This window comes from Poromitra crassiceps, assembly GCF_964638095.1.
Source record: "Poromitra crassiceps genome assembly, chromosome: 19".
Taxonomy (NCBI): Eukaryota; Metazoa; Chordata; class Actinopteri; order Beryciformes; family Melamphaidae; genus Poromitra; species Poromitra crassiceps.
The window spans coordinates 25,264,070-25,322,499 of NC_139646.1; the positions used below are offsets into that span (position 1 = coordinate 25,264,070).

Here is a 58,430-nt window from a genome sequence, read left to right on the forward strand (position 1 = left end):
AGCTCGCGTAGCGCGCAAGATGCCTAGTGCTAGAGCAATTGCCTTTGTGCCCTAACATGCATGGCCTTGTGCCCTAAAAAATAATTTGATGCCGAAGGCCCTAAAATGATGAAATTCCCACCCTGGTGTGAACTTTATGCTTGAATGAAGGAATTCTGTCAATTCATTATGATCAACATCAGCGTTATCAAGCAACCGAATACATAATCGGTTTTAATGTTTGATTTGCAAACAGAGGCCATCTTGAACAAGTTGCATCGTCAGGCCCATTTTAATGATCACAAGTGAAGCAAATGGACAGGACATCAAAAGAGAGGCAGACAGACAGGAGATGTTTTCATTAAAGACTTTATATATTGAAAACTACTGAAACAGGAATTAGAATAAACGTGATAGTGAATCAAAATTAGGGTTTGCTCTTAACTGTCATTATACAGTGTATACATTGTCATTTAGATTACTGACACACTCAGCTTGTATTTACATCACAGCACTTAACACATTGAGTGCCAGCCATGTTTTCAATCCTGTAGGTAACTTGTGCCAGGGGTGTTTTTGACGATTCTGGCTCATTTTACAACAGCCGAGGATTATTTTCTGTTAAGAATTCATGAACACCAATCATCTAAAAATAACTAATAGAATGTGTGCTTTCTCTGTCTAAAAGAGTTAGTTTGCAGAGTTAGTAGTTATGTAGATATTAGCCGTTGAGTACAGCATGGTTTCAGCGTCTGGAAATTTATTCAGAGATAAATGGCTTTTTGTGAAACAGTCACTTTAACCATTCATTTTTGGCATCAGTAAGACCGTCAGACATTCTAAACAATAGTTTTGAACAGTAATTTCCTCCATAACAACAGGAAACACCCGTCTCATTCAAACTCCTCCCTCCGTGTGTCTTCTCCTCCTTCCTCCTGGCTCTAACAGCGGGCGTGTCAGAAGCGCGTTGCTGCTGCCTGCCTGCCTGTCTGCGTGCCTGCCTGCCTGCTTGCCTGCGTGCGGACGCTCCTTGTGCGAGTCAAGATGGGCCGGGGAATGCGTGGGCGATGGGCAGATGTTGATTCTGGCCTTTCTGAGGTGTTTCAAAGTGTGTTTCACCTATAATCTATTTTGCAAATCGCTCTCCGCTCTCTGTGTGCTGCTGCCTGCGCGCGGCCGCTCTCGGGCAAGACGAGTCTGAAATGGATTACTGTAAAATCGCCTCGCCATTTCCTTGAATGGCTTGCTCCCGCGGTGTGTGTGTGTGTGTGTGTGTGTGTGTGTGTGTGTGTGTGTTCGCGCGTTGCTCCGCGGCTCTGGGGGGAGGGGATCTCTGTCCGTTCTGTGTGTGTGTCTCCGGGCTTCTGACTGTAAAATCGCCAAGCCATTTCCGCGGGAGGCGGCTGCTTTTGGTCCACGGGTCCCGTGGCTGTGGCTTCTCTCTGTCTCTGTCGCCACTTAGTGGTCGGTAAAATAGATTACACACATGCTCTTGCTCCAATAGTGATCTCGAAGATGTAAAAGGGGTTGATTGATGTCCCACCGTCAAAAAAAAAAAATGTTTATGTAAGACGAGTTATTTCGGCTCTGGCACTCAAGCGTTGGATTATGTAAGACGAATTATCTCGGCTATGGCACTTAACGTGTTAATAAACCGCCCCAGTCTGATAATAAAATATTTTTCTTTTCATTCAGAGTACACTATGATTCTCTTTTCAATAAGAATAAGCTACATCTACTACACAAACAGAAATAGATTCTAAATGCTTCTTTTTACATGAGGTAGTCCCAAAATAGACTAAACATTTAAGAAAAGAACAAAATCAAGATACAAAAATATTAATTTAAAAGAAAACAAGATTGCAACCATTGTATGCACCTCTTTAAACAAGTCCGTGTTTTCAAGCACACTATTGAAGCTCTTCACTGTCTTCAAACATGTTAAGAGTTGTGATGCAGTTTATACTCGTACATCAGAAAAACAATGTCTGTTTTGAAACAATAGTTTGACACCATACCTCCACCTCTGGAGTCAACATTTCCCCCCCCCCAAGATTCAACGAAGAGCTTTCTAAATGCAAGCCTCTCATCCCGTCATAAACTCCTACAGCATTTCTATGCAAGTTGTTAACAATGTTCTCCCAGAGTCAAAGAATCTAAGCAAACCGTTGCAAACTCATGTATAACATATAAAAAAGCACGTTTTCCTTTTTCTTTTTAAACTGCCAATCAGCAAAAACAAAGTCCCACACTCCAATGTGCTGGTGTCATAACAGCCCTGGTCGGGGGATGCAGAGGTGGGTAAACTATCCAAGGCCAGTAGTTTACCCACCTTGTTTGCCCTCATTGATTGATACAGTTGATCTGAAAATAGGTGAGTAAACTATCTGTCTCATTTCAAAGAGGTGGGTAAACAGTGTTTACTTGCGTTTACCCTCCACTACACCTGGTATGTCCAATTCTCTTTTCCCAACAGCTTTATTTTACTACAGATCACTTTAAAAGATTTGAAAGAAAGTAACTCAGACAAGTGCTCAACGCTTTTGCCACGGATATGTGGTTAGCCTCTGACATGTTCCATCATGTAGGGAGGATGTGGAAAGATTGGGGATTACAATGTATTTTGCCAAAATGACAGAAAAACAAAAACACATTAAAATGGTACGTGCTGCACACCCCCGGCAAGTGTAAAATGGTACGTGCTGTACGCTGGAGCTCCATCGCAGCCACAGGCATGAGTGAGAGGGTACTATTGGCATGGCAAAACAGCTCAGGGGTACATAAGACAAAAAAGGTTGGGAACCACTGACGTAGAACACCAAATATCATTTTCCTCTTTAACGTCCACTTCTTTTGGGTGCACATCTCCAAGATCATTCTCCTTGTTGGTGTCCACATCTCCATGATGCAAATCGGACCCTCCTGTATGAAGGTTGATGTCAGCTGGACCGTTTTGTGGCAGAAGGCTGGTCTTATCACTCTCAGAGTCCTGCCATAAGGTCCATATGGTCCACAGAGCACATCCAGGAGAACCTGCTGCTGCACCTGGGACCAGCTTTTCCATGTCCTCAGTGTTCGGTTCCGTTTTCACGTCACCATGATGATCTGGATCAAATTCTTCCTCTTTAATGTCCACGTTAAGTGATTCATTTTCCTGGAGAATGTCACATTCAACACTCCCATTGTTCTCCATTGTGGTGCCAGCATCTAGAGGCGCTGCCTGAGTTAGACCAGGGCCTTCAGAATTGAAATTGATGTCCCCTTTAGACTCAGTCTCACCATCATGGAAACCAGGCTCCTCTTCAGTTTTGACCAAAAATGCGGCCCCACCGAGAAAACAGACACGATTGCCATCGGTATGGTATCTCATTACCTGCACAAATCTACCATTTTTGACACCTTTGTCATGGGGCTCTTCGAGGGAAAGTTTTGCTTTTTTCGTTTCTTTTCTCTCCTCCCTGACACAAATAAGCCTTTTTGACCCCTCAGGATAGAAGCCTAAAGGTAATTCAAAGACTTCCTCTGCTTTCTCCGGATGTCTCCAGTAGAAGTTGGCCATGGTTTGGACTTTCTGTACAAGAGCTAGGGAAAGCTCTGTGCGCCTCTGACATGGCCAGCGGAGATCAAAGTTATAATCAACGATGTCAAACAAAGTAGATGCATAACCTTTTAACGTGAGTGTATATGTATGCAGCTCATTCACTACAGCCCGAGTCAATAACTTCAAGTCAAGTTTGACTTTGACTCCTAATTTGTATTTGAAATCAAGGTCCAGACCTATTTTGTGGCAAAGGGGATAACAGCGCTCCATACTGCCTTGATATCTCCATTGTGCTGCAGGACCTCCTGCACGAGGGGCACTCGCCTTCCGTCTTTGCAGAGCCAACTGATTTCCTGTTGTTTGCTTCCATCCTTCCCCTCTCTGCATCTTCCGATTTCCATTCCATTCCACTCCATTCCGCTTTTTCCTGGTGTCTGCACATTTGTGGCCGCACGACCGATTGTGGAAAATGTCATCAAACCACGCCAGCCTTCCACGCCTTTGATTTAGGGTCACCAGAATCTGCAAACATTTGGGCAAGAATCGCTGGGCAAGATCAAATTTGACCTTGGCATACAAAGCGGATTGTATGCCACCAAGGTCGAAGTTGTGTTCAAGAACGTCATTCATGATTTTCAGTTTTGGCCCACACAGTGCCGTTGCAAAACGAGCCACTTCCTTCATAACCCCAAGTGTCAGCAAATGCAAACCAAGTTTCTCCCTTGGCTGGTCTTGATCCACGCATAAGCTCAAGCCCATTTTCTTGCAGTGAGGATAATGGTGCGCTCCTGTTCCTTCTGTTGTTGGGCCACTAGAGGGCAGATTCCTAGTAGGTTCTTGAGCATCAGTAAAGACTGTGTCCGTCTTGGCATGTGGACGGTGCATGAGGTCAGGGCTACTTTCATCCTTTCCACTACGTTTACGATTTCTTTCTTGATAGCATTTTGGGCAATATGCAGATTTTCTATAGCTTGATATAGCTTGTGCATATTCTGATTCATCATACTTGGGGTCAGGGAGCTCAAATGCCATATTTATCTTGGAGTCATAGCATTTTCTCTCTTTCTTAGTTTTTAAGTTATTTATTTCTCCGATTTGAATTTCTCTAATTCTTTTCAGAGTTTTGTCTGCAAAGGCATACCGAGAAACCTCATTTTCCAAACGGAGATCAAAATTATGTTCCAGTATGTCCACGATGAAATACTTTTGGGATGCATACATTTCTCTCGCAAAAGTATTGATTTCAACCATCATACCGTTGGTCAGTAATTTTGGATCGAGATTTTGTTTGACCCCAGATCCCACGTTGAAATCTATGCCAATTTTCTTGCATCTGGAGTACGAGTAAAATGGGCAGGTTTCCACGTGAGGCATCGAGAGGATTTGTTGAGAGCGATTAGCACGCAATTTCCACCACGTTTTATCGTGTTCTTTTAGTTTTTGCTGGATCTCAATGGAACTGCCTGAACTTTGGCCTGTGATCGGTGTCTGGGAAGCATGTGAAGAACGGGAAGCACGTAAAGAACGGGTTTGTTGCATTTTTCTGCTCTTCTTTAAGTGCTTGTTGAAGCAGCTTTTTAGACTCTTTCGCTCCATTATAGTGGGGATTTGTGCTAGAATGTATCTCGCAACACCGGTTTTTCCATCTTGCAAATCAAGGTCAAAATTGTGTCCAAGGACATCAAGAAAAATCTGTTCAAAAGTTCCACACAACACGTTTGCAAAGTTTGTCACTTCAATCATTGCTCCTTTAGTCAATTTGTTGAAATCTAGTTTATCTGCTTGGCCTTTGCTGACATGTAGATTGAGACCTATTTCCTTGCAGTGGGGATAAAGGTCCACACTTTCCTCAGTGAAAAGTGTGTGAGTCTCAGCTTGGGAATCTCGAGGAGACATGATAACACCGCCATTCACTTCCATTTGCAAAATACTGCCAATTTCAGGATTAACACCGACGCTACAGTTGTGCTGATTTGCATGGTTGGTTGCTAACTTATTCAGCACTGGATCAGGCAGTTCAAAAATCTCTTTTGAGAATTTGAGGATATCTTCACAATTTCTTCGCAGTCCAAAATCAAAATTGTCCTCAAGAATTTCCACAATGAAATCCTGCTGAGACGAATTCATTGCTATAGCAAATTTAGCAACCTCAAGCAGAAGAGGATTCGTTAATAACTGATCATCGAGGTTCTGCTTCAACCCAGACCCGACATTGAAATCTAAGCCGACTTGCTTGCACCTGGAGAACGTACAATATTCCCTGGCTGTTATGGAGAGGATTTGATTTGCACGATTAGCGCGCAACTTCCACATCTTTTTATCTACTACTGTACTGGTATAGGGGGCGGGACATGGGTGGACGGTGGCCTCCAGCTGACGACACTGCAGCTGACCTAAGGTTGACCTAAATGCCGAAGCAGGAAGTAACACCTCACAACTACAATGATCCATTCCCACTTTGTTTTGTTCCACAGCGACATAGGCATGATCTTGAAGTACATGACTATCTGTCGGGCTCTGCGATTGGTCTCGATTTACAGCTAGCTCCCTTTCATTTAGACAATTGGCAAATGGCTGTCTCGGTTTGCTTTCTTGACTACCGGTATCTTCTGGGTCTGTGACATCGTCAGAGTCCAAGTCAGACGCCCCTAGTGGACATGTGTAGGAATTCACATTACTCCGACCCTCGCGCCACTTTGCCATTCCACCGGTGTGCAAATCTAAATCGGTTCCATTAAAGATTCCATCTTCTTCATCTTCAGGCTCTGTTCTTTCTTTTGGTTTGAAAAGAGCCATCTTTTCTCGCTTAGTCTTCAAATCAGTTTGCCTTCTTTTGGTTACTTCCTTGAAATGATATTTAGGGGCTGGGCCTGGAGTTTTTTTGTTATTGTAGCGTACTGCTGATCTTCTTTGAATAGCCGCTATATCAAATGAAAAGATCTTCCTTTTAAGCAGACTGTATGGTCTTCCAGGGCCCGCCATTAGTTTTTTCTTTGCCCGCATGCTATTGATCTTGTGTAGAGCTAAATGCCGGGCTTCTGGATTTTTCAGATCCAGTTCAAAATTATGATCCAACACATCCAGAACCATGGGACTGGCAGATCCACACAACATTCTGGCAAAGTGTTCCACTTCTAACATCACACCTTTCGTCAGCAAAGCTACATTTAGACTTTGCTTTGACCTTAAGCCAAGGTTCAGCCCAATGTCTTCACAGAGAGGGTATAAGTGGGAGAAAGGGCCTCCTTTCCATTCTTCTGCTGATGCCCGTCTAGGAGATTTGGCTTCATCTGCATGTTCAATCTCACCAGCATGTAGTCCATCTACCTCTACTGAGAGGCACTCTGTCTTAACATGTTCACCAGCATGTAGTCCATCTACCTCTACTGAGAGGCACTCTGTCTTAACATGTTCAGTAGCATGTAGTCCATCTACCTCTACTGAGAGGCACTCGGTCTTAACATGTTCAGTAGATGTGATGTTCCTATCATTTTTGTAGATGTCTGAAGATTCCAGATCTGACACTTGCTCACATGGTATGCTCAGTTCCTCAAATGAGCTGAGAGGAAGAATGAAACGTTCTTGTTTTCCTTTGTTGGGTTTTTTTGCAGCCCGAATTCTCTGTAGAATTCGGGCTGCAAATTGAAAGCGCTGTTGTTCATTTTCAAATCCAAGATCAAAATTTCTCTCCAGGATGTCAGTGATGAAATGCCTTTTACCCTGGCTTACCACTTTAGCAAAGGTAAAGACATCAAATAGAAGCTCATATGTCAATAACTCTGAATCTAGTTTTTGCTTTGTTGTGGATGCTACGTTAAAATGTATTCCTATTTGTTTGCTGTAATGGAATGAGTCTTTATATGCTGCTGTAGACCTCATTACACGATTGATGCGCAACTGCCATATATCGTTATCCATCATATTTTTTGCCACCTTTGAAGTCGACAGTTGAGAAGTATCCAGTATCAAATCCATGGCTGTCCTTCACACTGCAGTCATCCTTGTTGTCTCCTGTCCTTCCTGTATAAAGGAAAGAGGGGGGGGGGGCATTTTAGTACTTAAACAGTTCAAATAGATATTGGGATTATTAAAAAATCTCCAAAAGTGGTCGCAAAATGTGACTAAATGGTCGCACTCTTGAGCCCTGATAGGCTTGGATAAGTTTGTTTCAGTCACTTGGTGGCGTGTTGAGCCCAGTAAAGCCTACTGTAGCCTACGTACCTAGCCTCGGCTCTCTCCTAGGTGGTGTTGACACAAACAAACTTCAGCACGGTCCACAACGACTTGGCCAAGACCGAATAAACGTTATCCACTCGATATTTCAGAATCCATCCAAAGCTTTTATCACTCTGCAGAATCAGGGTGTTGTGGCGGTCCTGTTGGAAACAAAACAGTCGAGTTTTAATGACACTTGTTGCATGGTAGTTCCAAATAAAATGTAGAACCCTAAATTCCATCTGTTCTGTGCTGAATTGCAATATCTCTATGGCTGTTTCCAATGTAACAACAAAGAAAAAAAGCTATATAGGACCTCTCCTAAATAGTACAATTACTTAAGAAAAATAAATAAGTAGTCTAGGGTTATATCTCTGTCCCTTGTATAGTTATTGTATGCTATATTGTGTCTTATTTTATAATTGTCATTGTTTTTTTATGTTTCATGTAGCTATGTTTCTTGTTTGATACAAGATGCTAAAAAGACAAGCTCACGTTCTATTATGATCAATGTATTGTAGCAACCTCCGTAATGTCAAGGAGCAGGAGATGTTGGTACAGGCTTATTTATTGCAGCTTCACAGCAACTCCCAATTCACACAGCCTTTTTAGATCTGCCGCTTCCCAGGAACACACATGGACTAGCACAGGAAAGCTACCACAACAACGTTCCGGCAGGAAAGACGCATGCACATTCGTTCCTAGTCAGACATCAACATTTCCCTAAAACCCAGAATCGCCAGAGTATCTATCTGATGTATTAAGTACTGCAATGCTGTGCTGTGTGTGTGTGTGTGTGTGTGTGTGTGTGTGTGTGTGTGTGTGTGTGTGTGTGTGTGTGCGTGCGTGCGTGCGTGTGTGTGTGTCTCAGCAAATTACAGCAAAAAAGAAGACATTAAACAAACGTGAACTTTTTCATGTTTGCCATGAAAAACAAACCATTTAATTTTCCAAAAACGAAACTTCGTTAGCAGACATAAAACAGAACGGGGATGAACGGGATGAACCACAAACAAGTCTCACCTGCATTCGCACTCCGGACGCTCCGTGCAAAACCGGTCGGGTGTACAGTACACACACCTACACGTGCACGATAACCGGGGAGTTCTCCCCACTTATCGATAGTATGACCGATAACGCGACTGTTTCTTATAAACAAAGGCTTCAAACATCTGCACTTTTCCTGGACGTCTTCTTCTTTCCTTTTCATGGCGAGTTGCACCCCCAGAAGGAGCACTATCGCCACCAACTGGTAAACGGAAGGTTGCATCCATAATGTTGCACTGTACTGCCATCAAAGAACTTTTCTGCCATCTTCTTCTTCTTTGCGTTTAATGGCAGATTGCAACCAAGTTAGGTGCATACCGCCACCTACTGTATAACTAAAGCTACTCAGCTCAGTGGTGGAGCACACTCCAGTATGTTCTGCACTCCTGATCCTGTTAAAACAGGTCCTATAATCTTTCTGAGACATCACCACCTATCGTCATCATTCATACCACGAAATAAGTTGAAGAAAGACAATCTTAAGTCCCCCTTTCATTCTCATCATGAAAATTACATTAATAGCCTATTGTTTCCTATGGCACCTAAATGACGATGTAAATCCAACCACCATGTTACAGTACATTAAATTATACCCGTCCCCCATATGTATAGTTGGTACCTAAGTGGGTATGTAAAGATACATTATGGTGGCCTACACCTACCTACCACCTCTAACGTGTGAGACTGGGCTGATTTCTCATCTGAAAAACTATGCAGCAAGAAACCACATTTCATCTTCTTGTAACTGACCCAAGTTATCAGTTCACATCATTAAGATTTTTCACAAACCTGCTGCCAACACATTAAATCATTATCGAAACAGAAGCACATTCCTGAATCACAGAATAGCATCAATGTATAGCCAAATGACGAGCAAGTTTGATTCACTTTTTACTGGAGATTGAGATCAAATGGACAATGAACACGCATGAACAAGCAAACAAGTTGTGCTAATATCTAGTTCTCTTTAAAACCACAATTGTCTAATTTCAATGACAAACATTGTATTTATATATATATATATTGCCTTCTGTATATGTACATAAGTACACGCATAGAGTAGTACATACACACCGTTGTAGTTGAAACACAAACAGGTCACATTTATTGTAATGACTGGACTTTGTTCATTTCCTGACTGGAGAAGGGGAGAGGCTTTTGAAAGAAATGCATAGATTGAAAAATTCAACACGATAATATGCCACAAGCCAGCTCTACACACACACAGTTCAAAGTACACACATTGATTTGGGAGTTTTGTCTTACTGAGTTTGGTCCATAAAAAGAACAGCAACAAGAGAAAAATAAACCTGTATAGACTTTTTTTTTTAATGATGGAAAAATGCGATGGAGGGTTGGCGGGACGAGGAAGGGTAAAACCCTTTAACATGGATCAACCTTCATGGGAATGATAATGCTGGGCAGGTTGTAGTGTAGCTGTGGACCCGGAGGGAGGGAATCGCTTTGCAACCAAACCACCATCAACCCTTCCCAACCCTCCACCCTTAACCCTCATAGGAAGAAGTGTGCACAGGTAAAAACACAAAAAACAATGCTGATTTATTTTGCACATGATCTCACATAATCTGAAAACTGTCAACGGTTTTGCAGCGATTCATTTAGTTTGACAGTTATTGAGTTGATTTGAGTTCAAGTTGACGCCAATGATGTCATTTGTGCATGAATGACATCACTGGCATCAACTTGAACTCAAATCAACACTCAATAACTGTCAAACTAAATAAATGCCTGCAAAAGGGTTTTGGGATATGTGTGAGATCATGTGCAAAATAAATCGGCATTGTTTTTCTGTGAAGTTCTCCTTTAAGGGGAGCAGAAGATGGGGAGTTGGGCCTTTAAGGCGTATCTCTACAGCAGACAGACAAGAGGGGTTAGGAGCTCTATCCTTCAACTAGGAAACACAACAGGTGTGTGGTAAGAGGACGTGAAGAGATGCCTTCAGAATACAGATGGTGGAACGTGGGTAGGGGCGTGCTGGTCGTCTGCGTGTGTGGGTGATGTAGATACGATATGGAATGAGGGCCTGGGAGCAGCCTTTGGCCGGCCTAGCGGACCAGCGGGGCCTGCTTGAGAGAGATGAGGACGGAGCGCATGCGGGACACGTCTTTGGCCTGCTTGCTGGACTTGGGGTTGAAGTCGCAGAGCCGGGCCACCCGCTCCCACTCCGTGCCGGGGTTGTTCTCGTCCAGATCGGAGACCATGGCGTCCTCGGCCGCCCTGCAGATGAGCGGGGAGAGGAGGAGAGAGAGCGCGTTAGTGGGGGGGGTAGAGGTGAAGACACAGCTAGCTATACACACACGGCCCTGAGAGAGTCCTCTGCTGATCACCAACCTCGTTTGTTTCGACGGAACTTATTGGGAGATTCCCCTATTTGCCAGGAAGACAAGAAGATAGATGGCCTTCTCCTCTCTGTGCGTGCAGTAGAAGGTAGCGACGCATCCCTCCTGCTAGTTAGCTTAGCACAATGACTGGTAGTCTGCGGGACTGGCTAGTGGCTAGCCTAGCCCCGTTAAATCACCAAATACACATTCGAACAGCGCCAAAACGCTCTCACATGTACTCTTATGTACATTGTTCAATTATGTACAATTGTGTGCTGTGCATGCCAATAGGGCAAGCGAGGTCACACAGCAGCTGCAGGGTGGCGAGCCCGCGAAGTGGCCAAGCTAGCGAGCCCGTGCAAATGATAACACCTGTAACAACATGTACATAAGAGAGAGTACATGAGAGCATTTTGGCGCTGTTGGAATGTGTCGGGGTAGGCTAGCCACTCTCGCAGGCTACCAGTCATTGTGCTAAGCTAACTAACAGGAGGGATGCTAGCCACTCTCGCAGGCTACCAGTCATTGTGCTAAGCTAACTAGCAGGAGGGGTGCGTCGCTACCTTCTACTGCACGCACAGAGAGGAGAAGGGCATCGATCTTCTCGTCTTACTATTGGGAATATGGAAAAAAAGGCGCATCTCCAAAAATGTTGGCGTTTTCTTTTAAAACATCAGCACGACAGATTCAGGGAGAAAATACTTGAACCAGCATGAACTTTCAACAGATGACTTATGACTACTATGGATGGTTATCATGGACTGGTGTTGCTATGGGAACCGTTTGAAAGCTATCTTATTTCCCGTCAGCTATTGTATTAGCAAACACTGCAACAGGAAGTAAGCCAGGGGCAATTTAGAACGTTTATGTTGTCAAGTTAAAACCATCTATGACCAAAACAGACACTAAAGTGGTTCAAGTTCCTGGGCTCAGTTCGATCTGCTTGCTGGTTCAGCAGAGTCTACCTCAGGGCGGGACGGTCCAAAACCACCACACACACAAATAAACATTTTGTCCACAGAGGAAAAATAAGCTTCATTCACTGCATCATGCCCCCCCCCCCCCCGCCCCCAAATCTTGTTTACACATTACAGTACAGTTACCTGCTTTTTCAACTCTCCACAACAATAAGGGCGGTAGCTATAAAACACCCACATGAGAAATCAAAAAAATAAAATAAAATAAACTGAAGCTTAAAACGTAAGAATTGGTAAGCATTTTTTGGTTGGTTAAAAAACGCAGTTCCGTGCAGAACTGGGGGAGGGCAGTTCGCCCGCACCCATACACTTCAACTTGCCCTTTGGATTTGTGACTTGGAGTTCTCAGTTCTCTTTGCTGCACTGTGCAAGGTCTAAGTATCAGGATGTCAGTCTGAAGCTGTGCAAGGTCCAAGTATCAGGATGTCAGTCTGTGCACTGTGCAAGGTCCAAGTATCAGGAGGTCAGTCTGTGCACTGTGCAAGGTCCAAGTATCAGGAGGTCAGTCTGTGCACTGTGCAAGGTCCAAGTATCAGGATGTCAGTCTCAAGCTGTGCACTGTGCAAGGTCCAAGTATCAGGATGTCAGTCTCAAGCTGTGCACTGTGCAAGCTCCAACTATCAGGAGGTCAGTCTCAAGCTGTGCACTGTGCAAGGTCCAAGTATCAGGATGTCAGTCTCAAGCTGTGCACTGTGCAAGGTCCAAGTATCAGGATGTCAGTCTCAAGCTGTGCACTGTGCAAGCTCCAAGTATCAGGAGGTCAGTCTCAAGCTGTGCACTGTGCAAGCTCCAAGTATCAGGATGTCAGTCTCAAGCTGTGCACTGTGCAAGCTCCAAGTATCAGGAGGTCAGTCTCAAGCTGTGCACTGTGCAAGCTCCAAGTATCAGGAGGTCAGTCTCAAGCTGTGCACTGTGCAAGCTCCAAGTATCAGGATGTCAGTCTCAAGCTGTGCACTGTGCAAGGTCCAAGTATCAGGATGTCAGTCTCAAGCTGTGCACTGTGCAAGCTCCAACTATCAGGAGGTCAGTCTCAAGCTGTGCACTGTGCAAGGTCCAAGTATCAGGAGGTCAGTCTCAAGCTGTGCACTGTGCAAGCTCCAAGTATCAGGATGTCAGTCTCAAGCTGTGCACTGTGCAAGCTCCAAGTATCAGGATGTCAGTCTCAAGCTGTGCACTGTGCAAGGTCCAAGTATCAGGAGGTCAGTCTCAAGCTGTGCACTGTGCAAGCTCCAAGTATCAGGATGTCAGTCTCAAGCTGTGCACTGTGCAAGGTCCAACTATCAGGATGTCAGTCTCAAGCTGTGCAAGGTCCAAGTATCAGGATGTCAGTCTCAAGCTGTGCACTGTGCAAGGTCCAACTATCAGGATGTCAGTCTCAAGCTGTGCACTGTGCAAGCTCCAAGTATCAGGATGTCAGTCTCAAGCTGTGCACTGTGCAAGCTCCAAGTATCAGGATGTCAGTCTCAAGCTGTGCACTGTGCAAGGTCCAAGTATCAGGAGGTCAGTCTCAAGCTGTGCACTGTGCAAGCTCCAAGTATCAGGAGGTCAGTCTCAAGCTGTGCACTGTGCAAGGTCCAACTATCAGGATGTCAGTCTCAAGCTGTGCACTGTGCAAGCTCCAAGTATCAGGAGGTCAGTCTCAAGCTGTGCACTGTGCAAGGTCCAACTATCAGGATGTCAGTCTCAAGCTGTGCACAGTGCAAGGTCCAAGTATCAGGATGTCAGTCTCAAGCTGTGCACTGTGCAAGGTCCAAGTATCAGGATGTCAGTCTCAAGCTGTGCACTGTGCAAGGTCCAAGTATCAGGAGGTCAGTCTCAAGCTGTGGAAGGTCCAAGTATCAGGATGTCAGTCTCAAGCTGTGGAAGGTCCAAGTATCAGGATGTCAGTCTCAAGCTGTGCACTGTGCAAGGTTCAACTATCAGGATGTCAGTCTCAAGCTGTGGAAGGTCCAAGTATCAGGATGTCAGTCTCAAGCTGTATACTTTGCAGTGCACTGTGCAAGGTCCAAGTATAAGGATCTCAACTGTATACTTGTCCTTGATTTATCCAAAGAAAAGGAAAGAAAAAAAAGAACAGCGGCAAGTTCTGTTTTTTTAACCAAACCCAAAAGAGCTGGAAGCACTACTGGACCTTTGCCATGCATTTTGCTGCGGCTGGAAAGCAGGCCATTTTGACGCGTTTTGGACCTTTATTTGGATGTGAGATGGCGTATCAATTCGTGCTTTAGGTATTCTTAACCAACTACCAAACCAAAAGAAGAAGGGGACATTTAACACTAGAGGGGGCTTACCACACAAACACCTGAAATGAAAATACGAAAGAAAACAAACAAACAAAAACTAAATAAAAAATGATTCAGTGCCACAATCATAAGACAAGACATTTTTGAGATGCAAGCCACAGATTATGGCGAAACAAACTCAAGCCCTCACCCACCCACAAAGAGAGGCACAGCTCCACTGCCCTGTGCGTCTTCTAGCCCGTCCTCCCCGGCCCAAATCCCAACTAGCGACTAACTACAACAGTGCACACAGCAAGATGGGGATGAGAACATTCACTGTCACAACCAACTACAAGTACACACGGGACTAGAAGGACCACAACATCACAGAAGGGACAGGAACACCCAGCGTCTACTTAAAAGGCAGTGGATCTAGCTAGGGTAAACTGGCCATCCGGGGCAACACATTCTCATCTAACACAGGCACTACTGCATCTATCCCCTGAACAACAAAATAAATCAATAGGTTGTTTGGATGTTCTGGGGTTTTATATTTTTACTTAACTGGTCTAGGCGGTAGCAAGGATGGTTAATGTGTGTGCTTTAAGGTGCATAGGAAAAGAAAACAGGGAGAAACAGTTTCACAAGTCAGAATATAGAAGAGAGAGAGAGAGGGGAGGGGATGAAATGAAATAGAACTCAAATGATCTTAACGCAGATGTCAAAGCCAGCATGCACCCCCCCCCCTCCCCCAACAGTGTTGTACAAAGTGCTTAGCGTGCAGCCTTTTACTATGTTGCCTAATAAGTGTGTATATATATATACAGTACACACACTTATTTTTAATTACTCTGAATACAAGTTTTACATTACAGTCAAGTCTCCTTTTGATCAGGATGATAAATAGTGATGACAGAATATGTGAGGTTCACACCACAATGCAGGCTAAAGGACACTCCCAAGTAATCCACTGGCAAACACAAAGGCTGCACTGCTAAGTGCTAACGCAGCTGGATAGCCAGCTAGGCAACATTAGCATGTCATTCTGTAGCATGGCAGGAGCTACACAGCAGCTAACATTCTACTTCAGCGTAAATACAGTTGGGTTTGAGGCATTTGTGTATCCATGGCATCAATGAAATCTCTCCACTAGGATAGGAGAGACAGCAAGGCTGGACATCTGTGTGCAGCGTGGAAAATAGGGTCCAATAAAAAAAAAAAAAAAAAAAAGACTTTAAGTGTGTGTACATGGCACCCCACACACTGTGTGTGTACATGGCACCCCACACACTGAGTGAGAGGCTATAGTATACAGTCAAGTGTGTGTACATGGCACAATACGGAAAATGAGTCCAGTAGAGATTCAGAGGAAGGAAATGGGACCGCCAAGAACAATGCCAACTCTGCACATTGTTAAAGAATGAGTTCTTTGACAGAGTAACTCCATTACTGCTTCCCCAACTTCAATGGAAAAAAAACACAGAAGAACCCACCAGAAAAAAAAATGGTGGGTGATATTAACACCAAATTCTGCTGGACACACAATTGCCTCAAACAAACCTACAAGCGGAAAATACTAATATAAGGGAAATCACATATTTACAGAGACTCAAAGGAACAGCTCACCCTAAAATCCAAAATACATATATTCCCTCTCTCCTGTAGTGTTATTTATCCATCTATATCGTTTTGTGTTAGTTGTCTGAGTTTTGGAGATATCGTCCACAGAGTTTCTGCCTTCTCTCTCCAATACAATGGAACTGGATGGCACTCGGCTTGTGCTGCTCAAAGTGACAAAGAAATACATTTGAAAAACTCAACAGCATTGTCTCTTTCCAGAAATCATGACCCCGTTAATCAAGATAATCCACAGACCTTGTTATGAGCAGTTTCATGGAGGAACTATTTTCTTTTGACCGAACTACACCCGCTAGCTGCTAGCTAGTTCCTACATGAGACTGCAAAAGAAAATAGTTCCTACATGAAACTGCTCACAACAAAGTCTGTGGATTATCTTGAGTGAGCAGGTCATGATTTCTGGAAAGAGACGATGCTGTTGAGTTTTTCAAATGTATTTTTTTGGTGCTTCGAGCAACTGCAAGCCGAGTGCCATCCAGTTCCATTATATTCAAGAGAAGGCAGACATCTCTACAGTCGATATCTCCAAAACTCAGGCAACTATCCCAAAACGATATAGATGGATACATAGCACTACGGGTGAGAGGAGAAACATGTATTTTGGATTTTAGGGTGAGCTGTTCCTTTAAGTACAAACAAAACACTGTTTTTCTGTGAGAGTTCATACCATTTAGGCAAGTGTTAATTGTTGGAAACTCAAACATTATGAAAGAAACATTTGCAAGATGCTTTAGTGAAATGACATGAGGGGAGATGTAACAGTATATAGCAAGATGATGGATGATGAGAGCAACAGAAAAGTCCACATGGGCACAGCGCTGACAGAATGAAGAGTGAGCGCCCCCTGGATGTGATGATGATGATGGAAGAGCTTAGCGATGGCAGCGTGGTGACGTGCAGTCATCATTACAGATATAAAACTACAAAATAACATGTGGACGGATGGCGTGAAAGCTATTACTGCAGTTTGGATTATTTTTTAAGGGGCTAAAAATTACCTACGAAAACAAAACAAGAACAATAATGAACTAATTGTGTGTAGAAACGTCAGTGGCATCCAAAACGTTACAAATGAAATAAAAACATGGTGGTGGGGGGGGGAGGGGCTAACTAATAAGAAGACAGATGTCAATGGATGGATGGTGGGAGGAGCCGACGACAATGTAGACAAAAAAGGAGGAGGAGAAATGAAAAGGAGGATGTTAGTTGGAGCAACATACACATAACCAATGAGCTCAGAGAAGGGCTGTTTGTAGAAGTCTTCGTCCAGCACCCTGGACAAACATCCGCCGGAACGACAGAGCAGCGAGAAGGCAGGAGACAAGACAGACAGCGGTAAAAGAGAGGAGAGGATGAAAAAACAGGCAATACAGGTTAGCAGAGAGAGAGAGAGAGAAAAGAAGAGTATTAGCACAGCGTATAATGAGAGCTTCAGGTGTTGAGAGAGTGAGCGCTTGAGCAGCAGCTTTCGAAATTTTTGATTCAGTTCTATAGAGACAGTGCATGAAATAGGCCACGCCCATCACGGGGGCAAAGCACTCCATTCACTTCCATACACCAGCGTCATTTTCCTGAAATTAAACGGAGCTAAAAGCTGTTGTGTGGTGGGGCTGCGCAGACAACAAATGTGAAAAAACGACAATTAAAGTTTTTTTGGTACTCCCGAGCAAAACAAGGAAGCCATTGAGAATTGGCGAGAAGAAAATGTGGATCTAGCCGTCAAGGAAGTAAGTTGGAGTGTTCATCTTCCATATATATGATCTTTGTGTGCTTTGGATTGGGGGGGGGGGGGGTTGTTTTCCCCCGTTTTGGGCGTGGTTTCTGAATGATGACGCGCTCCGCAGTGTCTCTATCGTTACCCCTTTTTACCGTCCATGTTCAACGAGTCAAGTGCAATACGCCTGGCTAAGCTGGGGCTGCTGCTACTTTATTATTCATGGCCAGCAGGACTACGGTTACAGCCCAGAAGCCACTAGGCCAGCTTCTGAGACATGAAACCCGCCCATCCGTTGACAATCGTGTCTTTATAGAAGATCATTCTCAATGTCATTTGACATTAGAACGGGCTTTCTGCTAAATGAGGGGGTTTACCTACCAAATCGGCTGGTGGAACACATCGCTCTATTTGGCAACGCCACCATAAAGTCTCTGCATTGCAAAACTAGGAAGTAGAATCGTTTAAGCCCCAAAGCATGTGTTAGGGATGATCAAGTATATTTCAGATTAAGGACATCATATCTTGCCAACTTTTAAGAAGCTGATTTAATGCGCTCCATAGGCTGTAAAACAGTGAGCCCAGTTGTCTTGCTTCAGTACAGTAAAACGCTTTATTATCAGTCTATTTACACCCTCTGCACATGAGCTATCTGTCTACTTACATTCATTCTTGCATCAAGTCTCCCACATTCAGGTCCAGTAACTAGTGTTTACTTATGATAATCATGGTCAATTATTAGAATAACCCTTGTATAAAGCCACTTTTTTTGTGGCCTTCATCAAAATATATAATATACTATTTTTCCGCTTATTGCTATGTAAATAATAATTTTACTTTTTTTTTTGCTGTGTGTCCATCCCTGTGTTGGTTCCGCATGTGATGCTTTTGTAGTAACAGCAGCTTTCTTTTAGAAATTATAATACTAAAATATTTTTGGGGGATTTTAGGAATTTTGTTATTTGTCACCCCCCCCCCCCCCCCCGTTCCAGGTCAGTACCTGTTGTTGACTTTGGTCTTCTCCAGCTGCTCGTTCTGCCGGGTGTGCCACTCCTCCAGCTCCACCTTGGCCTTGTCCTTCCACTCAGACTCCTGCTGGCGAGAGTTGGCGTCTGGGGGAGGAACGTTTCAGAGGGAATCCATGACTAAAGCATTGCAACAGAGTCAGGCCCTAAATACCATCCAAGAGGTCTGCTGGGTTTGAACCTCCAACCTCCGTTTACACATGGCATATTTCAAAAAGACGGACGGTGTCTCTTGGCCTGTGCTCACCTAGCACCTCCAGCCGGTCTCTCTGCTCTTCCCTCCACTTGCGCAGGCTTTCGGGTTCGGCCTGCAGGCGGTCTGCGGTGGAGATGGCTGCGTAGGCGTCTGAGGGACCGTTGCTTTCCTGGTGAACAATGGAGAGGATGAGAGGCAGAGATAACAGCAAACTGTGCCGTTACTCTAGGTCTTTTTAAACTGCACTGACAGCAAAGTTTTTCAACAATGCATTTTTCTCTTCCTGAACCATTTAATTATTTAGGCATCCTCAGGCAGGCCAGCAGCCATTGTGTGGAGGTGGTTATCCATCATAGAATTCCAAGTTGCCTGGTCAAACACAGTGAGAGTTGCCTGGTCAAACAGTGAGAGAGTTGCCTGGTCAAACACAGTGAGAGTTGCCTGGTCAAACAGTGAGAGAGTTGCCTGGTCAAACACAGTGAGAGAGTTGCCTGGTCAAACACAGTGAGAGTTGCCTGGTCAAACAGTGAGAGAGTTGCCTGGTCAAACACAGTGAGAGTTGCCTGGTCAAACAGTGAGAGAGTTGCCTGGTCAAACACAGTGAGAGTTGCCTGGTCAAACACAGTGAAAGTTGCCTGGTCAAACACAGTGAGAGAGTTGCCTGGTCAAACACAGTGAGAGTTGCCTGGTCAAACACAGTGAGAGAGTTGCCTGGTCAAACACAGTGAGAGTTGCCTGGTCAAACACAGTGAGAGTTGCCTGGTCAAACACAGTGAGAGTTGCCTGGTCAAACACAGTGAGAGTTGCCTGGTCAAACAGTGAGAGAGTTGCCTGGTCAAACACAGTGAGAGAGTTGCCTGGTCAAACACAGTGAGAGTTGCCTGGTCAAACAGTGAGAGAGTTGCCTGGTCAAACACAAGGCTCTTTCACACCGGCTATGAAAGCCGTAAAATGCCTGGAAATTAGGATTCGCGGCTCCGATGTGAAAGGCATGAACGCGCGTTGGTGGGTAATTATTGTACGCCTTTTGTCCCGGCACCAAAGGTTGTCACATCGCCGTATTGGCGGACAACCCGCCTCCACTTGAAAGGTCTCGCAGCGAGCCGGAAAAGGTGCGAATGGTCAGCTCATTCATAAAAAAATTACAGGGGAAATCACCTCATGTATCAAGAAAGTGACGAGTGAAAGTAAAAAAAGTAGACTGATAGACAGACCTATCTCCACACACCACACTTTGCACTGTGCGAGGCAGCGCTTCATACGAATCGCTCATAAGATCGTGGTGTTTTTGCAATGTCAGCGTAGGTAATTATTATGTATATTAACTTCATTACAACTTTGGCATGGCAATATCTGCTGCTTTACCTTAACACAGTGTGACTATTACAGTACAGCCAACTAGTCCGCTGCTCTCGCTTCAGGCAGCCTCGCACTGTCCCCCTGTCTAGTGCAGGCTGCGCTCGCTGAACAGAGAGCACTGAGGTGAGGTGTCAAGATTTCATCTCTGAGCACTCTGATAGGCTATTGCTTGATGTGTAACCAATCAGATAGCGCTGTGGGCGGGACATTGCTCCAGACACAGAACTACTGTAGGAGAGGATTCTTCCAGGTGCAGCAGCCGCAAATTAGCGCATTTTTTTTTTATTAAGTTATGATATCGGCAAACAGCCAATGAAAATGCCGATACAGATCTCCTCAGCGGACTAGGAGAAGGAGGAAAGTCTGTTGTTGAATTGAATTCGTTCATCATACAGTAGCCTAGGCTACACTAACCTATGAAAATATTAATTTGGGCTAGGAGGAGCTGGAAATCCCTCTGCTCGCCTTTCAATCCGGGAGCAGGGGATTTCGCCTGAAAGTACACACAGCACGGGAAAGTGGCCGTGCTGCTTGGCTCTGTGTGAAAGCAATTTCTGTGGCGAGGCTGCCAAGCTTTACCGTCTTCCCGAACTACAATTTTGCGCGATCTGTGTATGAAAGAGCCTACAGTGAGAGAGTTGCCTGGTCAAACACAGTGAGAGTTGCCTGGTCAAACAGTGAGAGAGTTGCCTGGTCAAACACAGTGAGAGAGTTGCCTGGTCAAACACAGTGAGAGTTGCCTGGTCAAACACAGAGAGAGTTGCCTGGTCAAACACAGAGAGAGTTGCCTGGTCAAACACAGTGAGAGAGTTGCCTGGTCAAACACAGTGAGAGTTGCCTGGTCAAACACAGTGAGAGTTGCCTGGTCAAACACAGTGAGAGTTGCCTGGTCAAACACAGTGAGAGTTGCCTGGTCAAACACAGTGAGAGAGTTGCCTGGTCAAACACAGTGAGAGTTGCCTGGTCAAACACAGTGAGAGAGTTGCCTGGTCAAACACAGTGAGAGTTGCCTGGTCAAACACAGTGAGAGTTGCCTGGTCAAACAGTGAGAGAGTTGCTAGTGAATTTTGGAAGCAGCTATTCTAGCCAGTCTATTGATCGCTTACAGTATATCAGTTCCTAAAAAGGAAGCTGTGAGTCAACCAGAAAGATACCAAATCCAGACCATTGGTGTTGTATTGCCTAAGCTTCCTGACAGGAAGAAGCCCTGACAGGAAGAAGGCATGACAGGGAAAAAAGCAGTTGGAAAGACAGCACAGGAAAGGAGAAGTTGGAGCTGTTCTTCCAGCCGGAGATTCAAACCTCTGAGGTTCACTGTGACTGCACAAAATGATTAAACAAGGAAATATTACAAATACTGTTTACTGGATTTTAGACAGCAAAGCAAAATATAGTAATATGTTGAAGATAACATTTTGCTTATGCAATGTAGCCATTAGACAAAACAATAAAAACAAAACAATAAGGTCATTGAGTAAGGGGAGGAAAAGACTCAGGCCCACACACACACACACAGAGTCCCCAAGAGGCTGCAAGGAAAGCCCTTTCTCCTTACTTTCAACATATTACATTAAAAAGCACAGCTGTATTAAAAAAAACTTTGATCTGAAAACATTAAATTTACCCAAAATGCGAACCAAATAGGCCCCTCCCCTACCTCATTGGCCATCAGAGATGTTTGATTGAGCAATGTGAGATGTGTGGCCATAAAAAAAAAAACATTCTGTTTAGCTCTTCATCAATACCAAAACAGAAAAAAGTCTGCAATAGAAAATCTGTTTGCTGGTACGTCTGAACATTTTAGAGCGGAATGGTTAAGCAAGGAAAGAATGTGTTACCCCATGAAGCTCTCCGTTGATAGCACCATCTAGAAAGAGACATGGGGAAACAGTTGTAGATTAGTCATTATAAATCAAGTATATGACAGTTGACAACAATAAAAAATGCAAATATACGCAAATACCAATAAATGTCAAGTCAAGTCATGTTTATTTGTATAGCCCTAATTCACAAGCATGTCTCAGAGGACTTCACAGAAAATATGTCTAGCTAAATCTAACTGACACAACAGTAGCAAATAGTAATAATAACAAGATTGAAAAATCATATGATAGAGAGAGGCAGGGAGAAGGGGAGAGAAGGGGGGTGGAATGTGGGGGAGGAGAGAACAGGGAAGGGAGGAGATAGGGAGGGAACATGGGAACATGGAACAAATGTGTTTAGGGTGATGACCCTTTAGCTATTAGTTACAATCCACTTCTCTCCCATTAACATCAGTGAAACGTTGTATTGATACACAGCACAGGACAATCCTATAATTCGTTGCATCACAAATATGACAGGCCAGCGCTTTTGGCCGACAACATTGATTGCTCAATATCCCGACTTCCTCCAAGCAGCAGCAGCGCTAGCTAAGCAGTTAAATGGCCAAAGGTCACGAGATCTAACGTTGGCAATCTCCTCTATAACGTTAACCGACAAACTGCCGACAGCTCGTAACGTTCCAGATGAGCGCTGCATCTATTCAGCAAGCTGTCAAGCTTGATAGGCATCGTTGTTGACTGACAGTCAGGGCCACACACACAGGGCCGTGCGGAAGTTGCTGCTAAATTCTCCCATTCATTCATGTGTGGCCCGGTGGCCGTTACCTTGGCCCCAGCCCGTGTCAACATGAACGTTAACCACCGTTTTCCTCATCAGACTCGTGTCAGTCATAGTGCCAAGTCCTCTAAATTCGCCAGTTTGAGCGGACAGAGCCAGAGTTGCTGCTAGCTAATGCTAACATGTAGATGTAGCTAGCTACAGTTAACATTGCTGAGCCCACTTGGCTAATGATGTGCTACCTCAGCTAACGTTAGCAAACTGGCGAGGAGAGAACATCACCTCCCGTTTGAATGTATGTAGGACCAAAATAAATGAACGGTCAATGTTACCGTAACTAAACACTGCTCGGTAAGAATGGTTAAAGTCAGATAGCGTTTAGGTGTTCTCTCCAGCCGCAGTGACCCACCGTGTGAGTCTCCTGTCAGGGACGAGGGCACCTCTCCGCCGTCCAGGATGCTGAAGCCTTCGTCGTTCTCAATGCCCGCGATCTCGCTCTCCTGCTGGGCCAGGAAAGCTGCGGCGGGGTCCTCCTCTGACACCAGGCCGTTCCCGGCTGCGGGCGCGCTCAGCATGTCGAAGTCGTCCATTGTTCTGTCTGCTAACGGGAGGACTAATAATGTGGAAAACGGCGACCGTGCTGGAAACGGAGAGCAGGTGTATCAGTTCAGTTGACAGAGCAGCAGAAGCAGATTAGCTCGACGGGGGGAGGGAGGGACGGACGGAGAAAATTGCCAGTGTTGCCAGATCTCGCGAGAGACACACAAGCAACCCTTGCCCGTGTCTCTCGCGAGATCTGCCGAGCATCAGCTGCCTCAGAATTGGACCAATGAAATCTTTGCAACTATTTCCTGTTAGTTGTTGTCAGAGCTTTGAAGAAAAGCTGCAGGGCAGTGGTTCTCAAAGTGGGGTCTGGGGACCCCCGGGGGTCCTTGAAGGGGTTCCAGGTGGTCCCCAGCAAAAAGGGTAAATAACTTGATTTCAATTATTATATCCATAAGTAACACAATGACAAGAATGTACGACTATTTTGGTCATGGTTTGTATACAGTTTATGTAATAAAACAAATCAAATAATCCAATATTTAAGCGATCAGATGCCATCTGACAGATGGGGGACTCTGGGACAAAGTCTTCAAATGAGGGTCTGTGGACTAATTTGTGTCAACCCTAGATCACATCCCTGCACAATGCATCCGACGGGCCCAAAAGCAGTGCCAGGCCATGGCAGTTCATTATTAACAGGTCTGGCTGTCTCAAACGGTTCAGGTGACAAACGCTCACCTGACTCAAGGCATGTCACTAGGAACACATATTACTTTGAAACTAAACCCAAGACAGAACACATTATGAGCTGAGCATTTGAAATATAGCCTAGATGCCATTTACACATTCAGGTATCTGACCAAATGAATCAAACACAAAATGATTTTCTCAGCTTCAGTGACTCAGCACCATTCCACCACACAATACATTTCTTATTTTTTCTCTCCTTCTGTGTATTATTGATGGGTGGAAAACACCATTTTCAAGTACTGCACCAAAATCTAAAAATAAAGGAGCTAAACATGTGGGGGAAACTGCTTTTGAAATAATCTGTACCTGTCATCTTGTCTCATTTGATTTGGCACATATACAGTACGAGGCATCTCGTGCGCTACGCACGCTCAATTCCTAGACTCGCCTACCCTGCAGCTCGCATACCGTATTCCATCTATAGTAAAAAGTAAAAATCATAAAAAATGTTAGTTAAGTGGTTTTCATCAGACAGCGACGATACACACGCACAAACACACAATCAAAAGAACTTCAATTTCTATTCTTGCAAAAATTCTATTCAAAATTCAAGAATCTTCAGTGACCCATGTCTATTTGTGTCGATTTTCAAAAACTTTCAAAGCCTTGATTTCCTCCCACTCGAATTCACAAACTTTCAAGGATTTCAAGGAGCCATAAGAACCCTGTTCATAAGTCCCACTCAGAGGAAGAAGAAAAAAGGAGCGAAGGGAGGGAAAAAACAAGGCAACGACGTGCTAGTCAAGATGCAATTTATGTGTTGAACCTCATCTGTCATGATAGTGGTAATAAAAACATAAAAGTTCAGGACAACATAAAAATAATTAAACAAGTGAGACACAGTCAAACATAGTTGCGTTTGGCAGCATAGACTGACTCATTAAAAAGAAAAGAGTGAAACTGCATGCAACAATTCAAAAATGTAAACTGAAAGACCGGTTCAGGTAACGGTTTTGAAAATACTGAAATTCCTTCCTCACTGCACATGAAGCAGAGTTTTTGTTCCCACGTAAAAAGAAGTGTATGTATAAAACAACGTATTGAATTGTTTATATGGGCCTACATAAATAAATCCATAAAATTAAATAGAAATCTCCCTAAATAGTTACAAGGGATCATAAGTAATATTTATTCCAAACAAACCAGAAGTCAACACCAGATTGCCACATGTGTGTGTGTATATATATATAGAGAGAGATTTATATCATCTACACACACACACTATATCAAAACATCATAGGTTGAAACACAATATGGCTGCTGCATTTACTTTCCTCTTCCCAAAAGACCTTGATTATTATAGCTCACTCAGCTGTCACCTACGCATATTTTTAAAGCACTGGGATTTCTTCATTATCTTAAATAGTATCATTTACAAGAACAAAGCAAACACTTACTCCAACCAGACACATTTACATGGACATCTTGCCATACTTGCATGTTTTCAGACCCAGAATGTTTTGCACAAGAAAGGAAGTACAAGGAGAGAAGAGCGATATGGCAAGAGGGGGAGTACATGTTTCACAAATAATTTGGTCACGTCTAAAAAATGCTTTCAACAAAGCCACATCATACAACTTATATATAGAACGTATATGACTGCTGTCCTGTAGAGGCCATTTTGGCTTGAAGGTGGTGAGCGTTAGTTCCTTCGAAAGCTGCTGCTTGTTCGAAAATGCTCTGCAACTTTATACAACCATGACAGTCTTGATGCATTTTAGGAACAGATTTGGGCTATCAGGGGCTGGCCTATATAAAGGCCTTTGAAGACCAGAGTTTACCATCTAAACAGCAATTCAAATGATTATTATTGACCTGTGAAAGCGTCAGTCACTGGTTTATAACAGTCTGGGTCAACTCTGCCCAAGAGATTGTAGAACGATTGGCCCAAGCGCACGGCTACTTAAGTCGCAATTTCAGGGGCCGGTTACACAAAGCACCTTAAGTTAAGATTTTCCTTAGAGTCCGAGTTAAGGTGTCCATAAAATATACACAAAACACCCTTAAATCTTGTGCTTACATTTTCCTTAAAATGTTTAACCTTAAGGAGAAGATTTGAGGGTGTTTTGTGCAACTGATTTTATTTTATGGACACCTTAACTTGCACTAAGGAAAATCTTAACTTAAGGTGCTTTGTGCAACCAGCCCCTGGTATAGTAGCGGCAGCAACCAGGGGCTTCATCTAAGTAAATGTTAGCATAAAATCATCTGGTCTCAAAGATGTCCACCGTGACCGTGTCCGTGACATTACCGTAATATATGTCGCTGTCGCTGACTTTGGTTGACTCTCACTGGTGGGAGAATATGCTTGTGTTGTGTGAGTCCATCAGGGGGCAGTTACACATAGGACTTTTGCGGTCGTGTCTTGTCCGCGGCGGCCTTTCGCAAAGCAGGTGGCGGGGACTTTGATGCCCTCTAGTGTATCCTCCTGGTAGTATAATCTAACACCATGCTGGCTGCTCCCAGTAAAGCAGGCTCCTCCAGGTCGGAGGTGATGATCTGGATGCCCTGTGTGGAGGCCAGGGCTCTCTGGGAGATGACGTGCTGCACGGGGCCCAGGTAGTGGCTGGCCAGCACGCCCGACAGGATCACCAGGGACGGGTTGACCATGTGGAGGATGTTGACGATGCCCACGCCCAGCGCCGTGGAGGCTGGAGGGAGGGAGGGAGAGAAACAACATCACTTTCTCTTGTCATGCCGATAAAGCCAACTTGAAAAGGGCCTACGCTTTCCACACCAGCCATTTTGAGTGTCAAAGCAGTGTAACACAGGTCAGTAACAATAACAAATACTTATGCCCTCGTTGTTTTGTAAAAGTTTGTAGGCTTAATTAGTTAAGTGCACCCGGTTGGTGCCGATGTAATTTGCCTAAAACATGAGTTTTTTTTTTTTGAAAACTTTATAAAGCTACTGCAGATGAAGAAAGTCAACAGCCTGCCTGCCTGCATGTGTGTGTGTGGCGTGCATCTGTGTGTGTGTGTGTGTGTGTGTGTGTGTGTGTGTGTGCGTGTGTGTGTTCTGACCTGTGGTGAGAACAGCTTCAGCTTTGGAGTTGCCCAGTTTGGCAGCATTGATGAGATGGACAGCGGTGACCTGCTCCACCAGCTTCATGTCCATCCCCTCCACCTTCAGCATGTCCTCTGGAGGAAACACACAAACACACACAACACGTTACACATTACTAATACACAACAAGTCACATGCACATGCTGTATTACACCCACAGGTTCATAAGCGATGCACAATACTGGATTTTTTTTGACAATACTTTCCAATCCTTTTGGCTGATTGCCGATACCAATATAGGTACGCATTTTTCGCCCCACCCAATTTACATCAAGTCTCTCCTGTAGTGGAATTAACACATTATTATCCCTTTTCGTGATGGCCAACTGGCAGATGCAGACATAAATGCAATGATTCAAAATGTACACACACATTCACTCCACAAAATAAGAAAACTACTTCACGTAGATTATGTAAAACATGCAATAATCTTTACTTTCTATGTAACATTTTCTCTCAAACTACTAAACTGTAACATTAGTGTCATTCAGGTTAGCGTCATTCAAGTGTCATTTTAACGGTCTGTCATATCGGCAGAAGTGTTTGCAAGGCTTCAGTCCTCGATTAATTCAACAGGAGCCATTAATGTTGTTTTCTTTTGTGATTCTCATTTGATTGCAATCTATTTTTCATGTGGGGATCCTATATGAACTCGCTGTTTCCAGAGAGCTGATTGGTCAGAACAGTGGTCCCCAACCACCGGGCCGCGGACCGGTACCGGGCCGCAACGCATTTGGTACCGCGCTGTGAGCCGGTCAAAAAAATAAATAATAATAATAATAATAAACATAGGCTATAATATTATAGGTTGTGTGTGGTAGTTGAAACATAGTTTCAAGTTGACGTTTATTTATGTTTGTAGTTAAAACAAAAACATAACACAAAAGGCTGTTATTTACCCTTTGTCGCCACCTGGTGAGTAAATATAACTTTTTTTTCCCATGTATCTACCGGTCCTTGGCACAAAAAAGGTTGGGAACCCCTGGGTCAGAAGGTGGGTCTTTCATGGGTTTTGATCTTATCCTCTGAACTTAACCTGCCCAGGAGCAGGTTAGCCGTGCAGAATAAGTTGCCACTTGCCACGGTGATCTATCTCGGTAAGTAGTGAACTAGCGTCGTAGCACGGCAAACCCAGGGTTAAACCTGAAGTTACCTCGCTAAGCCACTAATCGTGCTTTGTGGTACAGGCCGCAGGTGAGTTCCACTGACATTACTTTTTCGAGGAAGCCCTGGCCAAGGAAGCAGCAATACAATTTCAACACAGTGAGCATTTAAAAGGACAGGTACACACACACACACTCACCGTCATGTAGTCTTTTGGCCTCTCTCTGTAAGGCCATGCCAGATGCGAAGGCCTCTATACATCCTCGGCTGCCACACATACACTCCGGGCCGTCGAATGAAACCACGATGTGACCCAGCTCGGCGGCGCAGAAGGTGCTGCCGTGGACCAGCTCGTTGTGCTGGATGATCCCTCCTCCGATACCTACACACACAGTCAGGCATGTTGGTCAACTCGGGCTCCGGATGACATCACACAGGCAAGATGGCAGCTCACGGAGACGAGATATTTCGGCTTCACTTTTGCATAGCACTTCTAATAAGCCACCACCGTTTGGTCAAATAGAAGTGACATTTGTGCACCCCGCCTCCTCCTCACCTGTCCCGGTGATGATGGTGACAAAGTTCTCCACTCCCTTGCCGTGGCCGAACTTCCTCTCTGCGAGCGCGGCGCAGTTGCCGTCGTTGTCCACCCAGACGGGCAGGTGCAGGTCGTCGGAGATAGGCGTCCTCAGGTCCACCGAGGACCACTCCTGGATCAGCTTGGTGGAGTGGAGCACCACGCCTTCCTGGGGGTTGACGCGGCCGCCCGTGGACACGCCTGACGCGGGAGGCAAGAGGTTTTTCGGTGGAGCAAATCAGAAACAGGATTTTAAGATGGAGATACAGTGTGTGTGTGTGTGTGTGTGTGTGTGTGTGTGTGTGTGTGTGTGTGTGTCCACTTACCAACTCCCAATATCCTACAGTTGAGGCGGACAGCATCCAGCATGGCTTCTTTACACATATGTAGTATGAGCTGGATCCTGGCCTCATAGGTCTTTGGATTTGGCTGTGTGTACTTCTTCACTATCTTACCCTGGACAGTAGAGGGAGGGGGAGAGAGAGAGAGAGAGAGAGAGAGAGAGATGGGGGAGTGGTGGAGGAGAAAGTATGCAAGTAAATACAAAGAAAAGGAGAGCTTAAAACAAATCAAGATTGACTGCATTTCATCATTGTATCCTAAAAAAAGCAAATTAAGATTAATTCAATTGGAGTAAAAGCAATATTTTTCCCAATGTGAAACCAATTTTTCAAAGCAATCAAATGCCATGGTAGATTAACGCAGAACTGAGGAGCAAGTCGAATTACAACGAAGACATTTGTTGAGCTTATGGGTGCCATGCAAATCATTTCTCGATACAGTGTATCAACACTGCCTTCAAAATTGGCTAATTTCCCCATGACCCTGTCCCTATGGTTGTTCTCTCTGTGTGCTCGACTGATAGCGAGGTACCTGAGGACAGCTGTTCATGTCATCTGGCAAACCAGCAACCAGGGACTTAGGTGCCTAGCCAGCAGAAAACCCAGTCAGACTATGTTGGAACTAATTCTGACCAACCTGGGGTCTCGTATCTGATTAAGATTTAGATGGACTACATGTGTGTCTGTCCATGTGAGAGTCTAGAGTCTATGCTGCTTACCCTCATGCAGACGATAGCCACTCTAAGGTTGGTCCCTCCCAAGTCGACGGCCAGAGCGCTCTGTGTCTCCAGGATGTGGTCGATGTCCTGGGAGATGTGGTCCTTCACCGGGGGGAAGCAGAAGGTCTTCTGGAGGGGCTTGTCCAGGTCGATGGTCCGCAAAAACTTGAGGATGCGAGGCACCGCACCGCCATCGCCGTAGATCTTAGAGCTGGCGGGGAAACATGCACTTGTGTTGGGACTACATAAGACCGTGTTCACACTATAGACCCTTCTCACGGGGGCCATTTTGTGTCGAAAAGGCAGGGTAAACACAGGTGCATGCAAAACACTAATGAGGGTTTCAAACTTCCACGATTGGAATTTGGAAACCCTCATTAGTGTTTTGCTTGCACCTGTGTTTACCCTGCCTTTTCGACACAAAATGGCACCCGTGAAAATGGCCTATTCCAACCACTAAATGTTTTAGGGGAGACCACCGTACATAATTCTGACCCAGATAATGAGGGCTAGGATGGATGAACAGAGGAGGACAAAGACAGATATAGATACAGATTGGTCTTACCAGGGGTATCTCTTTCCAAACTGCAGCTTCAGGGCATGGTGGATCTTATTCTGAGTGTCAGCATCTCTCACGTGGAGAACGTTCTCACCTGGCAGAGAGGGGGATGTCGTTAGCACAAAACCCAGACACACAAGCAGAGGTAGGACATTCAACAAGGGGACAATGGGAAAAAAAATGTCCCTTCTTCTTTTGTATTGCTTCTATGAAATAATGAATCTTCACGCAACTCCCAGTCCACAAGTTCAAAAATAAATAAATGTCTTTACCACCAACACAGACAACCCATACGCACGGGGAAGGGATAGAGAGACTGCATGAAATAGGCCACGCCCATCACGGGGGAAAAGCTCTCCATTCACTTCCATACACCAGCGTCACACCCATCGGTCACACCCGAGCTAAACAAGGAAGCCATTGAGAATTGGCGAGAAGAAAAATGTGGATTTAGCTGTCAAGGAAGTAAGTTGGAGTGCTCCTCTTCCATATATATGATCTTTGTGTGCAACACGTGACATACATATAGGAGAATGCCAGGATTGGGGGTGAGTTTTTGTTTCCCCCCGTTTTGGGCGTGGTTTCTGAATGATGGCGCGCTCTGCAGTGTCTCTATGGAGCATTTCAGTGGTTTAAGTGGTTTTCAATCGTTTTGCGTTAGTTTCTCAAAAATAACAAAATATATGAAGACAAGGCAAAGATGTTTAGCTTATTGTGAGAATACAGAAAAACTTAGGGCAGTTTCAGTAGGAAGAGAGGCGGTTGGAAATTAAACCTTTTAACATTAGCATCTTTATAGTGTTCGTCTTTCCCTTCTTTCTTCTGTCTTGAGTGTTGTGGCATCATGTCAGCTAAAAATTGATTGTGATTGCTTAGCCGTCATCACCAGCATCTCAGGAACATACGTGTGCTTAGCCGTCATCACCAGCATCTCAAGAACATACGTGTGCTTAGCCGTCATCACCAGCATCTCAAGAACATACGTGTGCTTAGCCGTCATCACCAGCATCTCAAGAACATACGTGTGCTTAGCCGTCATCACCAGCATCTCAAGAACATACGTGTGCTTAGCCGTCATCACCAGCATCTCAAGAACATACGTGTGCTTAGCCGTCATCACCAGCATCTCAAGAACATACGTGTGCTTAGCCGTCATCACCAGCATCTCAAGAACATACGTGTGCTTAGCCGTCATCACCAGCATCTCAAGAACATACGTGTGCTTAGCCGTCATCACCAGCATCTCAAGAACATACGTGTGCTTAGCTGTCATCACCAGCATCTCAAGAACATACGTGTGCTTAGCTGTCATCACCAGCATCTCAGGAACATACGTGTGCTTAGCTGTCATCACCAGCATCTCAGGAACATACGTGTGCTTAGCTGTCATCACCAGCATCTCAGGAACATACGTGTGCTTAGCTGTCATCACCAGCATCTCAAGAACATACGTGTGCTTAGCTGTCATCACCAGCATCTCAAGAACATACGTGTGCTTAGCTGTCATCACCAGCATCTCAGGAACATACGTGTGCTTAGCCGTCATCACCAGCATCTCAGGAACATACGTGTGCTTAGCCGTCATCACCAGCATCTCAGGAACATACGTGTGCTTAGCCGTCATCACCAGCATCTCAAGAACATACGTGTGCTTAGCTGTCATCACCAGCATCTCAGGAACATACGTGTGCTTAGCTGTCATCACCAGCATCTCAGGAACATACGTGTGCTTAGCCGTCATCACCAGCATCTCAGGAACATACGTGTGCTTAGCCGTCATCACCAGCATCTCAGGAACATACGTGTGCTAAGCTGTCATCACCAGCATTCACTGGTGACAGCCCATTTACTCTAGGGGAGTAGCTACCTGTACTCCATTTGTCTGGTTGACAATGAGTCTTTGAGTCATCTGTAGAGAAAATAAAGCTCGCACACTGCAGGGCTCCAGTTTAGGCGTTTTCATTTGACACCGGTGGGTTACGTTTCGGGCAGCCTGCCCTTCCTCAGGTGTCAAATAAAAACACCTAAACTGGAGCCCTGCAGTGTGCGAGCTTTATTTTCTCTACTATTCCTGCCTCGAGCTCTGCACCTGCCCTATACAGGTTTTGGATCGTGCGTGTCTCGCCTTTTTTCATGGATTCACACAATTCTTTGAGTCCTCTGCCCTCCCACAGTCTCTCTTTGCCCTGCCCAGCATTCCCTCCCTCTTCAGGTAGATGACCATCACCTGTGATGGAGGTTATCAAGGACGGACATCTCGCCCATTCTCCCTCTCCCTCTCTCTCTCTCTCTCTCTCTCTCTCCCCCTCCCTCTCCCTCTCCCTCCTTGGTATATTTTGGCTGTTGGCTTTCTATTTTATTTTATTGGAGGAAGCAACACCCGGACACCATACATGCTGCCTCCACCACCACCAGCAGCTTTGACACACAGAGACTTCCTACACATCCCATTGGTTTTCTTTGCTTTGTATTATTACGATAACATTTTGGTTGCTCATACATTTTGCTAGCTTGTCGGGAAGGGGGCTAAATAATGCTCTGAATTTACACTGAATTTTGGCGAGCGAAAAACGGCCATTTTCAAAGGGGTCCCCTTGACCTCTCACCTCAAGATATCTGAATGAGAATGGTTTCTATGGGTACTGTTAGGGCGACTCACCTTGTGTTGCACGCACTTTGTGTCAGAAAGGTGTCTTTCCCTTTTAAATAGGCTATGTTTTTTGTTTTTTTTACAATCAACTCTAAATCTAACTACGGTAATACAATTACTGTTAAACAGATACAAGAGTAGTGTTTTTATTATAAATAAATAAAAAGATTTAGAATGTTAATTGCCTATCAAATATAATACATCTTAATGTAATGCAATTTCGGATAACATCAACATTTATTTTTGGCCCAGGGTCCTCCATCCAAAGAATTTGGTTACCTGTGTGTGTGTGTGTGTGTGTGTGTGTGTGTGTGTGTGTGTGCGTGTGCGTGTGTGTGTGCGTGTGTGTGTGTGTGTCTTCCTACCTGTCTCTCTGCCTGTCTGTCTGCTTCCCAGGTTGTCTCTGTGTGTGTGTGTGTGTGTGTGTGTGTGTGTGTGTGTCTTCCTACCTGTCTCTCTGCCTGTCTGTCTGCTTCCCAGGTTGTCTCTGTGTGTGTGTGTGTGTGTGTGTGTGTGTGTGTGTGTGTGTGTGTGTGTCTTCCTACCTGTCTCTCTGCCTGTCTGTCTGCTTCCCAGGTTGTCTCTCTCTGTGTGTGTGTGTGTGTGTGTGTGTGTGTGTGTGTGTGTGTGTGTGTGTGTGTGTGTGTCTTCCTACCTGTCTCTCTGCCTGTCTGTCTGGTTCCCAGGTTGTCTCTCTCTGTGTGTGTGTGTGTGTGTGTGTGTGTGTGTGTGTGTGTGTGTGTGTGGGGGCATGTGTGTGTCCGTGTGTGCGTCTTCCTACCTGTCTCTCTGCCTGTCTGTCTGCTTCCCAGGTTGATGACGGGCGTGCCGAAGGCCCCGGCCTCTCGTACTCCACAGCTGCTGTTACCGATCATGCAGCCGGCGTGGCACACCAGCTGGATGAACTGCTCGAAGGGGACGTGCTTCACCGCCCGGAAGTTGGGGTGCCGCTCGATGCCCTTCTTACGCATCACGCGCACCATCTCCTTACTTCCTGTTCAGGTGGGGAGGAGAGATGGAGAGGGCAAAAACATGGGTTTTCTGGAAAACAACAGTCAAAACAAGGTCTAACCACTCCACTAGTCAGAATAAAATAACACTTTATTCAAGGAAATTATTGAGACAAATTGATTTCCATTCAAAACAGATGACATCTCAGCACATTGGTACATTTTTCACTTCTCGGAAAGAAAAGAAGTCTATGCCATGTTAAGATGGCTATTTTTCACAGTCTAAGTTGAAACAGGAAGCCCCCTTTTTTAACTTATTTACTAAGTTACTTAGAAAGTAGGCATAACATACTTAAAGTATGTTATGCCTACTTTCAAGTACTCTTTGCTTCTTATTGATATAACTTTCATTATGTTTTTACTACGGTTGAAGATCAGTGGGCTCTGAGTTTAAGATTTTCAGAGAGGCGTCCACTAACCGGCGTCAATATTGGGGAAGAGGATGAGAGTTTTTTTGTTGAAGGAGAGAAGGGCATCCAGCATCAGCCCATAGATCTTAATGGAGTTCTGGATGTCGGTGGTGACCGGGTGCTGCAGAGCCACGATGTAGTCATGCTCCTGCACGTTGTCACCTGCAGGATAAGGTGGTACACACACACACACACACACACACACACACACAAGCGCGCACACCCACACAATCAGATGTCTTCATGCTACTGTATCTATTGTGTTTACACTTCCTGTGACAGTACAGTACTAGTGAGCAGGTAAAACAGACAGTGTTTTGAACAGGAAGTCATAACACAACTGGGTCAAGTGGGTGGGGCTACATAAGGTGAATAGAAGTAGACATGCACAGCATTTATACCAGGGCTGCAACATATATCGTTTCAGCTTCATTATCGCGATGTGCGGCGCACGCGCAATAGTCACATGGCAGGACGTGTCATGTCAAGTCACAAAATTAACTCAAACCTGGTGCAACTTTTTTGCTGCTTGATACAAATGGAAAGCTCGCACAGCTCTTATTTTCCACGACTAATGTACAAGATAAATCTGTCTGATACAACATCGTTTACTCCGATATACACGCTCACTTAGTCCCTGTCTCCGTTTCCCCCTCTTACCTATCCAGGAGTGGATAATGTCCATGTAGTCCTCTCTGCGGTGCGCTGACAGCAGCTTGTCGTAGGAGGGGCAGCCAGCCAGGAGGATGCGAGAGTGGTCCTCGCACATGGCGATGAGGTGCTGTTCGGCGCTGCGTGTGCAACAGGCGTGGTAGTGGGCCAGTTTACTGATCGCGTGGCGGATGGAGTCATCGATAGTTCCACTCACCTGGGGAGGGTGGGAGGGTTACATTTTTGTCATCTATGTTTGGTAGGTGAAAAGAATATTTTTTTCCGATTGTGCTCTCGGAGAAAAAGTCTTTGTTAGTCTTCGGGATCATGCATCAGACAGGCAGACATATCTTTCAGTCTGCTAATCTTCTCACTGCGCTTCCCTTTCTCAAATACTCTGTGTGAGCGCCTGCTGTAGTCTCACGGCATCTGATTCTGTGGTACGCCAGCCGGAAACAAAAGGCATAGAGACAGTCCGCATGTCTGGGAACGCCCATACAGGCTCTAGGAACGCCCACAATAGACGCTGGGTTAGCCTGGGGGCGGGGTCAGGGTGGGGTAAATTCCCCCGTTCTATCCATTCAGCAAAGTTAGAATTTAGCGGATAGCCCAGCCCAGGCAGACACGATCGGGGATTTAACCACCGCAGTAAACGCACATCTGAGCAGACGTCTTGTGTTCTGCACGGTCCTAGAGTGGTTCAGATCTTATCTGCAAGACAGGAACTACTTTGTCTCCATTGGCAACTACACATCTGACCAAACCAAAATGACATTGACCCCAAGGATCAATTTTAGGTCCTGTCCTATTTAACCTTTATATGCTCTCTCTAGGCCTAATTATGCAAAAAAACAAAATAGCTTACCATAGCTATGCAGATGACACCCAACTTTACATAGCCCTCTCATCGGATGACTATGCCCCCATAGAGACACTGTGTCAGTGCCTTGCGCAAATTAATGATTGGATGTGCCAGAATTTTCTCCAACTTAATAAAGACAAAACAGAGATAATTGTCTTCGGCAAAAAAGAAGATAGGCTCAAAGTTACTGCTCACCTCGAATCCCTATCTTTGAAGCCAAAGGACCAGGTAAAAAATCTTGGCATTATTATTGACTCTGATCGAAATTTCAACTCCCACATCAAGCTTATAAGAAAATCTGCCTTCTATCATCTAAAAAATATAGCAAGGATTAGAGGCTATATGTCCAAACAAGATCTTGAAAAACTAATTCATGCTTTCATTTCTAGCAGGCTAGACTACTGCAACAGTCTTTTCAATGGTCTTCCCAAAAAAGCTATTAAACAACTACAGCTCATTCAGAATGCGGCTGCTAGAGTTCTAACAAGAACCAAGCTGAACACATTACACCAGTTCTCAAATCCCTGCATTGGCTGCCAGTAAATCTTAGAATAGACTTTAAAATTCTGCTAATAGTTTACAAATCTCTCAACGGGTCAGGCCCACACTACATCTCTGAAATGCTTCTACACTATGAACCATCCAGATCCCTGAGATCCTCAGGCACTGGTCTACTAATTGTCCCGAGGACCAAATCAAAACATGGTGAAGCCGCGTTCTCCCACTATGCCTCTCATAACTGGAACAAACTCCCTGAACACATTAGATCTGCCCCTACTCTGCCTATTTTTAAATCCAAGCTAAAGACCTTTATGTTTACTCTTGCCTTTAACTGCTACTAAACTACTGCCTCTCTCCAGCCCGGCAGAATAAACCTGTATTCGGCCTGTAATTATTATTTATTTTTTTTCCTGTACATTTCCAACAAATGGACTGTACATGTAATAATAATACTGAAGAATGCCTTGTAACTTATTTAAAACAGAAATAATGTTTCATGCTTGTTAATTTGAGTATATATTCTGTGTTTTTTTTTTTTTATATATGCATTGCTTTGCTGCTTGTTTTTTCAATTATTTTTTTGTAAAGCACCTTGAATTGCCTTTGTGTATGAAAAGTGCTATATAAATAAATTTGACTTGACTTGACTTGCTCTAGAACCCCCAAACCTGTAGTTTAGAGCCGCAGCACCGTCTTTTGGTGAGTCAACCCATGAGACATATGGGCGGTTTTACCCCACTCGCGTGCCAGCCGTTTAACATTTTGTGGGCGTTCCCACACATGCGGACTGTCTATGACGAGACGTGGCCTCAACCTACAGTATAGCTGCATTACCTTGCTGAGTCCTCAACAACCGGGTGACGGGTTTCAAAATAGGTGGCACCATGGAGATCAGCGTGACTCATACTTGTTAATGAGCTAGTGTTTTAGCTTAGCTAGCGTAGTACTGCAGCAGGCAGCAGACTTACCTAGCCAACAGCTAGCTAGCTAGTTAACGTGCTAGCTAACTCATCAGTCAGAATCGAATTGTGAAAAAATATTTGGCTGACAGTGTGGCTAATCAACAGGACAAAATACACTGGAGGGGCTTTAAGGTGATATCACCAGTGTGATGTTCATTTCCATACCTATGCTGATGACACAACTCACAATGTGTTGAGCCCTCAGATGCAAATGCCTTAAGTCGCTTGACCTTCTGCTCAGTAGACTGTTCCTGGACCTTCTGCTCAGTAAACTGTTCCTTGACCTTCTGCTCAGTAGACTGTTCCTTGACCTTCTGCTCAGTAGACTGTTCCTTGACCTTCTGCTCAGTAAACTGTTCCTTGACCTTCTGCTCAGTAGACTGTTCCTGGACCTTCTGCTCAGTAGACTGTTCCTTGACCTTCTGCTCAGTAGACTGTTCGGCAGATTTGGGAATGTGATTTAGATATTGCACCTATCTCAGTATGGTAATGTCCTCACCTCTCCTCCCTCCAGGTGGAGGATCCTGATGTTCATCAGGGCGGCGGCGGTTGCTAGGGCCAATGCGTCAAAGCGGTCGCCGTGGACAACCAGGATGTGGGGGCGGAGCCTCAGCAGGACGTCGGGCAGTTTGACCAGCGCCAGCCCCACACTCTCCACCATGGCCGCCTCGTCCTCCCCTCGCACTATGGTGTGCAGCTTGGAGCCGATGTCAAAGTCGTCCTGCTCGATCATACGAAAGGTGTTCCTGCATAGAGAGAGGCGGAAAAGAAAAACGAGAAGAACAGAAAGAAGAACCAGGATATTATCAGAGTTCCCACACCTTCTTAAACATCTAATTGAAGGACTTTACAGGCCCAGTTCCCTCAAATTCAAGGACCCAACATGGCATAGTTTGAGACACGGATCAAGGTTAATAATTACTGTTACTGGGCTGTAGAAGGCTCACGGTTGATCTTACCCGTAGTCGTCGATGAGATGTGAGCCGAGCACCACCACCTCCAGCTCAAACTCGTCAGGGTGGGCTTTGAGGCCGAACATGATGGGGGCCAGTTTGGAGTAGTCCGCTCTGTTGCAGGTCGCCACACACACCCTCAGCCTCCTCTTAGACTGTGCCAGCTGGAGGTCATCATCACACACATACACTAATAATGTTAGTTTGACTTCAGGGTTTGTACAGACAACATTATTTCACAATATTATTGTGAAATAATATATTACACAATATTATTTTTATGACTGTTCAGTCATAAAAGTGGTCCTCATTTGTGAAGATGATCTTGCTGAACACAAACTTTGATGTCTCATGAACTTTTGTTAACCACAGAGCTTATTTCATGCATTTAACCAAAGTCCTGATACTAAAATCCCATTGCCTTTTCCCCTTTACTCTATTGAACTAGTGCAGGTGAGATGTAGCTGAAGGCCAGAGAGGAAGGTTACATTCATTTATTTATTGCAATGGAGGTATTGTGCAAGAGGGTGCAATTCAATGTCAATTACGTGGTCCTAAAAATACTTCAACATACTTAAAAAAAATTTTTACAACTTTTCTTTCCCTGATTTTTTATCCCTTTTTATCCCCCGTTAGTGCTAATTTAAATTTATTTATCCTGGTTGCTGCTCCATCCTCTGCCAATCTGGGGAGAGCCGAAACTGGCTCCATGCTTCCTCCGAGACATGGGCAGTTAGCCAGCCGCTTCTTTTCACCTGACAGGGAAAGCTTCACCGGTAGGACATAGCACGTGGGAGGTTCACGCTATTCCAACGAGTTCCCCTCCCTCTGAACAGGCGCCCCGAACGACCAGAGGAGGAACCACATTAGCAACCAGGATATATGAAGGAAAGGAAACCCCCAGGGGGCACGGGGAGAACATGCAAACTCCACACAGAAAGGCCCTTTTGAGGTCCCCACCCGGGCGCTGGGCACTCGTGGACATGCGGACGGGCATTCCTTCAGCGCTCACAGCGTCCCAGGTGGGAATCGAACCTAGGGACCTTCTAGCTGTGAGGCGACAGCGCTTACCACTGCACCACTGTGCCCCCCTTCAACATACATCTTAACAGCCAACTACTGGATATAACACATTCCTTTTGACACCTTTACACACACACACACACACACACACACAGAACCTACCTGCTGTTGTTCTTCCATCATTACCCTCTCCATCTTCTCTCTGCTCCTCTGCATTCTCAGGTAGTACAGCTCCTACAGACAGAGACCAGAGAGAGACTGTTCAATGTACAATAATATGCCCTTTTCTGTCACTAGGGGTCTCACACAATAACAACAATAAGTGTGCTGCATACAAGTCTGGCAGGGCAAAGTCACAGGTCTCTCAAAGCTCACTGGAGGAAAGGGCACGGTATGCAAAGGTTCAGACCACACAAGCCCTACAGAAGACCGCAAATCCCCACCCAAATCTGTGGTGAAGCCTGACGCCTAATGGTGAAACGTGGGGTACTGCACTGGCCAAATGCTACAGTGTATTTAGCTTGTCTTGGTGGCAGCCAGGTGATGTCACCTTGTACACTATAGAATTCACTATAGAATCTATTTCTATAGAGTACAACTCAGGCACACAAAGACTATTGAAACACTGACAGCCTTCAGGCTCATCCCTTTGTGTTGTGAGGGGAGAGAAGGAGTGGTCCTTAACGTCACAGCAGGAATGTCTCGGGTTGGAAAGCATCCATGAGCAAAACATGTTCTTCTTCCCTTCCCAGGGTCACGTTGCACTGACCCATTTGGAAAATCCCCCGATCCCCCGACACCTGATCAAGTTCCTGTCTCAGTGGCAGACCTGAAAAACCAGGCTCTTGTAAAGGTAAAGTCCCACTGATTGTCACACAATGTGTGAAATTTGTTCTCCGCAGTTGACCCATCCCCTGGGGGAGCGGTGAGCAGCAGCGTGCGCCGCGCTCGGGAATCATATGGTGATCTAACCACCCAATTCCAACCCTTTGATGCTGAGTGCCAAGCAGGGAGGCAAATGGGTCCCATTTTTATAGTCTTTTGTATGACTCGGCCGGGGAATCGAACTCACGACCTCCCAGTCTCAGGGCGGACACTCAGACCACAAGGCCACTGAGCTGGTAACATCCTGTGGCTAGCCTACATCTTGCTCAAACAGTCGACTCGGTCTTCAGCAGTCTACTTGTCTTCAACTACTCAGTCTTCAACAGTCTACTACTACGACTACTACTGCCTCACTGAAATCTAATGCTGGAGGCTGTAAGCAAACCTTCTCCAACTCAACTGTGATCAATCCCACATCATTGGTCCCAAATCCCTCACCAAAGACACCCAAAACTCTGCCTCACCACCATCGACAACTCCACCCTGTCCCCCTCCCCACACATCAACAACTCCACCCTGTCCCCCTCCCCACACATCCACAACTCCACCCTGTCCCCCTCCACACACATCAACAACTCCACCCTGTCCCCCTCCCCACACATCCACAACTCCACCCTGTCCCCCTCCCCACACATCAACAACTCCACCCTGTCCCCCTCCCCACACATCAACAACTCCACCCTGTCCCCCTCCCCACACATCCACAACTCCACCCTGTCCCCCTCCACACACATCAACAACTCCACCCTGTCCCCCTCCCCACACATCCACAACTCCACCCTGTCCCCCTCCCCACACATCAACAACTCCACCCTGTCCCCCTCCCCACACATCCACAACTCCACCCTGTCCCCCTCCACACACATCCACAACTCCACCCTGTCCCCCTCCCCACAACTCCACCCTGTCCCCCTCCACACACATCAACAACTCCACCCTGTCCCCCTCCCCACACATCCACAACTCCACCCTGTCCCCCTCCCCACACATCAACAACTCCACCCTGTCCCCCTCCACACACATCAACAACTCCACCCTGTCCCCCTCCCCACACATCCACAACTCCACCCTGTCCCCCTCCCCACACATCAACAACTCCACCCTGTCCCCCTCCCCACACATCCACAACTCCACCCTGTCCCCCTCCACACACATCCACAACTCCACCCTGTCCCCCTCCCCACACATCCACAACTCCACCCTGTCCCCCTCCCCACACATCCACAACTCCACCCTGTCCCCCTCCCCACACATCAACAACTCCACCCTGTCCCCCTCCCCACACATCAACAACTCCACCCTGTCCCCCTCCCCACACATCAACAACTCCACCCTGTCCCCCTCCCCACACATCAACAACTCCACCCTGTCCCCCTCCCCACACATCAACAACTCCACCCTGTCCCCCTCCCCACACATCAACAACTCCACCCTGTCCCCCTCCTCACACATCAACAACTCCACCCTGTCCCCCTCCCCACACATCCACAGCTCCACCCTGTCCCCCTCCCCACACATCAACAACTCCACCCTGTCCCCCTCCCCACACATCAACAACTCCACCCTGTCCCCCTCCACACACATCAACAACTCCACCCTGTCCCCCTCCCCACACATCAACAACTCCACCCTGTCCCCCTCCCCACACATCAACAACTCCACCCTGTCCCCCTCCCCACACATCCACAACTCCACCCTGTCCCCCTCCCCACACATCTGGAACCTTTGGAGTCTTTTTCGACAGCAACCTCTCGTTCGAACACATAAGATTCCCAGAACTGCCTTTTTCCACCTCAGAAACACAGCCCGTCTCCTCTCCATCCATCACTCTCCTTCTCTGCTGCTGAAACTCTGATCCATGCTTTCATCTCATCCTACATTGACTACTGCAGCATTCTATATGGCACAACATCCAAACTCCTCAATAAACTCCAGTACATCCAGAACTCTGCCGCCCGTCAGTCTGCTGCTCACCCACACCCACTCCCGTGACCCCTGTCCACCATAACCTCCACTGGCTCCCCGTCCCACAATGCATCCTGTTCAAAGTCCTCCTCCTCGTCAGTCCTCACTCACCAAGTCCTCCATGACCAGGTCCCCTCCTACCTGTCTGACCTGCTCCACCACCACCATCCTCATTCTTCTGTTGTTTGTGTATCGTGAATGTGTTGCTTTCTTGACCTTTGGTTAAAGCCCCTTGTAAAGCGCTCGATAAGACGGTTTTAACTTGACAACAATAACAACCGTCACATACATAGCTGAGCGCACGCAGGCTGATATTCGGCTCATATTAAATGTTAACGTTAGGCCGTGTCTCCGACAGACACAGTTACAACGTAGCCTATTTCGGTCTTTATGTCTTGTAGTAGTTAGTAGTAGTAGTTGTTGTTGTTGTTGTTGATAGTTGCCATAACAACCACCCCTGTCGGAAAGACATGCACACGATGGGTAGTAGGAAGCGCTCCGGAGCTAGCCTGAGAGGCTAATAAAAGCTACATGTTACAGAGTAAGCTGACTATCAGTACGTTATTGCACGCATAGGCCTATCTTTACATTTAAACATATAGAAAAATAACAAATATAAATAGAAGTAGGCTATGTCAGTTCTTTCCCCTGAACAGCTGAGAAAGTGGACACTGTAAATAGTTAGCACTGTGAAGCTGATACAATTCAGGTGGCGGCAATGCAACATTTATTTAAAGATGCCAACCGCCACAAAACACAGAAGAAGAAGCTGAGAAAAAGGAAGTGCTGTGGGTTTGCAGCTGGTGAAAACAGTCTATAAATAAAACGTATTATTATTATTATTATTACTTTGAAGCGGGCAATAACCATTATGAAAAAATGTAAACAATGCCTGATATGGCATCAAATTTAACTACCCCCCTTGTTTCTAACTCCTTACCAACTTCCTGGTTGGTAAATGTGGGAGCAGCAGCCGCTGCAGATGATTGGAGTGGTGCCTTGACCCCCTGTTCTCTGCTATGTTGATCAAGGCCTAGAGTCAATATTGGTGAGCAAGGTCTTCCAGGCAGATGTGCTGTTCCTGTGTTGTAGGACAGACTGTGTCATCGGCTAAGATGTGTCTTCCAAAACACAGACGGAGCAGAGCAGCACCTCCACCCTGCAACTGTGGGAACAGCAGGCAGCCGCAGATACTAGTACAGTCAGAGCAGATACTAGTACAGTCAGAGCAGATACAGTCAGAGCAGATACTAGTACAGTCAGAGCAGATACTAGTACAGTCAGAGAGCAGATACTAGTACAGTCAGAGAGCAGATACTAGTACAGTCAGAGAGCAGATACTAATACAGTCAGAGCAGATACTAGTACAGTCAGAGAGCAGATACTAGTACAGTCAGAGCAGATACTAGTACAGTCAGAGCAGATACTAGTACAGTCAGAGAGCAGATACTAGTACAGTCAGAGCAGATACTAGTACAGTCAGAGAGCAGATACTAATACAGTCAGAGCAGATACTAGTACAGTCAGAGCAGATACTAGTACAGTCAGAGCAGATACTAGTACAGTCAGATAGCAGATACTAGTACAGTCAGAGCAGATACTAGTACAGTCAGAGCAGATACTAGTACAGTCAGAGCAGATACTAGTACAGTCAGAGCAGATACTAGTACAGTCAGAGAGCAGATACTAGTACAGTCAGAGAGCAGATACTAGTACAGTCAGAGCAGATACTAGTACAGTCAGAGAGCAGATACTAGTACAGTCAGAGCAGATACTAGTACAGTCAGAGAGCAGATACTAGTACAGTCAGAGAGCAGATACTAGTACAGTCAGAGAGCAGATACTAGTACAGTCAGAGAGCAGATACTAGTACAGTCAGAGAGCAGATACTAGTACAGTCAGAGAGCAGATACTAGTACAGTCAGAGCAGATACTAGTACAGTCAGAGCAGATACTAGTACAGTCAGAGCAGATACTAGTACAGTCAGAGCAGATACTAGTACAGTCAGAGCAGATACTAGTACAGTCAGAGCAGATACTAGTACAGTCAGAGCAGATACTAGTACAGTCAGAGCAGATACTAGTACAGTCAGAGCAGATACTAGTACAGTCAGAGCAGATACTAGTACAGTCAGAGCAGATACTAGTACAGTCAGAGCAGATACTAGTACAGTCAGAGCAGATACTAGTACAGTCAGAGCAGATACTAGTACAGTCAGAGCAGATACTAGTACAGTCAGAGCAGATACTAGTACAGTCAGAGCAGATACTAGTACAGTCAGAGAAGATACTAGTACAGTCAGAGCAGATACTAGTACAGTCAGAGCAGATACTAGTACAGTCAGAGCAGATACTAGTACAGTCAGAGCAGATACTAGTACAGTCAGAGCAGATACTAGTACAGTCAGAGCAGATACTAGTACAGTCAGAGAAGATACTAGTACAGTCAGAGCAGATACTAATACAGTCAGAGCAGATACAGTCAGAGCAGATACTAGTACAGTCAGAGCAGATACAGTCAGAGCAGATACTAGTACAGTCAGAGAAGATACTAGTACAGTCAGAGCAGATACTAACACAGTCAGAGAGCAGATACTAGTACAGTCAGAGAGCAGATACTAATACAGTCAGAGCAGATACTAGTACAGTCAGAGAAGATACTAGTACAGTCAGAGCAGATACTAATACAGTCAGAGCAGATACAGTCAGAGCAGATACTAGTACAGTCAGAGCAGATACAGTCAGAGCAGATACTAGTACAGTCAGAGCAGATACAGTCAGAGCAGATACTAGTACAGTCAGAGCAGATACAGTCAGAGCAGATACTAGTACAGTCAGAGCAGATACAGTCAGAGCAGATACTAGTACAGTCAGAGCAGATACTAGTACAGTCAGAGCAGATACTAATACAGTCAGAGCAGATACTAGTACAGTCAGAGCAGATACTAGTACAGTCAGAGCAGATACTAGTACAGTCAGAGCAGATACTAGTACAGTCAGAGCAGATACAGTCAGAGCAGATACTAGTACAGTTAGAGCAGATACAGTCAGAGCAGATACTAGTACAGTCAGAGCAGATACTAGTACAGTCAGAGCAGATACTAGTACAGTTAGAGCAGATACAGTCAGAGCAGATACTAGTACAGTCAGAGCAGATACAGTCAGAGCAGATACTAGTACAGTCAGAGCAGATACAGTCAGAGCAGATACTAGTACAGTCAGAGCAGATACTAGTACAGTCAGAGCAGATACTAGTACAGTCAGAGCAGATACAGTCAGAGCAGATACTAGTACAGTCAGAGCAGATACAGTCAGAGCAGATACTAGTACAGTCAGAGCAGATACAGTCAGAGGAGATACTAGTACAGTCAGAGCAGATATGTCTGTATTGATGTCTTTTTCTGTTTATTGTGAAGCTCATTTATAAATGTAGGCTATCTGAGGTAGGCATTCTTTCACTTTTTATAGCCTATCACTGCTTAAGACCTAATTGGAGACGGTCTGGTCTGAGTTAACCGATCTTATTGCTATTCAACATAGGTATTTGCCCCTATTTATTGCCTAAAATGAGCCTTATCTATTTAAAATATGTATTTCTAAATGTTTGATAAATATATAGACTTCCTAATTATTGACATTTTCTATGCATCATTTAGAGGCTATGCCTTTCAGAAGTAATTGTCTTGTGACAGAGCTGCAGACCCGCCTTCACGTGTGGAGTTTTGATTGGCTGTGACAGAAGAGCCACTCCGTACTTCATCATGTCTGTAAACTATTTGTTTGAAAAAGGTCGCTGAGCGAAACGTCACAAATAAATCCTCTTTATTGCAAGTTGGCCGTGTGCCGTGCGGGACTCTTTTCACATTTGGATAGACTTTGTCCTCCTTGCCCTACGCACCTGTCCTGTCCCGGAGAGACTTTGTCCTCCTTGCCCTACGCACCTGTCCTGTCCCGGAGAGATGCGGGAAGTATGTGGATTATCAGGTGAGTTATCAAATTACTTTCCAGGGAATTGATGTCAACATCCAGCTATGTCAACCAGGAGGAGGATCCACCTACTGTATCAGCTCAGATCAAGCAGGCTATTGTGTAGCCTCACCTGTTCGTACAGCCTTGAGCCTTGTATCATCAACTATGATCTGTGTGGAGCAACGCTGAGTCCAAACAACACTGCATGCAGGGAACAGTAAGGGCCTTTCAGATGGACAAATGCATCCCTGTTATTATTGGCACATTGTTTGGTACATTGACGATGGGTGTTAGCGTATCCAACATGGGCGGTGCGACGTCTGTAGGAAGCTACAGTCAGAAGTTTGTGTAGATTTGAGCACGGTTCACATTTCTTCTCCCTGCTGATCTAGGCTCTGCTAGGAGTATTAGATAACTCTGCCACTTGATCTGAGCATAACCATAATGGTCCTATTGTTGGAGTTTACTGGGGACCGGAAACAGAAATATGCAGACACACGAAAATATGATGTGTAAAACAGTAGATATAGACGTACTCAATCTATCTTGTCCTCCTTAAAGTTCATAGTGAGGTGTTTTATCACCTGTAAGTTAGAGCTGCCCTGCCACGATTAATCGATTAGTCACATCACATGTGAGATGTCACATGTGACATCCAGGCGCGGACTGCATAATCGGGCACGTCGGGCAAATGCCCGGTGGCCTGGCCTGGCCTGCAAAAAAAAAAAAAAAAAGTTTTTTTTTTTTTTTGGTGCCCCCAGTCAGGCCACTCACTGAACAGCAGGCCAGGCGCTGCCTACTGGTTTACTAGTGGTTTTATTACTTTATTCACGGTTAAAGTGGGTGCATCTTATTGTAAAATTGGACTCGGCTCAAATTGGGCTTCAAACGGCCCAAATCGGGCTTCAAACGGCCCAAATCTGGCTTCAAACAGCCCAAATTGGGCTTCAAACGGCTCAAATTGGGCTTCAAATGTCCCAAATTTTTCGTCGGTGCCCTATGGACGCCGGCACGCGCGTCGGCCTATATCGGCCTGGCCTGCTTGCTATCTAATGCCCGACCTGAATTAGAATCCCAGTCCGCCCCTGGTGACATCACATGTGAGATGTCATACATACATTATATTATACATTAGGGGTGGGGGAAAAAATCGATTCACCTAAGTAGCGCGATTTTTAATGTCACGATTTTTTTAATCGATCTTTTATTCCAGAATCGATAATCGCAAAAAAAAAAAAAATCTGAAGTAATAATTACACTTCAGGGTTAAAGTGGGTGCATCTCATTGTAAAATTGGACTTCAAACGGCCCAAATATGGCTTCAAACGGCCCAAATTGGGCTTCAAACGGCCCAAATTTCACACGCGTCGGCCCATATCGGCCTGGCCTGCTTGGTATCTAATGCCCGGCCTGAATTATGATCCCAGTCCACCCCTGTTTTTAACTATATCGCCCAGCCCTACTCATGATATATAATATACAGTCTCTAGTGTATGATTCAACTTTTCCCATGTTCTAATCTAGTGTAAAAAAGCAAACAAACTGAAAAAAGAAAAGAAAAAAATAAACAAAAATCGCAATAAATTGTAATATCGAATCGCAATAATCGTAGAATCGCAATACTTAAGAATCGCAATATAAATCGAATCGGCACCCAAGAATCGTGATAGTATCGAATCGGGAGATAAGTGAATCGCCACAGCCTTATTATATACATCTATATATACATATATATTAGGGGTGGGAATCACCAGATGCCCACGATACGATACTAAAACGATACTTGAGTCACGATACGATAGTATTGCGATATCGCCGATATCGCGATATATTGAATATTGCGATATTTCGATATATTGCGATTTCTTACTTTTTCAACTGCAAATGATGTCCCCAAAGGAAAACTTTGTCAACATCTGGTTTATATAAGAAAATTTTTCCAGTCTGTACATCTGACTTCAACCATTTTATTGCAGCAACATTGTCAAGTAGACAGACCAACAACTTTCATAAAGTCATGTCATAGTTGCATGCACCTGACAAACTGAACTGTTTGTTACAGTCTACTTACAGTCCAGTATGGTGCACTGGATGTGTGTGTGGACTACTGTACTTAGGTAGTTTTTGAACAATGCAACTTCACTTCACTTGCACAAAACATCTTGTGCAGCCCATTGAGTAACTGGGGAATTTGTAAATTACTGTTATGACAAAACTGTTACTGTTAAAACAAAATGGAAATATGCTACCGTTTGTTTACTGCCGGCCTTGGAACGAAAGTTTATAGCAGCCCGGTGGCCTCGCATGGCATGCATGGCCTGCAATTTTTTTTTTTTTTTTTTTGTGTGTGTGTCCAATATTGATACTTGGCGTCCAAATATCGATACAATATCGTCAGGCAAAATATCGCGATACTATGGTGTATCGATTTTTTCCCCCACCCCTAATATATATACCGTACATATATATACATATACATTCAAAATATATATATATATATATATATATATATATATATATATATATATATATATATATATATATATATATAGTGAATTAAACTTGAAGACACGGGTGTGTGAATATTTTCCGAGAGTGTAAATTAAAGCATGTACGTTTTCAGTTGTTTTGCTGAAATACCCTGATATGTGTTGTGTTGTTAACTCTGTGCAATCTACAGGTGTCAGATTTGAACCCTTATTCTAGCAGGCGATGGGATGAAGAACACCGTCAACACAGCCACACAGCCTGGGGGAGTAGTTGCAAGGGGAGAGAGTGTGTTACACTGCCCCAGACCATCACAATGCAACCTTGTGCTGGAGCTGGTGGTGTTGAAGTGCCTTGCTAAAGGGCACATCAATGGTACAGGACAGGCAGATCAGCTGGGAAAATAACCCCCGGTTTCCTCATGTGATCTGGAAATCTGAACCAGCCTACCAGTCACATGATTTAGCCCTATGTCACATGATTTAGCCCTATGTCACATGATTTAGCTGGCCCTATGGTGCACTGACGGCCGCTCATCAGGTGTGTCGGCAATGGGCATGCATCGTCAATTATCCCTTTCACAACAATAATTACACTTAACAGCTGTGGAACCTCCCAATGGAGAACTTCATTGAATAACTGCTGATTTATTTCGCAGGCATTCATTTAGTTTGACAGTAATTGAGTTGATTTGGGTTCATTTAGGTTGTGGTGGACCAGTGATGTCATTCATGCACAAATGACATCACTGGTCCACAACTTAACTCAAATCAACTCGCAATAACTGTCAAACTAAATGAATGCCTGCAAAACTGTTTACAGTATTCGCTTTTCGGATTTGCGTGAATTCATGTGCAAAATAAATCAGCATTGTTCTCCTTTACCATTGAATAGGTGGAATGGATCATCATTAAAGAGTTGTTTTGTTTTGTTTTGTTTTGTTTTGTTTTGTTTTAGTGTTCTTTAATGAGCTCAATGCTGTTGCTTTTTTAATTCCCACCCTGACGACTATACATTCTTGGGGAAAGCTTTGGAATATTTTGGCTAGCCTGGTAAAAACCACCCTGATAACGTGACAGTGTTGTGACCTCGCATTCTGTTTCGCTCTGAAATAACTTTGTCCGAAACTTAGGCTGCTGTAAAACACATTACTCCATCATCATTTCTGACAATAACTGATATATTATTTGTGTTCAGGTCAGGATAACCCAGACTACTACTACTACACACTAACCCAAAAGGCTATGTGACAGTAAGGATGTTGATGTTACTGCCATGTGTAGTCACCCCCGAAGGCCCATTCTGAAGCAGGAAAACCCTGTATCACCATCACCCTGAAGAACACATGTTAGTTCAATATGATGACATGATTCAGTTGATTGTAACTGGTGCTGCTGAGCTGCCTATAGATACTATAGCCAACTAGCCAAGCAACACCTATAGCTCTCTGATTACTACACCATTCACCCTGTCACCACACTGACTGAATGGATGGATGAATGTAAACTTCCAAACGGGTTTGTCCAACCTTCCCTCAACATGTGATGTGGCAGGAAAGATTTCAAGCTACAAACCACATAAGGACCTTTGTTTACAGTCATGGTCTGTTTAAGCTACATACATGCACACGCACACGCGCACACACACACACACACACACACACACACACACACACACACACACACACACACACACACACACACACACACACACACACACACACACACACACACACACACACACACACACACACACACACACACACACACACACACACACACGGCAGTCCGGCACTATGGTATGGGGGCAGGGAGCGAGGGAGGCGTGCAGGAAGGAGAGGCGGAACAGAGACACCGATAGAGACAGAGAGACATAGACAGAGAGAGAGACAGAGAGACACAGACAGAGACAGTCAGACACACAGACAGGGAGAGACAGACAGAGAGACAGAGGAGGAGAAACAGATAGAGACAGAGAGAGACACACAGAGAGAGAGACACACAGACAGAGAGAGAGAGAGACACAGACAGCGAGAGAGAGACACACACAGAGAGAGACAGAGAGAGACAGACAGAGAGAGACACAGACAGAGAGAGAGAGAGAGACAGATAGAGAGAGACACAGACAGAGAGAGAGACAGAGACAGACAGAGAGAGACACAGACAGAGAGAGAGAGAGAGAGACAGACAGACAGACAGAGAGAGACACAGACAGAGAGAGAGACAGACAGACAGAGAGAGAGACAGCCAGATAGAGAGAGACAGCCAGATAGAGAGAGACAGCCAGATAGAGAGAGACAGAGACAGATAGAGAGAGACCGGGGGAGAGGAAGGAAGACAAGACACAGACATAAAATAGGAAAAGCGTGATGAAAATGCAGATGATAAAAGGCATGATGTGACTCACATGAGGGTTTCTGCCCACAGGCCTCAAATGCTTTTCCATCCCACACCTCGCAACGCTCTTCTCTTCTCCAAGCCCTCTCTCTCTCTCTCTCTCTCTCTCTCTCTCTCTGTGTCCCTCTGTGTCTCTCTCTCGCTCTAGCCTAGCCGCAGCAGCATACAGACAGAGGCCTAGTCCTTGCCAGCAAAGCGGCAGAGGAAAGGAGAAAGGAAGAGAGAGAGAGAGAGAGAGAGAGAGAGAGAGGGAGGGTGACATAGAGCTGGGGGGAGGGGCTCTGTGTACATTTACACGACAGCTCGTGATTGGCTGAGAGGGAGGGAGAGGAAGTGCAGCTTCCTGGCCGACACGCAGCATCCCCAGCAGGCAGGCAGAAGAGGATAGAGACCACACTACATCCAGCAGCACTGCCACTGAGTAGACACTAGGGGTGTCAAAAATAATCGATTATAAGATGCATCGCGATGTGGACGTGCACGATTCTGCATCGATTCACAAATGTCAAAAATCGATTATAAAAAATAAAAAAATCATCATCATCATCATCATCATCATCAAAAAAATATATAATGGAAGTACATGCAGTTGTTTATTTTAATTATGGATCATAATACAATGCAATTCCAAATGCACTTTTATTTTAAAAGTAGCCACACAGTGAGAAAAAGAAAGTGAGAAAAAATAAATCATGTATTGCGGAAAAAAAGTGATGCATCGATTTAAGATGCATCGTGAAGATTCACAGCACTGAGTAGTAGACAGGCCTAGGCCACACAGCCTGGGCAGAGAGAGCACACTACATCCAGCACTGAGTAGTAGACAGGCCTAGGACACACAGCCTGGGCAGAGAGAGCACACTACATCCAGCACTGAGTAGTAGACAGGCCTAGGCCACACAGCCTGGGCAGAGAGAGCACACTACATCCAGCACTGAGTAGTAGACAGGCCTAGGCCACACAGCCTGGGCAGAGAGAGCACACTACATCCAGCACTGAGTAGTAGACAGGCCTAGAACACACACAGCCTGGGCAGAGAGAGCACACTACATCCAGCACTGAGTAGTAGACAGGCCTAGGCCACACAGCCTGGGCAGAGAGAACACACTACATCCAGCACTGAGTAGTAGACAGGCCTAGGCCACACAGCCTGGGCAGAGAGAGCACACTACATCCAGCACTGAGTAGTAGACAGGCCTAGGCCACACAGCCTGGGCAGAGAGAACACACTACATCCAGCACTGAGTAGTAGACAGGCCTAGAACACACACAGCCTGGGCAGAGAGAACACACTACATCCAGCACTGAGTAGACAGGCCTACACCACACAGCCTGGGCAGAGAGAACACACTACATCCAGCACTGAGTAGACAGGCCTAGGCCACACAGCCTGGGCAGAGAGAGCACACTACATCCAGCACTGAGTAGACAGGCCTACACCACACAGTCTGGGCAGAGAGAGCACACTACATCCAGCAGCACTGAGTAGTAGACAGGCCTACACCACACAGCCTGGGCAGAGAGAACACACTACATCCAGCACTGAGTAGACAGGCCTAGGCCACACAGCCTGGGCAGAGAGAGCACACTACATCCAGCACTGAGTAGTAGACAGGCCTAGGCCACACAGCCTGGGCAGAGAGAGCACACTACATCCAGCACTGAGTAGTAGACAGGCCTAGGCCACACAGCCTGGGCAGAGAGAACACACTACATCCAGCACTGAGTAGTAGACAGGCCTAGGCCACACAGCCTGGGGGTTGGGGGGTCAAATTATATAACAAGGCCATTAAAAGTGATGCTGCCTACAATAAGTAGTCTGCCAAGGTCTGAGTTTCACTGTGGTAGTCGCTTCGCTCACTCTCTTTTGCTACGCTTCCCAATCTATTTACAAAATCACTGCACACAGACCAACAGTCTGAAGACCTCAAGAGTTTTCCAAAAAAAATTCATTCTTCTTAATTGTTTTCAAGTGTTTTCCTGATTGGAAATTGGTCTTAATTAGCTACATTATTTTCACAATAGAAAAGAGGCTCCAAAATGGTTGGTACTTGGTATTCATTTTCTAAGCTAAGAACAAGTCAAGGTGCATTAATATATAGCCTAAGGATAGAAACCTTATCCTTTGAAGTGTTGAAAGACTAACTCCTGCTAAACGCTGTAAAACACAATGGAATGCTGAAAGTGCCCCCTTAAGGCCAGGACGTTTGCATTCCTACACTGAAGAGCAGATAAGCAATGCTGCTTTCTATTAGCTTGTAGATGGTCTTTTCTAGGGATGTAACGATAACCGGTTTGAATGATAACCGCGATAAAATTCCTTATGATAACCGTATTACCGTACCGTTTCAAATTTTCATTATCATTAAAACTGTGGTACTGTGATTACCGTGTTACCAACCCTGATTACAGTGCTTTGAAAAACATGGTAAACACTGTCCATCATCAACCAAAGTTGGCAACCGTCTCCCAGATGCAAACGTACAGCCTTGGAGAAATGATTTCAGTGAGTGTATCAATCCTTTTTGAGGCTGAGTTTTCAATAAAATGTTGTAAAATGATTTCAATGACTCAGTACTTTTTGAACATTTAAATTTTTCAGCATTTGTTTTTACGAATACCATGATAATACGATAAGAGTGATAATTTTGGTTACGATAATCGTGATGTGAATTTCTCATACCGTTACTGTTTTCTATAGGAGTGCTACACTGATTCCTTTGTAGTCTTTCTTTGATTTGTGCGTAATCCATCTACATTTGTATAGAGAGGTGGCAAGTTGCAACTAAGTCATATGTTGGTATAAATAAGTACATGAATTTCAACGCTGGATGAATGGCAGACACATGGCTATATTTGACATGAGGGAATGGCTGTGTTAGCAGAGGCACCCCTTCAACAAGCTTTCTGTGTGAATGAAGCGTCTTGGACGTTTCACTGTCTTCACTGTTGACATAGTTGTTATATCCTTGTAAGTGCAGGATCTACTGTTAACAACAAGACACGAAACTGCTCTCACAGTTTCAGTTCCACGTACTTTGACACAGCAGCACAAAAGCAAACAAAGCAATGAACCGTGGACACAGTGTATGAAACCTGCATCTCCATGGGCACCGAGTCTGACTTCAGTCAAATTAAAATATATAAATGAATGGTTTGCTCGCTTTCCAAGGTGAGATACAATTATAAAGCTCTCCAAATAACATGCAGAGGAGGATTTCTCTTAGAGATGTGCTTTTTTTGCTCAACATTCCAGAGCTGCTGCTGTAAAACACAAGCAAAATGCCCTGGCTGGAACTGGCCAATTATGAATTCCAGCACTGAAAGCTATGAAATCATCTCATTATCTCCCTTTTTACAATCAAATTACAGTCCAATTACAATCACTGTGTAATTGCCACCTACTACTCCAACAATAACACATGATACACATTACAGACAGGGGACGTAGTGGAGGTTAAACGCAGTTTACCCTCCTCTTTGAAATGAGGCAGAAAGTTTACTCTGCTATTTTCAGATCAACTGTATCAATCAATGAGGGGGAAACAAGATGAGTAAACTACTCACGTGGGATAGTTTAGCGATCTCTTTGTTTACCGCTACACCCTCTATAACACGTTAGTACTTCTGCTCGTCCACATTCCCGTGTCTTAGGTTATGAAGGCATGGCTCTCTATATGGCAACGATCCAACAACTACATACAAAATATATCCCCTAAGGCACATGTGTCCAACTCAAGGCCCGGCGGGCTTAGCAAAGAATACAATTTGCGCAGTACAATTCTTCGCAATACGGCTAAAAATAGCTATTGTTAACTTGAATAATAGTTGTAAGCTACTAGTTGTCTGTTTGCCATTGTTTTCCCGATAATTCAGCTTTCAGAGCTAGTATTAAGTAATTACAAAAAAACAATAATAATCGAATCAGAGGTAATTAAGAAATGTGATAACAGGTAGGCTTGATACATTTATATTGTGTTACATTTTTCAACCGGCCCTTTGAGGGCAGCCATAATCCTGATGTGGCCCGGGATGGAATTGAGTTTGACACACCTGCCCTACAGCCAATAAACAGTCAGTGTAATGCTGCCATCTATTGCTCTTTATAAGGAAGAACCTCCAGAACAATATGATACTTGGATGGTTTCTGGTTACTGGGTGTCCTATTGAGGTCTGGTTGCACAAGTTTGTGGTTAGATGTAGCAACCTATCTGGATCTCTGTTCCAGGATACCTGGAAAGATATCATTCCACTGCTTTCCAAAGTAATGTAACAGACCAGATATTTGAAAATGTTCAGTGGGTGGCTTTCCCTAAATTGAACGGTTCAAACGCCAGCTTGCCAAAAGGTTAAGCAGAAAACATACACAATATGTGCAAGATAGCGTACACAATGAATATATGTGGAACATAGATAATAACACCGTCCTCTTAAATACATGCATCTACACGCTCACAGTATGCAGCCATGTGATTTACTGATAATAACTCATCCTAAATGCTTCCTTATGGTAGAAAATGTCATAATTATCACTGGTAGAGTCACTCATTTTCACTGACTGTGAATACACAAACTCTACCACTGACGACATTAGCTACTAAAACACTCAAATAAGAAGAAGACATACAGTAGATGCAGGAGCAGGACTTTTGTCCAAATTGTTGCATAAAATCCACATTTCTGTCTTTCAAAAACCGAAAAGCATTTATCTGGAGCTACTCTTCTTCTTCTCTGATCTGAAGCAACCCGGAAGTTGTTCCGGGTTGCTCGAGGTGCTCCAGATAAATGCTTTTCCGTTTTTGAAAGACAGAAAAGTGGATTTTATGCAACAATTTGGATGCAACAACTAGGTGTCATTAAAAGAAGGGGATGTTTTGCATCGGATAGCGTCTTCACTTCACGTGAAGACTCAGGTAGGAGCCGGCTTTTAGACCTAGACGTGAAAATGGCACAGTGTTTGATGGGAAATGCGTGACGTTCGCCGGGCGCTAATGTGCTCCGTATGAGCGAGAAGCGCCCGGCTAGCGGGGTACGGTGCGGCTATGCTACGCTATGGGCAGGCTAGCCTGCAGTGCTAACAGCTATTAACGTTAGCTGAAGTTGGAAAGCGGTCCCGGCAAAGTTCTGCTAGCATTACCCATGCAATGGTTCTCGTTTGCTAGTTGACGTGGTATAAAACGTTACAGTTTGTGCCATTACAATAATTTCAGAACAAGGTTGTTGTTTATACGACAGTCTTGTCGGCGCATTGGCGCAAACGTCCTCGTTTCGTTGACCGCAGTGCGAGTTGAAGTCTTCTATTTAACTAATGTCCAACACTTTATAGCGGGTAGCAGCAGCGTAGCTAGTAGCTGGTTTAACGGTTCAACCTGCTAGCGTTCTTGTGAAGCTCTCCGATAAGGTTCTGTTTCAGCGGAAGCAAAAGCAACGCGAGGCAGGCTACCTTGACTTGTTCAGAGACGTCCTCTTCATCTCATGTTGCAAACTTCCAACTACAATCATCTATCTGTAATGTCGGCTGCAGGTTACGTTGACTTCGTCAGGAGCTGAGGTAGTTGTGTTGCGTCGAGCTTGCCACCGTCAGTCAGAACAAGACCGGATGTGTGGCGTTTTACGCACAAAATAAAAGTACCAACAACACTGCCTGCGACTGATTTGGACTTCATAATAAAGCGAAATATTTGTTTTGAAGTTACAAAGAGCTGTGACAAAAGTTAAACCACGTTGACAGAAAACATTTGCTGTAGTTTTCACATGAGAGCGCATAAACAGCAGCACACAGGGCACCAAGATAAATCTTCGTGTGTGTGTGTGGGTGTGTGTGTGTGTGTGTGTGTGTGTGTGTGTGTGTGTGTGTGTGTGTGTGTGTGTGTGTGTGTGTGTGTGTGTGTGTGTGTGTGTGTGTGTGTGAAGTGATGTCACTCAACTGGAAATGATGACATGCAATTGTTCGACTGTGATGTAATCAGGCAGTTGTGATAATATATCAGTGATGTCACTCGAGGAATTGTCATCTTCTTCTTAGTTAAAACTGGTTACGTGGTAGACGCCTGGGTGTGATTTTTAAAGACAGCTGAGTAACTAAAAATACGATGCCACCAATTGAAACTGTAACTGTAGGCCTAATGGAATACAGTTACTCATATTTTGTATTTTAAATACTGTATAAATAATACCTGCATAATGGTAATACAATGTTTTAGATCAATTCATAGTGTAGCCTACATAGAAATCTGATTTTAAAGATTATAAACGATAATATTGAATTATTGCCCAGCCTGTTTAGCTAAATAAAACAACGTTTTAGGCAGGTTTAGGCAACAAAGCAACTTGGTTGGCGTTAGGGGTCGGGATTCGAACCAGTTCTCGAACGGGTTCCCCACTCCCACCTCTTCTCAGTGCAACTTTGACTGTTATGTCAAGACCACTGGGGGTCACAGCGAGGCGACCTCCAGACGATTCTTTGGCATATTACCTTTCGCGTCGGCAATAATGACAAGTTTTTCATTTAGTAAATTAATCGTCATTCAATAGGGCTCGTGTTTTAACATGAATACAACATAAATGCACTTGAACGGTCCCCTCATGTGGTAATCACGACTTCTTCTTCTTCTTCTGTTTGGTTTTTACGGCGGTTGGCATCCAACATGTTGCATCATTGCATTACCGCCTCTGTCCAGAATCTGGACTAATCATCCAATGTTCCCCTAATCCATACAGTCTTGTTATCAGTCTAGTTTCTCTCAAAAAACTGACAACTAGTTTCTTCCCCTCCACTGCTCCCACACATATTCTGTTACTCCCCAACTGTTACAAGATAGTGGTAGACACAATTTTTTTGTTTGATTCAGTAGGCCTACGTAAAACAAAATGACAGCCCCTATCCCTACACAACTGGAAACTTTTCTTTATCAATCTCCAAAATGAAATTTGGTCATTGCAAAAGTAGCCTAATAAAATACAACAGAGGAAAATAAATAGTAATTCTGTCTAAAATAATAATATTTACATGGTTTGCACAAAAGTAGAAGATAAAATAGCAATCACAACAATAAAGCAACGGAAACATGCAGCGGGCAATTTAATTTAAAGGGCGTTTTGCATATGCACATAATACTTGTGTCGTCTACTTGCTGCCACTGTAACTGTGTAATACTACAAAGAAAACTGAAAGCGGATTTTCTTTTG

The 58,430-nt window shown here is 44.8% G+C and overlaps 2 protein-coding genes across 3 annotated transcripts; both read right to left on the bottom strand.

Moving 5' to 3' along the window:
• Window positions 1-8,711: 8,711 nt before the first annotated feature.
• On the bottom strand, window positions 8,712-23,549 carry clta (clathrin, light chain A). Its single transcript, XM_083655908.1, has 5 exons — window positions 23,266-23,549; window positions 22,094-22,122; window positions 18,948-19,065; window positions 18,676-18,787; window positions 8,712-11,020 (listed from the first exon to the last, which is right to left on the bottom strand). Exons 1-5 carry the CDS (start codon window positions 23,444-23,446, stop codon window positions 10,849-10,851), a joined length of 612 nt encoding a protein of 203 aa, XP_083512034.1. The 5' UTR covers window positions 23,447-23,549; the 3' UTR covers window positions 8,712-10,848.
• A 1,347-nt stretch (window positions 23,550-24,896) lies between these two features.
• gne (glucosamine (UDP-N-acetyl)-2-epimerase/N-acetylmannosamine kinase) lies at window positions 24,897-56,757 on the bottom strand. 2 transcript variants are annotated; one of them, XM_083655902.1, is made up of 14 exons: window positions 56,686-56,757; window positions 39,703-39,774; window positions 38,524-38,681; window positions 38,064-38,310; window positions 35,249-35,456; window positions 34,598-34,750; window positions 33,950-34,162; window positions 30,525-30,612; window positions 29,960-30,170; window positions 29,226-29,355; window positions 28,879-29,100; window positions 28,522-28,704; window positions 27,176-27,292; window positions 24,897-26,803 (listed from the first exon to the last, which is right to left on the bottom strand). In XM_083655902.1, the coding sequence occupies exons 2-14, from the start codon at window positions 39,754-39,756 to the stop codon at window positions 26,568-26,570; spliced, it is 2,220 nt and encodes a 739-aa protein (XP_083512028.1). In that variant the 5' UTR covers window positions 39,757-39,774; window positions 56,686-56,757; the 3' UTR covers window positions 24,897-26,567. The 2 variants fall into 2 exon arrangements, with proteins under 2 accessions (XP_083512028.1, XP_083512027.1); XM_083655901.1 differs by lacking the exon at window positions 56,686-56,757 and adding an exon at window positions 51,253-51,323.
• Between the last annotated feature and the right edge of the window lie 1,673 nt (window positions 56,758-58,430).

What these genes read in the sequence shown, in the direction of transcription:
- gne (XM_083655901.1), bottom strand. Translation starts at nt 51,291, where the DNA reads ATGGAAAAGCATTTGAGGCCTGTGGGCAGAAACCCTCAT. An exon ending in CTGTGGGCAGAAACCCTCAT is followed by an intron (nt 39,775 to 51,252) that starts GTGAGTCACATC and finishes CTCTGTCTGTAG; the next exon opens with GAGCTGTACTACCTGAGAAT. An exon ending in CTTCCCCAATATTGACGCCG is followed by an intron (nt 34,163 to 34,597) that starts GTTAGTGGACGC and finishes CCACCTGAACAG; the next exon opens with GAAGTAAGGAGATGGTGCGC.
- clta (XM_083655908.1), bottom strand. Translation starts at nt 23,446, where the DNA reads ATGGACGACTTCGACATGCTGAGCGCGCCCGCAGCCGGGAACGGCCTG. An exon ending in TCAACGGAGAGCTTCATGGG is followed by an intron (nt 19,066 to 22,093) that starts GTAACACATTCT and finishes ATTGTTCACCAG; the next exon opens with GAAAGCAACGGTCCCTCAGA. An exon ending in AGACCGGCTGGAGGTGCTAG is followed by an intron (nt 18,788 to 18,947) that starts GTGAGCACAGGC and finishes TTCCTCCCCCAG; the next exon opens with ACGCCAACTCTCGCCAGCAG.